Source organism: Pinus tabuliformis, chromosome 5_2 (assembly GCF_031772625.1).
Source record: "Pinus tabuliformis cultivar Carrire ecotype Pingquan chromosome 5_2, CPIR1, whole genome shotgun sequence".
In the NCBI taxonomy this organism is placed as follows: domain Eukaryota; kingdom Viridiplantae; phylum Streptophyta; class Pinopsida; order Pinales; family Pinaceae; genus Pinus; species Pinus tabuliformis.
Genome location: NC_142306.1, coordinates 84,364,643 through 84,436,731, shown reverse-complemented (window position 1 = coordinate 84,436,731; position 72,089 = coordinate 84,364,643). Strand labels below are relative to the sequence as shown.

The 72,089-nt window shown below is 38.9% G+C and overlaps 11 pseudogenes; all 11 read right to left on the bottom strand.

The window, feature by feature from the left end:
• Window positions 1–28,205: 28,205 nt before the first annotated feature.
• Window positions 28,206–28,792, bottom strand: LOC149157662 (gamma-glutamylcyclotransferase 2-3 pseudogene; annotated as a pseudogene).
• Window positions 28,793–29,181: 389 nt separating this feature from the next.
• LOC149157661 (protein NRT1/ PTR FAMILY 5.1 pseudogene) lies at window positions 29,182–29,928 on the bottom strand (annotated as a pseudogene).
• A 4,057-nt stretch (window positions 29,929–33,985) lies between these two features.
• On the bottom strand, window positions 33,986–34,576 carry LOC149157660 (gamma-glutamylcyclotransferase 2-3 pseudogene; annotated as a pseudogene).
• Window positions 34,577–34,966: 390 nt separating this feature from the next.
• Window positions 34,967–35,745, bottom strand: LOC149157659 (protein NRT1/ PTR FAMILY 5.2 pseudogene; annotated as a pseudogene).
• Window positions 35,746–39,750: 4,005 nt separating this feature from the next.
• Window positions 39,751–40,340, bottom strand: LOC149157658 (gamma-glutamylcyclotransferase 2-3 pseudogene; annotated as a pseudogene).
• Window positions 40,341–40,730: 390 nt separating this feature from the next.
• LOC149157657 (protein NRT1/ PTR FAMILY 5.2 pseudogene) lies at window positions 40,731–41,509 on the bottom strand (annotated as a pseudogene).
• A 4,010-nt stretch (window positions 41,510–45,519) lies between these two features.
• Window positions 45,520–46,110, bottom strand: LOC149157656 (gamma-glutamylcyclotransferase 2-3 pseudogene; annotated as a pseudogene).
• Window positions 46,111–46,500: 390 nt separating this feature from the next.
• Window positions 46,501–47,280, bottom strand: LOC149157655 (protein NRT1/ PTR FAMILY 5.1 pseudogene; annotated as a pseudogene).
• Window positions 47,281–51,284: 4,004 nt separating this feature from the next.
• LOC149157654 (gamma-glutamylcyclotransferase 2-3 pseudogene) lies at window positions 51,285–51,875 on the bottom strand (annotated as a pseudogene).
• Window positions 51,876–57,051: 5,176 nt separating this feature from the next.
• On the bottom strand, window positions 57,052–57,641 carry LOC149157653 (gamma-glutamylcyclotransferase 2-3 pseudogene; annotated as a pseudogene).
• Window positions 57,642–57,942: 301 nt separating this feature from the next.
• Window positions 57,943–58,776, bottom strand: LOC149157652 (protein NRT1/ PTR FAMILY 5.1 pseudogene; annotated as a pseudogene).
• Between the last annotated feature and the right edge of the window lie 13,313 nt (window positions 58,777–72,089).

The window sequence follows — 72,089 nt, the reverse complement described above, 5'->3', positions numbered from 1 at the left end:
TGTATGCCAAACAGAACTAAGCTATCATGCACTATCCTCCAAATTCATTCACCTTTAACAGAAATCTTGTGCCCAGAAAAAGACAAGAGACCAATATCCAACAGAATTCGCTGACCAACCAGAGACCCTTGTGCTCAAAAAACGAGATAATAAGGGAATGTCAACTAGGGTGGAATATTTCACGACCGAAATTGACAAGAGATAGAAGGATTCAAAAAATATCAGACCTAATGCTCAAGAACAAATGAATTAATCCACACTTGGTGATCCAAAATGAATTCAATCCTTCTTTATTTATAGATTTTGCATAGGGGTTTCATATTCTTAAGTGATTGAGTAAACCTCACTCCAAACCCAAAACTTGGTTTTTTTAAGCCCATTTTCCCCAAAAATTGCCCAACAATGGGTATTTTGGGGTTTTTTACCCTTTATGGAGGACTATAGTCTATAGGGATGGATAGGATATTAAGTACCATTCATCCTCAATTTGTAGAGGACGTTACATGGAACCTAATAAAAGAAACAATGCTTTAGTTTAGGAGGTAATAACTAAATGCTTATTTCTTTCCACATAGGACATAGATCTTGTGAAAATGATCATGGGGTACAAATACTACAAAAGTCCTAAATCTTACTAGCATTGTCATAGTCCAAGAATAAAAACCTTTTCAAGTGAAAGAAGGTCAGTACCACATACTACAAGCACAAATGAAAAATTCAAAAACAATATACTTATTCAATGAAAGAACACAAATGAAAAATTAAAAAACAATATACTTATTCAATGAAAGAATGATGAATCATATTATCGCACTTTAAATTTAATAGCTCTTGAGTTGTAGTGTCAATCAAAATTTCTCAGGTTGGATCAAAATTAAGTACTCAATGTTGTTTTGGGTCCAATTTGGAGAAAAGGAGGAGCTCTTAGTGACAATGGGATGATCAGGGTTTTCAGAAGGGATCTCTGTTATACTTTTCAACATACAATCCATTCATTCTAGTGGAGGAGATATATAAAAGCCTTTAATAAGGACCTTGCCAAGATCAATTTGAGGAAAATCCATTTTCAAAGCTTAAACATAGTTATAGATTCAAACAAGAGTAGTCATTTTTCAAAACAAATATTAATTCCCAAGAAATTGGAGCCAAGTTGACATGTTGACCATTTATTCTTCTACTAGACAAGGAAGCATTTATGAAAAGTCCTTGGCCCTTTGATCCAGTATTTGATGTAAATATCTTGATTAGAAATGTAATAAGACATGTAGTTTATATTAAGGAAAGGGGAAAAGTAGAGGGCCTGTTAATAATCATCTCTAAAAAACTCTCAATAGAATCCTAACATATTTGAAATGGAAAAGGATAACTCCAACGTTAATTTTTTTCTTTAGAAACTTTGTTAATTTCCATGATTGAAGCATGTATTCATGCCTTGGAAGAAGCTCACAAATGCTTTTGATATTGGTTGAAGCAAAGAAAATGTGCAAAGTTACACTCACATAGAGGTATGGAAAAAAAGTATGTGGAGCTTGTTGTCCCAGACTCCAAACAAAGAATGGACAAAAGGTGAAAAAACCAAGTCAAAAGGTATGTGTAGCTTTTGTCATGCAGAGATAGGTTTTAACTCCACACTCTACAGTGAAGGCTTTGCGGCACAAGTGACACAAAGGTTTGCATGCAGAACTTTGGATTAAAAGGAGTGGAGCTTGATGCTACATGTCCACTATTACCCCACTTTCTGTATGAGTTATAGGAGATAAAAATAATGAGATACTGGGAGATACAGAGTAGATACTATTGTTATTCAAGTTTAATAAAAAATATTACTATGTCTTTCTCAACATAAAAGAAACATCTTCCATAAAATATTTTCTCCATGAACCTGATTTAAAATGAATCTCTTTCGTTGATGCGACCAGCCGCAAATAGAAACGATGCCGATGGGCCAATTTCTGTTTAGAAAATTCACAATTAGTTCCAATTGTAAGATCTCCTATTTTCAGTTGAGATTTCAGTTACAAGCAGTGAAACATGACTTGCCGATCAATCGCGATTAATCACGAGTTGGAATCTGCTCGCTCTCCAAACGATCCAATCTAAATATTTGTGAGTCTAACTCACCTTGACCAAGTTTAACTCATGGTCAATGCAAGTTTGAATTGAGACTTGCTAATTTAAGCAAATTCATATGATTGATTCCAATTTATTCGATTTTCATCCTTGACTCGACAAGCACGAGTTTTTCAAGTTTAGGTATGCTACATTGCTAAAAATTAAACGTCAATCATTCCAAAATTTATTTCTTATTTCTCAAGCCCAAAACTCATACATCGAGACCTTCAATAATCAATCACTACTCACTATTACACAATCCAGACTCAATATCAAGGAACCGCCAAGGTGAGCCTAAGTCCAAACTCCATATCGGGCAGTCGCCAATGTGTGCTCTATCCATACTCCATATCGACCCTCGGGCAGTCGCGCGTCACCTTAAGCGTGTGTTACCTTTAGGCTTAGCCGCTTCACTCTTCAACAATTGAGGTACATTGGCACTTGGCTTAAATAATAGGTATATTACTATATTGAAGTTTCAATGTCGTTTTCAATGGTAGGTTTCAAGTTTCACTATTCAACAATCGAATGTTTGACATATTCCTTTGGTTAAGACTTTTCAACCCTATAAATGGGGCTTAAATAGATTTAAAAAATGCACGAAGAAATGGTTTCATACCAACCATCGACCAAGTCATCAAGAATTCCTTCCTTGGTCGATGTCTTGCCGACTTCAAAGGCTTTAACCATGCATTCACAACTTTGGGTGTTTTTGTTCTTCCAGAACCTGTTATTGATGTATTGGTTCAGTTGTATTATGCTAAACAAACTTGCAAATTCAAGATTACAATGCAATATATGTTGATAATATTTCCTTTAGGTAGAATTTCCTCATATACACCTAATTGTGTTTTAAGGTCATAATGATATATTACGTCGAAATGTGCTTATGTTGCTGGACAGACTCCTCTTTGATCCTTAACAAAACCTCACATCCTTTAAAACCAACCCTATTTTTTGTGAAGTTATAGATGGCATTTTTAATTTTAATTTTTTATTGTATTTTACAGGAGCCAAATTAAATAGAAGGCACAACTCCAAATCTAAACAGAAGCCGCAATTTAAACACAATTCCAAAACAACAACAATGTCAAGGGAGAAGGACTTTGCTTGGGCTTATTGTGACAAGATTCTTGGAGACCCTAAGCTCCTTTGTAAATTTTGCAAAGAGATATGTAGTGGAGGCATTTATAGATTCAAGTACCACCTTGCACAAATACCCGACCATGATATAGGTCTCTGCAAAAACGTTGACGAAAATGTTGGAAATAATACTGAGAGGGGGGGGGGTGAATCAGTATTATCAGATCAATATAACTTTTTCTCTTTCCATATTAAGATTCATATGTGATGCAACAAGTATATATCCATTAAACATATGATCTAGTTAGTTGATCTCTAATGAGTGCATCAGAACATTATCAACCATATTAACAGTAAACAGGTGCAGTAAAATAGAACAGATCATCACACATAAGCCACACACATGAACACCATGATATAAGGTGGAAACCCAATGTGGGAGAAAACCACCTGCTGCAAGTCATCTCAATCTTCTTCTTAATAAGAAAATCCTTTTACAATATTTCTGTACTGGTGCAGTCTTATACCAGTACGCAATCTTCTACCTGCAGAGAGCTACAACCCTCTCTCGTTCTCCAGTCTTTCCTGGAAGGGAGCTATAACCACCATAGTTCTTGTACTAGCCGATCCATTTACTAGTACGCAGGCTGCTACCTGCTACAATGCTCCAAAGTTTTCAACTGCTACTGGAAGGGAGCTGCCACCCCCTTAGCTCTTGTACTAGTTAAGATACTAGTACGTAGGCGCCGGCCTACAATCTTCTCTCCTCCAGGTACCACGTTTCATACATTTTCATACTGGATACTCCTGAAGTACAACACATAATCTGAAAGGCCACGTTTCATGCAATTTTCATACTGGACCCATTAATATCATTGAAGCACATAATCAATCAATCTTCTGAATCACCCAAACACTAGATCAATACATATACAAGGATAATATATGTGTTAGCACCCAGATCTAGTCCATCAGATCACATAAATATGAGCCATTATGATCCTGATCCAATATTAGTTCTCATCCATCAATACTGAAGCTAAACACAATCAACCAAACAGGATATGCAGAATACTGACACCTTTAAACTGTCATCAGAACCCATCAACAACCAGAACCACCTGTGACTTCAAATATCATAGCTCAAATTGTATACGCTACTACAATGAACCAAACCTGCATACATACGCGCTTACACCAAAGCCAACCCGCGTACAGATCTATAAATATTCAAACATGACTTGCAGCGATTTCAAACTCAAGTTATACCCAGTTCAGATCATTAGAAGCGTCAGTATACAGATCTAGAATAAGCATAATCAAATATATAGAGATAGTTCATTTCAAACCATTTGATCCCGAGCTATCCTTAGATCTTGTTTTCCATCCACTGGTGAGATCCCTCTTTAGCTCAGATCTAGATCTGCACCATAACCCAATCACAGTATTCTAGATCTAGTACTTTATGAGATATTCAATAATTCAGATGATGCTTTGCCAAATTATCTCCTTCCTCTTTTATAGCCTTAGTCCTTTCTCAATACCACGGTCCAAAACCATAGGATCAAAAAACTGTTGGACTAATACCATGAACCAACCATGAAAGTGCGTGAGATCAACACTTTTGGATGCAATACCACGGGCCAAAACCATAGGATCAAAAACTGTCGGACTAATACCATGAACCAACCATGAAAGTGCGTGAGATCAACACTTTTGGATGCAATACCACGGGCCAAAACCATAGGATCAAAAACTGTCGGACTAATACCATGAACCAACCATGAAAGTGCGTGAACTTTTCTCTTGCATGAAGGGAACTTTTCTCTGCATGAAAGTGCGTGAACTTTTCTCTTGCATGAAGGGAACTTTTCTCTGCATGAAAGTGCGTAAACTTTTCTCTACATGAAATAAACTTTTCTCTGCATAAAAGTGTGTGAACATTTCTCTACATGAAATAAACTCTTCTCTGCATAAAAGTGCGTGAACTTTTCTCTACATGAAATAAACTTTTCTCTGCATAAAAGTGCGTGAACTTTTCTCTACATGGAATAAACTTTTCTCTGCATAAAAGTGCGTGAACTTTTCTCTACATGGAATAAACTTTTCTCTGCATAAAAGTGCGTGAAATTTTCTCTACATGGAATAAACTTTTCTCTGCATAAAAGTGTGTGAACTTTGCTCTACATGAAGGAAACTTTGTTGCACTATAATTTATCAAATAAATTTACTGCACTATAATTTATCATTTGTGTGATTTTCCATCAAGGACAACACTTGTCTCATAATGCCAACAGAAAATGTCAAACACCAAGCAACCTTGGCCATTGATATGTTGAGTCGGCATAATGCAAAGAAAGAAAAGCAAAAAAATAAATAGGAACTCCTGGAGTTGACAATTTTTCTTCCACTACCCCATTTTCATCTCCCTCTGTTGAATCCTCAATGCAGTTCCCAAGTTTCCCACACATGCCTCCAAGTCCAAGTCAAACTCAAGGCCAAATGAATCCTCTTGCATTCAACATTGGAGGTGGAAACATAAACACCTTTTTTTCTCCCACACAAAACCAAGTTCCCAACCTACCTTGGATACCACTGGTTGGAAAAAAAATATCCATAGTCAGGAAAGGAAGGCCATTGCTAACTTTTGGTACTATTCTAACATACCTTTCCACTGTTCCATAAGTCCTTATTGGAAAGCTATGATTGATGCAGTTGTTGTTCCAGGTCCAGGGTTCAAATCTCCTTCATTAGAGAGCATTAGGACAAATTTTCTATTATAAAGTGTTGAATATGCCATGCTTGTGCTATCTGATTTTTGTTCATCATGGGTAGAAACATGATGCGCGATCATGATTGATGGATGGACAGATCAGAGGAATAGAACTTTGATAAATCTCCTTCTATCTTGTCGAGTAGGTACAATGTTTCTCAAATCAGTGGATGCCTCAAACAAGGTCAAGACTGCACAACTTATTTTTGAAATGATGGAGGAAGTCGTGCAAGAAGTGGGAGAAGAACATGTTGTACAAATTTTCCCCGACAATGCAGCTAATTATATGGCTACTGGTAGACTTTTTGAGATTAGGCACCCCACTATTTTTTGACATATTTTGTTGCCCATTGTATAGATTTAATGCTTGAGGACATTGGCAAGCTCCATTGGATACATGAGGTTGTGGAGAAGGAAAAATCCATAACCAAGTACCTATACAACCACATTATTGTCCTAAACACCATGAGAAAATACACTGAAGGTAAAGAAATTGTTTGACTTGCAGTGACTAGATTTGCAACAAATTTCATATCTTTGCAATTTGTGGTTGACTAAAAGATAAATCTGAAGAGGATGTCCTTGGGACTTGAGTGGATGGCATCTAAACATTCCAAGACCCTTGAAGGCATTGAAGTTGTTTCACTTGTGTTTAATGATGGTTTCTGGAAAGATGTCGAAGAGATTATTGTTGTGATGGAGTCCCTTGTTAGAATTCTCAACTTCAAGTCTTTTAACTTTTTCATGTTTTAAATTTCATTTCAAGCTTCTTTTTATTTTCAATGTTTCATATTAATTTAAATTTGAAAGCTTGAACTTTCAGGATGGTTGATGGTGACAAACCCACTATGGGTTACATTTATGAGGCAACAGATCTCACAAAGGAGGCCATAAAAAGAAGATATGGGGATGAGGAGGCAAAGTATATGCCTATTTGGGAGATTATTGATGCACATTGGGATAGGAAATTGCATTCCCCCTTAAATGTTGCTAGGTACTTCTTAAACACATAGTATTTCTATGATAAGAGCAAATTTAATGAGCATGGGGAGGTTCACAGAGGACTTATGACATGCATGGAAAGGTGCTTCCTTGATCCAAAATTTCAAATTCGTGTATTTTCCCAACTATAGGATTATAGAGCACCACCTAAATTATTTTCCTATACCAGTGTTAAACGAGAAAGGTCTAAGGTGTTGACAGGTACCCTTTGAGGCTTGAAGGCATCATCAGTTCATTAAATTTGTTTAAAATTTATTTTGATGTTAAATGTTTTATTAAAATTTGTTTTCTTTTTAATTTTTTACTATTTAGTATTTAGTACGTCTACTCACGAACCCTTGCCACTCTAGCTCTTTGGTGGAAATTTTTTTGTAGTGATACGCCAGATTTGAAGAGATTTTCCATTCAAATCTTAAACCAAGCATGCAGTGGTTCAGGTCGTGAGTGCAACCGGAGCATATTTGAGAAAATACGTTCTAAGAAGCGCAACTGATTGACACAAAAGTGCTTAAATGACCTTGTATTTTTCCATTACAATCTACAACTTCGTAACAAGAAAATACTAGGTGAGAGTTTGAATTTGAAGGTTTCATTATCTGATTTGGAATTTAAAGTTTAAACTTTAAAGTTCAAAGTCAAACTTAAATTCACATTTCAATATCTCATGATAATAATAGGTTTGGATCATTCACCAATAGACCTTGAAGAGATAGATTTGCAAACTACAAATGCAGCAGATTGGGTCCAATTGGAGGAGGCTCCTCTTTTAAGCCTACATTACTTGAATAACTTTGAGAGTCAAGCAAGCGGAGGAGTGGGAGGAATCGCTTCTAGTTCTCACTCTTAAGAGTATTAGACTCTTAGCTGCTGATTTTTTCTAATTAGTATGCAGTTGTTTGTAAACTTTTAGAAACAGTTGCTTCTAGTTCTATCTAGTCACTAGTTAGGAGTCATGACTCAGTACTTTTGATCATGTTTGGACTCATAAAATATATGAGATGCTTATTAATTCATGATATTTTGGACATCTATTGATATTATGAATTGTTTGGACATGGCTTTACTGAATATCAACGAAAAATGTTTTTTTTTTTTTTTTCAATATATGTGTATATTTTTATTTATTGAATTCACTGATTTTTTCTTGATTTTTTCCTGATTTTTTTTTTCTGATTTTTCTCCAATCTGATTAAAACTCTTAGCTCTTTTGCCTCGCCGATTTATTGTCTATTCCGAGTCTAGTAACATTGGTTACAAGTTTCATTCTTCACTTATGAGTGCTAAGGTGTGCTAGAGAGCGCCAATGCATGCTGAGGAGTGTTAGGGAGTACTAGGACAACACAAGGGAGCACTAGGTAAAAATGCATGGAAGTGAATGAATATGAGGGTGTGTTGGCTGGGACTGTCAATCAGTGCTAGTTTTCATGCCAAGGAGGGAGTGAAAAGGTATGCTAAGAACAGGTAAGGCATGCCAAGTAAAATCAGGGAATGTCAAGGAGTGCTAGTGTGCTAGGTAGTTTCAGGGTGTGCTAACATGTGCCAAATAGTGCCAAGGCATTCCAGGTGCTAAGACATGCTAGGATGTGTAGGGTGCCAGAGTATGCCAATATGTGTCAAGGAGTTTCAAGGCAACAAAAGGAATAACCAATCTAAAATGAAAGGAAATCAACACATAAGAGGGTTAATAAGTCAGGACTTTATCTTTTTCAAAAGGGGCATGCTAGGCACACTAATAATATGTTCCAATACATGCCAAGTGCCAATGTGTGCCAAGTGCTAATTTTTGTCAATGCAATATTATGCCAAGGAGTTCCAGGGCATGCTAGGGACTACAGGGAAGTCCAACACATGATAGGGGAGTGCTATGCTATGCTATGGCATGCCAACATGTGTTTTGGTGTCTTACTCATGGCAAGATGTTGTAGGTACAAAGATGTTCCAAGACATGTGAGGTTCCAAGGAATGTTAGTGTATTGTTCCAAAGCATGTTAAGGTGTGCCATGAGTGTTGAGGAGTGCTAGGTCTCTCTCATTAATAGAATTGACAGAGCTTGACTATGTATAAAATAATATAGTTCATACACACACTAGTGGAACTTTATTTAAAGGAAATTTGCTAGATAATAAACCTAATAGAGATGAATCATGCGTTGACTCTTAGGAAGACTATATTATTATGACTTGAGGGAAATGATACACACTAATTACTTCTTAACAAATTGACTGGCTATTATAACCACTATGACCTTGGACACATAATGAAAAAGACTCCACAAAAATGGTCTTAAATCATTATATTTTGACAAAAAATAAAGTAACAGGTACATAGCATCATCAAAAACTCATTGGAATGATCAATGATGACGAACATTTTTTTATCGTCACCAAAAGTAACCAAAAAGAGCATTGGTGAGGGTCAATAAAAGATCGTCACTCGAAGTGTCACCAAAGAGAGAATTAGTGATGGACCTTTAATAACCCTCACCAAAAGTGTCACCAAAGAGAGAATTAGTGATGGGAAATTAACGACCCTCACCAAAAGTGTCATTGAAAATGGCTTTGGTGACAAACCGTAAAGGACCATCACTATATACACTTACAATAATGATTTTTTAAAGACCGTCACCATATGTGACATTGGTGATGGACCTTAAAGGTCCGTCACAGGCATGAAGTGTCATCAAAAACTCATTGGAATGATAAATGATGACGAACATTTATTGACCGTCATCAAAAGTAACCAAAAATATCATTGGTGACGGTCAATAAAAGATCGTCACTAGAAGTGTCACAAAAGAGAGAATTAGTGATGGGCCTTTAATGACCCTCACCAAAAGTGTCACCAAAGAGAGAATTAGTGACGGGCCTTTAACGACCCTCACCAAAAGTGTCATTGAAAATGGCTTTGGTGACAAACCGTAAAGGACCATCACTATATACACTTACAACAACACTTTTCTAAAGACTGTCACCATACAAGCATGACCCTCACCAATGACCTTTTTTCTTGTAGTGCCAATTTGTAGAATCACGCTCGGAAAAGGAGAAATTGTCAAACAATTAATTTAGCATATTGTTTTTAATGGTTTTTATGGGTTTCTAAGGTCAATAGTGGCCCAAATTAAGTTTCGGAAGAAGCATGATGATCAAGTCTTAATGGCGAATGCTTTTGAAGGCTTGGAAAGTATGGCTAGCATATATATTTTTTATGAGAATATATTTTTATATGTTTTAAGGGTTTATGAGCTAGTTGCAGTGTTTTTGGAAATAAGGGTAGAATTGATTCCAAAAAGGAGTTTGAGTGACCAAAATAATGAATGAGTTGGAACAGAGTATGGACAACAACATGAAAATTAATTACAAAGATTGATATGATTATAATTTCAATGAGTATTTGCAAGGTGTGATAGTGATTGTTGTGTGATAGTATTTGCAGGGTGCAGTGGAAGTGATATCAATGACAGTGTGTGCAAGTTGAGATGATGGTGACAACATGAATAGGTTATGATGGTGGAAATAGTGATTATAGGTTGTGATTATTTGTCTTTATGAATAAATAACTATTTATGATAACATGGATCCAGTTTGAAAATAGTATGAAATAGAGGTCCACAAGGAGTTAAAGAAGGAGGTCAGTGCCTCCATCGAGGTTGGAACCTAAAGTAGGTTGGAGCCCACTCATCACCGAGGTTGGAGCCTAAAGCAGGTTGGAGCCCGCTCATCATCGAGGTTGGTGCCTCAATTAGGTTGTAGCCTAATGGTGAGAAATTGCTTGCATTCTTTCAAGGTTGGTGACTTAATTAGGTTGTAGCCTACTACAAGTGGAAAATTGTATATTTTGGGGGTAATTTCCTCTAGCAAGTTAGATCCGGTGAATATATGTAAATGAATTGAAGATAAAGAAGAATATTGTGGTTTTCTCCCATATGGGTTTCCACGTAAAAAACTTGTGTATCTTTGTGATGTGATGGCTTGTTGATGTGTTATTGATATGATAGTATTTTGATGATGTATTGTTCATTATGCTTATGGATATGATTCATTACTATATGATTGGTTGATTAAGAAAATATATGAAATTTTAAAAATGATCTCACACATGCACCCTCCTCTCAATGTGACCTTTGGGCCAAAAAGTGGGATCAAAGCAAGTTACCTTCAGAAAATTTGACTACTTGAAGGTTCAATTCAAAGGAAATGACCATGACCAGAGCAGTGGGAAGCCCCCTATGCTTGATGGGACCAACTAAGCACTTTGGAAGATAAGGATGGAGACATATCTTATCTCCTTGGGAGCATAAGTTTGGGCAATTGTCGAGATTGATTATAAAGTTTCTAATTCCATTTCAATACATGCAACATAAAAGAAAGACTACACATTTAATGCACAAGCTAAACATGTTATCTTAAGTGGATTGGCATGATCATAATTCATCAAAGTAATGCAGTGTAAGTCAGCCCATGAGGTATGAAATAAGCTCGAAACTTATTATGAAGGGAATGTGAAAACTAAAGAAGTCAAGTTGCAAGATCTTAGGGGCCAATTAGAAAGTTTGAATATAGAATAAGATGAGGACATTGCTTCGTATCTTTTTCGAATAGATAATATTGTTAACTCCATTATAGGTCTTTTTGAATAAGTCCAGGAAAACTATCCTATTCGAAACATTTTAAGATCACTTATGTCAAGATTCAATCCCAAAGTGTCAACCCTTAAGGAACTGTCAAAAGTAGACAAGATATCCATAGATAAATTCATGGAAATATCTCCACATATGAGCTAAGAATCAAGGAAGAAAAATAAGGAGTCAAGGAAGCAATTTTCATGGCAACAAAAGAAGAGAAAAAGAAAAAAATCAAGAAGACTAACTCTGATGAAGAACAAGAAATTTTTTTCTAAAAGTTGAAGAGAGGAATCGCCAAGTTCAAAGGTAAGCTTCATTTCAAATGCTTTGAATGTGGAAGAATTGATAATTATGAATCTAAATTTCCTTATGATAAAATTAATGATAGTGATGATGAGTCAAGATTCAAATTTAAGCATCAAAAGAAGAAGCAAGAAAGAAAAATACTTTTTAGTCAAAGGAACAAAGTGACATGAAAGCAATGAAAGTGTGATTGATGAAGAAAGGGGTGAAATATTATTCATTCTTGAGGTTGAATAACCTAAATTAAAAGTTGATTATGAGGGAGAACTTAAAAGTTCACTGAAAGAAATAAAGATCCTCAGAAATAAAGAAATTCAATTGATGCATCAGCTTCAAGACAAAAGTCTAAATGAATATATCATTCTTGCTCTCAAAGTTAAAATAGAAGAAGCAAAAAGGGTAGCGGAATTTTTGTTTAAACAACTAAATTAAAAGGAGAAAATGTGGTAAACACTAGAAGAGAAGGTTGTCCTCTTAAGAGAACAATTGGAACAACTCAATTCATAGTTCCATAGAGGGAATGAATCCCTATATCACATACTCAACATGCAGAGGCCCCTACTTATTGAGATAGGGCTCAGTTACCAAGAAAATTTTGAGGCACCTAAGAAAAATGCCCGCCCAATCTCATCAAATTAAGATCAATCCAAGAGGATTGATCAAACATTCATAGTATCTAGCAACAACTCTCTTGAATATCCAAAGCAAGTGGTTCAATAGGCCAAGCATGTTAATTTCAATTGCATTCAGAAGAGAATTGATCCACAAGGAACCGAAATGAAGAGAAATGATCCACAAGGAACCGAAATGAAGAGAAATGATCCACAAGCAGAAGTGATGCAGGCATTGAAAATCAACAAATGAATATGGCCCCTCAAAAAGCATCCACAAGTAAAAATGAAGCAGGTATTGAAGATTGGAAAATGAATACGCCTCTTCACAAAGCATCCACAAGCAAAAATCAAGCAGGTGTTGATAAGTAAGGGAAGATTGTTCCTCCAATAAATAACTTTAAAAGGTTGAAATATCCTTCTATATCCAGGTATCAAAATAATTTTTTTGGTTATTGTTTCTCATGCACAAAATTTGGGCACAAAGTGTGGGATTGCAAAACCTATTATGTGATCAAATGTAGAGGATATGATCAGGTACCTAGATGGAGTCATGTGGACCACATCAAGAGAATGCATCAACCATTTCCACAAGTGTTGAAGCCCAATGTTGAATTCCATATATGTCGCAATCAAGGTCATATAGCACGAGATTTCATACTCAACTCAAGATGGTACAATAGATAAGGAATTCCTATCAATGCTAGAATATGGAGAAGAAGTCAAGGAGAACCAATTAGGTCTGACTCCTCGGATATAATCCTTTGGTTAAGGGCTTCTTCAAGACCATCATTTCTTGAATCAAAACTTGAAGAAGCAACACCATGTATGAGGGAACTATGCAGACTATGACATTAATTAGCATGATTTGATGATGATATCTCATATGTAAATAAAGGAACAAGAATCAGAGATGACATGTACTTATTGATGAAGGAGAAAGGTCTCGGGAGGAGACTTTAAAAGTACAACATTGGAACCTTGGTTTCAAGGGGAGAATTTATCATCATAGTACTAGAAAGGTATCATGGTTCAGCTAGGTCTATGGGATCATTCAGGAATAAGTTATGGAATTTTGACATATAGTTATGCAAGATCAACAACCATGAAATTTTCAAAAGATATTTGTGACCCTTTTCCATTGATGTCAAAGGGGGAGAGATTCCAGACATTGATGCAGACATTGACATTGACCAAGGAAGGAATTTAGGCAAGGAGGTATTATAGAGATTGACATTGACTAAGGAAGGAATTTGCGCAGGGAGAGTTTTTTATTTTTTGACATCAATCACCATCAATGTTTGGTGGTGTTTCCATGAATGACAAAGGGGGATATTGTTGCACATAGTGTTGTCATTGATGACAACAAGTTATCCTTGATGTCAAAGGGGATGTATGAGACAACAACAATATTATTCATGATGCCTAAGGTAGCAACAAGACTCTCTATGAATCAATATGATAGCTAGATCTCTTACAGGTTCTAATCAAGTGATGTTGAAGGTGCTTAAAGTCATTTATGATGTCCAAATGATCCTATAAACTACATGGTTGTGTAGGTATCATCGATAGCTTTCCAACATTATATACTACTCTAAAAAAATCCTCCTAGATGAGAATTTATGGCCATTTTAAAATAACATTAGTTGAAGTATCAAACTATAGAACAAAACACAAATTATTATTGTGTTAAACACTACACACCTTTCACACACATTTATGGTTCATTGCCCAGTTTAATGAAGGATATCAGTAAAACATATGTGATTGTTAATATTGTTAAAGAGTATGCACCTCTTCATTGATCATATGACAACTACTGCCTCTTTCCAACCCAATAGGATCATGACACGTGGCAAGCATCACATGGCACAAATGGATCAATTACTCCATGACACTTGGCACAATATCATTGGTGGAATATGGTGATGTAAGGGACACATCATCCTTCTACCCAGACACATGGTAATCAATCATAAGCTTGATGTGGCAACAAGTATAGCATGGAAGGACACATGGCACACCATAGGTTGCCACGTGGAAAGCTTATTTTTCACATTATGATTGGTGAAAGGGTCAAAAAAGGGTGACATGTGGCACCCTTCATGGGTTTCCATGTGGCTCGATGATGTCATCAAGAAAATGGCCAATGACCCCACTGACAAGGTCACATGGGGTGGTCACGTGGTTAGATTAGGCCAAGGTTTTGAATCTCAATAGGGCATGGTTGTATGAAATTGTTAACTATGGGCATATGTTTTAGGTGAGTGATTTATAAAACCATTTATAAATTCTGGAAAAGTTGCGTTGGATGTCAAATCTATTGAACCACTGGGCCACGAACACAAGTATAAATATGTCCTTTGATCAAAGGAAACACACAATGAAATATCCAATTAAATACATTTAATTTGGTGAACGTAGGGTCTAATCTCAGAAGGCAGACATTTTTCTCATTTGGATAGTTTTAAGTTATGGTCATGGTTTGTTGGTGCAAGGTTTTGATTTGAAATATGGCTCATTGATTTGTATGGCTCATTTCTCTAAAACCACATAATCACTACCATGATGTCATGGTTGAGGCATAGCATTTAAATATGTTGAATGACATGGAGATATAATAAACAAAGCGTTGAACCATACCCTATCACCAAATTTGGTAAAGTAACTCATGGTCGAGGTGTAGCAAAAATGAAATGGATGGTCAATATAGATCACATATGAATAGGGTACTATTCTACCCCAAATTACATGAAGCCACATTATTCACATTATATGTGACTCTATTGGATGACATTACAAGCGGCATTGGGCAATGTGGCTAGTAGTGGGATGATTTGATATTGATGTGGTTCAAGTTTGACCTTTGTCGATTAACAGGTTTGGTTTGTAATTTTATTTTTATATATGTATGCCATTATGTTGCGTTGTTAGAAACTATCTGATTGGAATTTTGTAGCATTAGCATCGGGTATGCCTAATTTGTAGAAGCACGCCTGGAAAATGGGAAATTCTAGAACAATTAATTTAACATATAGTTTTGGATGGTTTTCATGGCTTTCTTAGGTCAATATTGGTCCAAATTAAGTTCCAAAAGAAGAATTATTGTTGGAGCTTAATGGTGGATGCTTCTAAAGGCTTGGGAAACATGAATAACATATATTTTTTGATCAAAATCTATTTTTATATGTTTTAATGGTTTATGAGTTAATTGTAGTGTTTTTGTAAATAAGGCTAGAACTAGGTCCAAGAAGGATTTTGAGTGACCAAATTGATGAATTGTTACACAATATTTTGTCATATCTCCTATCCACTTCTGGTACCATATCCTAAAGTGACAAAACATTGACTACTACGTAGAATATCTATCAGGATATACAGACCCGATAATCCCTGGAGAATCAAAGGAAAACTGCCCTTCATCCATTCTGGAGAAGGTTGCCTAAAAACCTCATTTTTGGCATCAACGTGTTTTTCTCCACTTCCTGCACATGGTGATGGCAAGTTTCTCAGTTATATACTTGTGCTTCCAGTGCAGATTTTCATAGGAAAAGCCATGCTGAACCTCCTCTGGTAGGTTTTCCCAAACTAGAGGAGAAGCTTTGCTCACTAGAACCTTCGGGAACAACGCGTTGGATATTGGTTGTTGTTGATATGATCGAGCTCTCTCATTTGGGCCTCTTGATCTTATCATCATGGGATTTCCCCTTGATATATGGAACTTCCTCCCTCTTTTTTGGATTCCTAACTCCCTCTCCTTTCCTATAAATTCACTCCCTTCCATCCCCAAATGGTTCGTCATTAATTGTTGCATCCCTATTCTGAGATTATGCTTACATGCTAACCATTCTAGCTTGGAGGAGTGATTGAAGAGTCTTTGCTTGGACTTTGACATCGACCAAAAGGAGGTCTCCAACATCAAGGCATAGGTTGTATGCTTCCCTTTTTAGCTTATTAATATATACATATGATGTTCACTTTCCATAATTGTGTACATGTTTATGCTATTAGCTTAATGTTCATTGATTTGTTAAGTAGTTTATGTTTGATGTATGCAATATATTCTCTTGTATATTTCATAGTACTTTGATCTTCCTTGCAGGTAACCAGATGTGAAGAACAACTAAGGAGCGAGGCCTGAAGCGAAAGATTCAAAGCCATCTCCAAGGATCGAGCGATTAGCATCAGAACAAGGTAGGTTTCTCTTTCCTTCTGCATTTGGCATACATAAGCTAGGAAAGCGTATGTTATTTTGTTTAGTTTGTTGCTATACCCACTTATCGGGCTAGAGGGATCACCTCTATCTGCGGAGGGGATTTTCCTTCACAAAAAAATGGTGACTCCACTAGGGAAGCTATAACATGTTCATCCTCCTTTCTCAATTGATCTCTTGATCAGTTTGACTAAACATCATGTTCTTAGTTAGTTTTGGTTGATATAGGTCTTTACAATCATTGGTTGCTATATTAGAGTGCTCAGTATGGAAGTGTTTGTGAAATTATTTTTATTTTTTTCCTCATTCCTCGCCCAATGCGTTTTTTGATCTGATAAACGTGTTGCCAACGTGTTTTTTATTAAAACAGTTGTGTTGATCCCTTGCTCAATGCTAGTTTGGCCTTAACAGCTGCGTTGATCCCTAAGATTGGAAAAAATATAGGGTTTCTCTGTTAAATCCTAGTGTGTCTGAGCCCCTGAGGTCCTCTCTTTTCCTGCATGACTAGATTTTGTTGATGTTTTGATTGATTACCTCATTTATTAGCAAATTCTTACTCCTTTGAACTTTCAAGTGTTTGAGTGCAATTGGATTGATTTTAGGGTTTACATGTCAATTGGTTGTCACTTGCCTCTTATGAGTATATTTGGGTCTTTGGTTTGCTGACTGATCAAGCATGTTCATCTAGTGAAATCACTTGAAACATAGACTCACATTGGTTTCAGTTTGTCTTGTGCAATGTTTTTTTCATGTGTATTAGGTCATCTTGCATTTGAAATCCATCTTTGTCATTTATCAAACATAGATTACATTGTTTGGTTTGTAAATTGAAATGAGTATATTTTCCTATCTATTTGAAAGGGAAATTGAAAGACATTTTCATTGAGTGCTTTTGAATTTGGTGCTATTTTGATTGATGCCTTGTTTTCATTAGGAGTATTTTGAACCAAAATCTTTGTTTTTGCATTAGTTAAAGCTTAGTTGCATGTGAACATCTGAAAAATCAAAGAGAACATCATATAAGTAAAGTGTGTCTTAGTGAAGTGAAGGTCATTTTTTCTTTCAGTAGATTGCATAGTCTTTACTAAAAGTGAAATTTATTTTTTCTCTTGCATTTTGCATTTAGAAAAGCTAGTGGAGGCATATTGTTTGACACATTCTCTTGTTCGATGCATTAATTGCTTGAACTCTCTTCCCTTGTTAGTATATAATTCATTGAAATGAAAGGCTTCCTTTTTCTCATATAGTTGCATTCTAGGATCCAAGTGACATTGTTTGAGCCCAAAATTGAAACGTAATTCAAGAAAAGCTTTAAAATTTACTGAATTAACCTAAGGAGCATTTGGAACTTAACGCAAACATTTAGAGGTCTAGGATAGAGATGTGTTATGGCGTCTATAAACCTAGCAGTTGTTGTTAACTGCCTGCATTTTATCTCGGGGATGAAATCTCGTTCCAGTACGGAAGTATATCGAAGGTTATCCAGTACTCTTGGGTATATCAGAGGCACTCTAATATGGCAAGTATATTGGAATGCTCTCACCGAACGATTATGAATTAGACAACACTAACAAGGACTTATGCTCCCCATACCATCGAGTATATATTGGGATATCCCATTAGGTTGTTATCCTTTAGCCACAGGTAATCGAGTCAATCGCCTTGTAAATGTGATACAATGAACACAAAATTTGGGAGATCGGCTGTCATACATTAAGTCCTTGGTTTCTTCTAAGGTGTATATAACGGTTCACAGATACTTGGTAAAACATCTTGCCTAGGACACCCTTTTTTATTTATTTCTTGTTTTTAAGTTCTAAATTTTAACTTCCCATGATAACATGACTTACCTATGCAGTTATCCTTGGCGTCATATTGCCTGACTAAAAGTAAATTTTAATTGTAAGCTCAAATCAATCACCCCTTATTGTTTTTGAGAAAAGGTCATTGTGGCTGAACCACCGGGTTCACCTTACATTTCCCCTTCATCATTTGGCATTGAAAGGTCATCACAAGGAGTTCATCCTGAGTTTTCACAGTCACTTGAAGCCCAAGGTCTTGAACTTGGAATTATCCTGAGTATTCAACCCCTTTCTTATCATCCTCTGCCTCAAGACTCATCCTCATCTCAGGAATCTGATCCAAAAACCCCTGAAAGTCCACAGAGGTTTGTTTTATTCCCTCCGAAACCACTTTTTGATCCATTGGTTATATCTCCTCAACAACCTTATAGTCCATATGATAATACTGGTGTACCTTTATATTTATCTCCACGACCATCTCGAATTCCTCCTCCCCAACTGTTTCCTCCCATGGCTTCAGAAGGTGAGTTTCTAACCTCTTCTCAATATCCTATGGAAGTCTCAACTACTTATACTCCTCATGTTGAAAATGATTATAAATATGACTTTCCACCTGAAGGTTATCCATATGTGAGAAGTGTTGCACCTACACCACCCCCTGAAAGTAATGAGCCTTTATTTCCAACTGGTTATACATCTTTGGCTCAATTAGTTTCAGGTACTCCAAGTGCATCTTCACTTTATCACAATCCCATTTGGTCATCGGGTGCTATGCCTACTTATGGTCTATTTGTTTCAAACGTGGCCTCTCAAATTCCTTTAGCGACTTCAGTTTCGTCAGTTCCTATACAACCAATATTTATGGTTAGGGAAATTAATGTCCCTATAAGTTCTCAAGGTCCTCCATTAAGTGGGCAATATGTGCCACCACCTATCCCACCGCATGGGGGGAAACAACCACCTCCACCTTATGTACCACATGTTTCAAGTGGACCTTATGTGAGTGCACCTCAAACGCATTCTACCAGAGCTAGTCAAAATGTTGGCAGTGTACCTTATCCTGGTGGATCATCAATTTCGTCTAGATCAAGACAGATCCTGTATCAACAGACTCTTTCAGTTCAGATAGCCTACCAGCAACCATACCCTCTGTCTGGATCTCAACAACCTCAAAATCCACCCTTTACTCAACAGGCAGGTCCCCAAATGCAACCTGGTTCAAATCCCTCATTTGGGACATCTGGTCAAATTCAAGCTAGAACTTATCAGTACCAACTTGGAACTCAACAAATTCCATAGGGAACTTTTCAACAACAATAGCCTTATTTACAACAACCACCTTTCGTACAACAAGGGCCTTATGTGCAACAAGGGCCTTACCAACAACCATTGCAGCAGTGAGGACAACCCCTGCAGCATCAAAACCAACCCTTATATCAACACAGTCAACCCTTGGAGCCACAAGGTCAACCCCTACAGCAGCAGGGCCAACAATTTTACCACCAGGGTGAACAGTTGCAACAACAACCTTATAATCCATATGCCTCGCAAGTTTTTTATCCACCTTATAGTTATCAATGGCCCATGGCAGGTCAGTATCAACTGTACCCTGGTCAAAACCCACCCTTGTGGTGGAAGAATCCACCTTTGTATGGTTAGAATACCCCTCAATGGGGGTAATATTAAGCTTCTTATGGTAAAAATCCGCTAGTTTGGGGGCAGAACCCATACCAAGAAGGATGGAATCCACAAGTTGGGACTTATCAAAGGCCTCTCATGTCTTTCAACCCACATTTTACATTCCTAGCAACATTGGAATTGTCGGATGTGTCAAGGCTCACTAATGATCCAATACTTCATTCGCCCGATTGGCCTCCGATTCCTACTAAGATTCCTGGCGATTTTCTAAAATTCGACGGAAAATATGGAGAAGACCCCCAGGCTCACGTTATGACTTACCATTTATGGTGTTCATCTAATTCCTGGGTTGGTGACTCTGTTCGTCTACGTGTTTTAAGCGCACCCTTATGGGTCCTGCTGCTAAATGGTACATCGAGTTGCCTCGAGGTGCTTATCAACAATTCAATTCTTTGGAAATGACCTTCCTTACTCACTTCCAGTTACCGATTCACTGTGAAACAGGCACCCATCTGCTTACATCTTTGAAATAGAATACTACTACCCACATCTCTGATCATATCCATGAATGGAGATGTCAGCATCGCCTTATCAAGTTTGGCATACCTGATGATTTGTTAACTGAATGGTTTACCAAATCATTCCTCAACAAAATTGTTGCAGAAATAGCTATGGGAGATTGTGTAACTGAAGATCGAGCCATTTCCCATGCCAAATATTTGGATTTGGTGTATTCCCAATCTAACATGTTATATGATATCTTGCTTGATGGTCCGAGACAATCTACTGATCCAACGTATTCTAAACCTCTGGATGTACCACCCATTGATGGTATTATTGGATCAGTGACTCAAACTTCCAATAAAGCTTCTTCGAAGAAAAAATCTGTTTCGAATTATGCATCCAATCCTCCTTCAAATCCCTCTCCAAATCTTGGTAAAACCTCTGAGATTAATGCCGTTCAGTCTACCACAATAGACAAAGCCTCTAAAGGTAAAAAGAAGGGTAAAGGAAAAGAAAAATATGATACCCCAAAATAGGATCCTCCAAAGTCATATGTTGATGATGCATCTAAACGTAAGCCCAAATATCCTTGCCTCATTTGTGAGGAAGATCACTATACCAAGGATTTTCCCTGTCGTGCGGAAGTTAGTCACTAGTTAAAAGGCGTTCAAGGGACACCGAATGTACTGAAAGAACAGTGCCCATCACAACATACCCAATTGATAGAACAACCACAATCTTCCACAATTTTTGGTTCTCAGGTTTACATGAGTGGAACAGTGCCTATTTATGTCACCGCCCAGCCAAAAGACTATCAAACTCCTCAAAAACGGACTATGGAGAAAGAAGTTATTAATACACCTTCTACTTCTACTATGCCCAGTTCCAGTCCTCTTCATATTGAGAAACCTGGTAATGACTTCATTATCCAAATTCCTCCCAAGGGTGTCCTTCAGAAAACATCTTACAATCTGAATGCGTGAGCTACCCAACATTACAATATTGTTAAAGATTTAGCTCAAGCGCCTTCAGCAATGTCTTCCTTGGAAGTTCTCCAAAATTTTCCAATGCAGCAGAAAGCATTACTATCTTCTATAGGGGGAATTGACCCTACATATTCCTATTTGATTACTTTTGACTTGGAAAACCATGTTCCTCGACTTCCCCATCAGTTTACATTTTTTATCCAAGTCATTATAAAAGGGAATACAATTCCTTGAACTGTGATTGATGAGGGTGCTTCCACTTGCATCATGTTTGTTTCATGTTGGAAAGACATAGGTTGTCTGTCTCTTAACCAGTCTCCAAACACCTTAGATGCCTTTGATGGCAGAGGATCTCGTCCTTATGGTATTCTCACAAATTTTCCCATCATGTTGGAAGAGAAAACTGTCGAATTAGAAGTAGAAGTCGTTAATGAAAAATTGAATTATAACCTTCGGCTTGGACAAAGTTGGACTCATTCTATATTTTGTGTGGTTTCTTCTTTGTTCCACATGCTCTGTTTTCCTCATTAAGGGAAAATAGTCACCGTTGATTAGTTAGCCTTTTTCTCTTCTGGTTCTTCGAATGGAAACATGCCATATGTGGGAAATACCAACATTCCTTATGAGCGCGTTAGGACGGGTATTTTTAAAGAATCTACTCTTATGGGACATTTTTCCCTCCCACCTCCTCATGTCGCTTCTGTCAACATGATCTCTACTTCTTACGATCCTTGGATCCTTCCTTCTCCAGATCAAGTTGATTCTTTTGGCGATGTTATGCTGCTTAGCTCAACAAAACAAGCTTAACAAGTTGTTGTTTTGGCTTCAGCGACCACTTTTGAAATTCATACTACTGTTAGTATGCATCCAGATGTGTATTCATAGTCCCCTTGGCTTGGCTCTTGGGATTCCATGGATCCTTTAAATGAGACATTTCCCACTAACAAGAGTATCACCAAGTTTATGTCTCTTGAGGAAACTCCCTGGAATTATGCTCATCATCATTCAAAACAAGCTTATCAAGTTGTTGTTTTCACTTCAGCGACCACTTCTGAAATTCATACTACTGTTAGTATGCATCTAGATGTGTATTCATGGTCCCCTTGGCTTCGTTCTTGGGATACCTTGGATCCTTTGAACGAAACATTTCCCACTAACAAGAGTATCACCAAGGTTATGTCTCTTGAGGAAACTCCCTGGAATTATGCTCATCATCATTCCTCGTTTCTTCCGAGTCTTGGAGAGATTTCATTGTGTCTGGATACATTTGTTTCCCGTACACTCACCCATCCACTTCAAACGCCCATCTTGGTGCATGAAGTTATGTCTGACGGAAACATAGGGAACATTTTGGCTACCTTGCCCATTGACATTTCGGTCCAATCTGAGATTGTCAAAATCTTTCAACTGGGGGCATCTTTTTCTTGTAATGAGATTAAGATTTTATTTCCTTATTTTATGAGATCTTCTCATTGAGTCTTTACCATTCGCCCATTATTGCAATGGAGCATTCATCTGATGACTCGTAACCCTCACTTCCTCGAGGAGCATGGGGGAATTGTCATTTATGTGTCATTCCACTATTTGGCCGAGTCGATGCTTACATGTCATGCCAATAGTGAAACTCTGGTTTTATTCTCTGTTGATCGATTACCTGATTCCGCAAATGGGCTCCATGTGAAAAAATTTACGTGTTTTTCATGTAAATACTTATGTACATTAGTGTGCAGTTTGGTTTTGGTGTGTTAATTTTCTTTTTCAAACCTTTTCCTCTACTTACCTTGTGCTCTACTTGGTTTGCAGATGCCATCCAACCATTATGTCGGTTTTGTTGATGGTGCTTATCATAGTACGTAGAATCTATCTTCTGTTGCATGGGCAATCTATGACCCTAATGGTGAGTTAGTGAATTTACAAGGTATATGTTTGGGTCGGAGGACTAATAACATTTTCGAATATAGTGTGGTCATCGAACTTTTGTTAAAATCTATTTCTCTTGGAATTAGAGAGTTAATCGTAAAAATTGATTCACAACTCATTGTGCTATAGTTTAACGGACAATATTCAGTTAGAAACCCTCAACTTTTGAGAATGTATTTGTGAGTTCGTTTATTGGAACAATAATTTGATTTTATTACTTATCATCATATTCCAAGATGCATGAACACATTAACAGATGCATTGGCTAATTATGTGTTCGATAGACATTTGCGAAACTTGTAAATCATTAAACATCACATATTAGATTTGGTAAACATGAAAACATGTATAATATATATATATGTATCTATATCTATATCTATATATATATATATATATATATATATATATATATATATATATATATATATATATATATATATATATAGCGAGTGTTTTCAAAAGAGTTTTCTACATCAAATAACAAAATTTGTGTTCCGAGAAACATGGCTTTATAAGACTACAATAGTGCAGAAAGTAAACTAGAAGTTGGCTATTGCTCACATGGTGGTCATGATAGCACAAGACAGCCCTAATGACTCAGTCCAGCAGCCGACGCAGTTTAGTATAAACCCCTATAGTGTGCTTCTGGTAGCGTAATGACACCTCATCAATCGAGGCATACTCAGGAATCCCCTTGGTTAAAACTTCCAAGTTGCGCTCTACCTCAACGATAGGATCCACTCCCTCCACATATGGAGGAGCCTCCTAAATCTGGCGTGCCACTCTCTTGGCTATTAGAGAAACCCCTGGAGGTCTCTATAGTCCAACATCTACACAACATTATAAGTCAAATCTCAGTACACATATAAAAAAAATGATGATAAAAACTTCGAAAACTTCAAAAATAGTTTTATACCTAAATCGGTCCATTGTGCCCCTAGAGGGAGTGGAATATCTAGATCTCCTCAGAAATACATGCCTGCATACCATGATTAGTTGTTGATGCAACCATCCAAAAAATGTTTGGGAATGACATCTGTTGACTGCCCCCATGTCATGGCATCAACTCTCCCCATCTGAGTAATCATGGATCTCTAAGCACTGGTGGATCCACTTCCAAGCACTGATAGTAGAATAATGGCACACGTTCCAGGATGAACATCACCAGAATAGATCTGAAACCAAATTGTTTCATATTCCCTAACTTGCACTTGGTTAGTTTGCACTTCATGCACACCAACAAACCTTCGCACCAATTGAAAACTATCGGATTTAGGCACTCGATTGCATACTCGAAATGCGACTTTGATGCCTCATGCAATGCTTGTGCCCTTGCTATTTGGGCCATAATATGTAGGATTTTTTGCAGTGGGAGGTTGGTAATGGTCTTTATGTCAATTTTCCCGCTGTTACCCTTTTTGGCCCCTAGACAATGCTTCACAATGAGCATATCCATGCTCTCTCCCCTAGTATGTGATCGAGATAATGCACTCGTTGTCCCTTTTTGGACAACCCAGTGATGAAGTAAATGTCAATGACCTCTATTTTGAGCTCTTGATCCCCGAACATGAACAGTTGGTGATCTACATCCCACCAACTGATTAAGTGTTGCAATAACTCAAGTTGTGCTCTAATCCCGGGAATCATGAAGAACTTAAGCAATCCACATGCTTGTAGGGCATCAATACAGTCTTCATCCTGCATAGCCTGATGGTCTTCAGCTTCATGACCCCTCTCTTTCCATTCAATCACCATTTTGGATTGGTTATCCTGCAAAAAATCAACAAACCAACATTTCATGAGCATCCATGGAGAGAAAATCCAAGATTAACTATTTTACATGGAAGATTTCACTTCAATTTTTTTACCTCGGTGTCAACACGTCTATTTAGGAATTTTCTCACGCTTCTAGCATGAGTTCTTAATTGGCCTCAGGGTGAGCAGCGTGAGTCCGATGGGTGAAACCCACACTAGTCACCCACGATTTTTTTCAATTCTTCCTTGCATTGCAGCCTACCCTATGGATGAAAAATCATAAAATGACTATCAAACTGAAGGGAAGGGATAGATCTCTTATTTGCAATAAGTGGCTCAACAAATGGTGTCTCGGATTGATCGTGCTCCTTGCCTGAAAATTGAGGTAAAAATGCTCTCACAATTGCAAATTGGTAAAATGGTAAAAATAACTTACTTTTTGTCCTATTTATAGATTTTAAATAATATTTTTATCAAATTAGGGCATATTTCACTCATTTTTTAATATTTTTCCTCAAAAACGGTAATATGTGTTTCCTCGTGTAGTGCCAGGTCATATGTTCTTGATGACGGTGATTTATCTTAACTTATTCAACGAGTTTTATTTTATCACTTTTTCGGACTCGTCAAAAATAAACAAAAAAGTGACCCCTTGGAGTCATCTTTAAGCTCTTTTTTGACTCTCGAAAATGAAAGATTATCGAGTACTTGTCATTTTGAACTCGTAAAAGTAAATGAAATGACATCTACTCAGTATAAGTTTAACCCTTTTCCGGAATGAGATAGACTATTGTATGAAAAATGAATACCTTAGTCGAACATGGCTAATAGGTTCTGTTATCACAAAATCACAACTGAGGGCTGCAATCAAGCATGATTTCATGTAACTATTTCAACCAATCTTTAGACCAAAGATTAGCCTCTTTGATCAGAGAGGGCTCTCTCACAATTCTTGATAAAATACTTCAAACACTAGATGGCTAACTCTTTATTCATTTATGAAAGCATAACTGGTTGGAAACACATCAAACTGGCTCTCATTGGGCTATGGAGTCTATAATATCAAGTAAACAAGGAAAACACAGTGACCTCATGGAAATCAAGGCTCTTAGCATTACATGTCAAACATATTCCACCAACACATAGCTTGCTGTATACACAGGAAGTCAAAGCATATAATTATGAATTCTGAGTGATTGCATACAACAAAACCATAAAATAACATAAAGTATAACACATCATCACTACATTTGACCATGACAATCCTTCGAGAATCTTGAGAAGAGAATAACTCTGTTTTACTATTACTGTCAAAAAGGTCTTACAATGGCCCAAAACAACACTGTTTTTCTATAAAGTATCCAACCCTTTCTACATTCTAACTTTTTTTATTTATATGAATACATTCCTCCCTTTCTAGAGGGAGCTCGAAAACCCTATTAACTACTCCTACATGCTACTAACTAATGCATTAATTACAAACATGCTGGGCTGTAATTACATAAAGCCCTAATCAAACTAAAACACTAATTCTTTTCTCCTCGCAGGCTTGATGCTTTCTTGGATGCTGGACAGCTGTATGATTTCCATTATGGCTAAGATATGTTAAGGGAGCATTCACCGAGCAAGCTGGTCTCGGATGCTAGCTGTAAGACAGCTTATTAATTGATAAAATTAATCATCCTATATCCACGGTCCCCTGTCTTCCATTCCTCTTCATCATTTAAAGACCACACTCCAAGTTCTTTGAACCTTCAATTAACAACGCATAATCACCATATGCTATATGATCTGGATACTTCAAGGACCAACAGGTGTATCAACCGAACATTCTGGTAACCCCACCAATACCCTAGTAGCTCGGTCATAAATTGCCTTTGAGAAAACTTTATGAAAATAAACAAAATATTTTATTTTCCCTTCAAGACCTACACCTGTCACTGTTTGAGTTGTTATGAAACCCATGTATGATCTCCCTGCCTGAGTTTGAGACCTTCTTTTACCATTAACTGACCTCATCATCAAAATTCATTGTTTTTCCACAAAACAGCATTCTACAGCAGTTTCGTAGCGCGCTACGAAACTGCTGTAGATGTCAAAACAGAACCTATATATCTTTGAAGCGTTTTCTGCTTAAATTCATGATCTCTTCAGACATTTGTACAGCTATTAGGAACCTAAATAGTTTTAAGAAGATGAAGCTTGCTTCTATCATTACATATCACAGCCAACTTGATTAGCATCAAACCAATAAAAAGCTTCATAAATCCCAACTGGAACATAAAGTCACTGGAGTATTCCTTGCTGTCTTCAAATCTTCAAATGAGGTGGTCTTTTTCAAAGTACAGATCTTAAAGTTGGAAGAATTCAACACTTGGACATTAAGCTCCTTAGGATTATCAAACCAAACTATCTCACCCTTTGCAATTTGACTGGGTCTACATATATCAACTTCGGCTTGTCTGTCAGAATCAGCTGCATCTTTTTGTTGTAAAGTTTCCGAATTTTCTTAACCAATGAAACCATCACAATGAACTCCCCTGGATCTAGAAATTTCTCCCATTTAGAGTCAAAAGCATCGATAGTATAAAATTTAGCCTTGTGCTCCTAATTCTCTATTGTCACTGATTTTCTTTTGGATGAAGGATTTGATGAGGATATAATTCCTACAGGGACTCTGTTTTTTATGCATAGAACCTAGAAATCAAAGCTGCAATGTGGGCACTAGCAACTTTATCTCTCAATGGATCCACAATAACATCAGAGATATTCTAGATTGAGGCAGCGCATGTTATAGAACTCAAAAGGCTCGGCAAAATATCCTTTAAACCAATCTCGCGAATAAGACAACAAATTGCTGAAGTTCACACTGAAGTTCAGTACTTTGCATCTCCATTTGAAGTAGCATCTCCATCTTTGCATGTTAATACTTTCCTAACTGCATTTGCGAGGTCTGTCACGTAACTGTCATTGCAACCTATCTCAAGTAGAGCTGTCTCTAGTTGAAAGAGATATTCAATGTTAGGCCTGGAAGGACTCACAGCTCCAACAATTTGATGAGCCATCATTTCCAATGGTACAGGGTCCAGGTAATTTTAATTCGAATTCTTGTCTGTTGATGCAATGTACACAAGGACTCCAGATAGCTGGCTCTATTGAATCCTTTTCAAAATAGAAATCAACGTAGGCCTTTTGGTCATATTCCTTCTCTCTCACTTCTAGATAAGATAAAGCAATATCTTCAGCTTCCTGTCCAGAAACCCTGTAAGCAACGCCTCGACTGATGTGGCCATCGTGAGGCTCGAGTGTAACAGTCCTGCCGGGATTGGCAGGGGTTCCTCTATGGTCTGTGATCCCTTGATGGAAAAGACGACGGTAGCCTTTGATGAAACCAACTCGTTGTTTGTCATAGTGGAACCCCCTTCCATATTATGGAACCGTAACCAAACACCGACAGAACCATCTTCTCCACCTTGCCGTCAACCTCCCTCAATTCTACAGCCTCCAGGGGATGCCATTCAATCTTTCACGGATGCCATTCACTAGTGCACTCATCTTTTAACGACATCAATCAATATCATTCCAGCTTTTGCGCCACATCTCTATCCCAGTGTCACTAACCATGGCTGCCTTATGGCAATCAAATTCTTTATAAAGCTACTTGACACTTGGCATTAATCGCTTAGGACTGGGTGTGTTTTCTGCAGCATCAACCATATGAATCCGGTGATCTCCACTATTCAATTGTGGCCCACCCTCTTCTTCTCTACTGGCCGGCCATCGATCTAGTAGCCAAAAGTATTAGTGTAGCACCTGTAAATTCACAAACTGATGTCCGCGTACCATTATCTATCAAACCTTCTCTGATTTTTCTAACACTGGACCATCCTTTGTTGCTGCTTTGTCCAAAAACCTCAAAACCGGAGTATGAGCAATGGGGAATCTGCCTTTAGCAACATGGGCTTTGGGGTCAACCTCATGAAGTTCCGTGGGATCCGACGGCACATTAACTCTCCATTTACGAACTACTGCAACAATTACTTGAGCCATGCGATTGAATGGATTCCCATTCTGAACTTTGTGTCTGTAAAATGGAGTACCTATTAAGAATAGTATGACAGATATAATCAATCCCACCGTGGGAATAGCATAACCCACAGAGAATCCCACACGGTCCTGGAACTTGGAAGCTTTCTGACCGAAGTTGGAGCCCGGTGTGCATTCTGGCGGTCTCAGAGATTGCAATGAAACCGCCAATGTCAAAATTACCATCCCCGCAATATAGACGAATGAAAACACTGTGAATGTCCAATAGCATCCCCAGTGAGTATCTGCAATATAGGCGCCGATGACAGGGGTGATCCAGATTGTACCAGACCAGTTAGAGACATTCGATGACGAGCTCACAGTATCTTCATGCAACTTATCTGTCAGGTAAATCACCAAATTGGAGGCAATCCCATAATAAGCCATCCTTTCGAAGACCTCATAGGCAACGACGAAGGAACAAGCCTTCCATCTTCCAGTTTTGGACCTGAGAACGGGCCTGCCTTTGAGATCGACAGAGCCATCCAATGCAATTAATCCCTGAGACTCCATATTAAAACTCTCTTGGTTTCATCTCCGGCCATTGCTGCTTTGATGAGCGATGTTCAACAGAATCTTCAGTGTTCACTCCTGCTTATAAGTTTTCTCTGTGTATGACTCACGTGCTACTCCATGTTAAAACTCTGTTATTTTCATATCTAGCCATTGCTGAATGCTTGCACTAATCAGCTTGTAAGCTTTTATGAGTGATGGAGGCCAAAAACTTTGAAGTGCTTCGCTCTCTAATACTTTCTTTTGTCGGTGTGGACCATGTGCCCCTTCACACCCAGATGCCCCTTCCTACATTTTCGCTGGGGTTTACAATATCAATATCAGATATAGCTGGCCATGACTTCTTAATTAGTTGAAACTTGCCCATTGTTATGGTCATGGGTGTGTAGCACCCTTTAGGTTTTTTACTACATGGAATAAGGATAAATTTTACCTTCAGAATTGGTAATATTGATGAGAATACCAGCATATGAATTTGGTCTTCTTGTGTTTTAGCAATTGTCATTTGGGTCTCCTCTGAGAATTCAAACAAATCCCCAGTTTCGTAGCACGCTACGAAACCACGCAAACAGGTAGCGCTGCGAAACTGCTAAACAGAATTCAGGCGCTGCGAAAACACCCTGCCTTTTAGATATGCTAAAAATTTTTGACAACAACATTTTCAGTGATAACAGTGGCTCCACTAGGGATAGTGTGCCCTTGTGGTGCGCTAAGAACACGCAGCTCTAGTGCCTTACCCATTTGTGACAAACAGAAATTTGCTTGACAAGCATGACTGTAGGAGAAAGAAACTAATGCTACTGAAAAATAAATGCTCAGCTAACCTTGAGCTTATTTGCAATTTATCTACCTACCTACCCTAACCATTCAAACTTCCCTCAGCTCAATCAATATGAAACTTCCAATGCAGCCAATCATTTGCTTTGTCTGACATTTGATTTCTTTGCCTGTCCCGGAATTCAGAACCAATATGACAGTGTAATGACCGCTGCCACTGAAATCTTCCCTGACTGTATCGGATTTCAGAACTAATGTGATAGTGTAAAGACCGCTGCCACTGAAGTACTCTCCGATCTTCATAGGTAAACTGAAACACTGGAGAGCAAAACTCTTCCATATAATCAGCTACAGGATCCCAGAACACATGATCAGCTTGTCCTTCCACGACACTTTCCAGCTGTGCAAACTGATCTTCAACCACAGTGTTCAGTTCCTCAATCGTAAAAGAGAGGGGAACCAGCATAGTCTCCTTGCGTTCAGTCATAAAAAATTTATGGGAATAATGATCATGATCATGAAAATTGTATGCCTGAATTTGTCCTTCTAAACCTTCAATTTCTTTCTCAATGTCTTTGGCAAATTCATCAAAAAATTTCATCTTATCCTCTGACTTGCAGTCAAAAGATTTCAGATATGAGGACAGGGACAAAGAAAAAGATTCATTTGTTTCTTCTTTATTATGATCATCATCCACTGTTTAAACCTCACTGTTTAAACCTCTGACCTTCAACATTCCTCCAAGAAGCCAAAAGATGATGACTTAATACTTCACACTCACACCTGATTTCCATTTCCCGAACATTCTCTGCTGACTTAATGGACTTGGCAGGCATATTCAACCCTTTTTGCATTTCTCCTTGGAATGAATCATAAAATAACCTTATGCAAACATCCTCATGTTTAATTCTAAGAAGCTGTGCAAATTCACAAAAATCTGATATATGATCCAAAGTTAAACTCAAATCTTCACCGTTGAATTTTGGACCATTCTTGAGAAAATAAACATCCTTGGAAAATGGTTTGGGAAACCATGTAGTCCTGAGAAATCTATGCATGCATACCTTGAACAAATAATGGCAGCTTCTGGGTCTTTCATAGCTCCAGTGGAATCACCATGAATGTATGAACTTTGAATTCTTCAACAATGGAGTCGCCAAGGTAGTTTTGCAGCCTTGAAAATCATTTGAACTCCTGCTACCTTCAGAAATTCAATCTTAAGCTCCCGGCAGACGCACCAAAATGTTATCACAAAATCACAACTGAGGGCTGCAATCAAGCATGATTTCATGTAACTATTTCAACCAATCTTTAGACCAAAGATTAGCCTCTTTGATCAGAGAGGGCTCTCTCACAATTCTTGATAAAATACTTCAAACACTAGATGGCTAACTCTTTATCATTTATGAAAGCATAACTGTTGGAAACACATCAAACTGGCTCTCATTGGGCTATGGAGTCTATAATATCAAGTAAACAAGGAAAACACAGTGACCTCATGGAAATCAAGGCTCTTAGCATTACATGTCAAACATATTCCACCAACACATAGCTTGCTGTATACACAGGAAGTCAAAGCATATAATTATGAATTCTGAGTGATTGCATACAACAAAACCATAAAATAACATAAAGTATAACACATCATCACTACATTTGACCATGACAATCCTTCGAGAATCTTGAGAAGAGAATAACTCTGTTTTACTATTACTGTCAAAAAGGTCTTACAATGGCCCAAAACAACACTGTTTTTCTATAAAGTATCCAACCCTTTCTACATTCTAACTTTTTTTATTTATATGAATACATTCCTCCCTTTCTAGAGGGAGCTCGAAAACCCTATTAACTACTCCTACATGCTACTAACTAATGCATTAATTACAAACATGCTGGGCTGTAATTACATAAAGCCCTAATCAAACTAAAACACTAATTCTTTTCTCCTCGCAGGCTTGATGCTTTCTTGGATGCTGGACAGCTGTATTTTCCATTATGGCTAAGATATGTTAAGGGAGCATTCACCGAGCAAGCTGGTCTCGGATGCTAGCTGTAAGACAGCTTATTAATTGATAAAATTAATCATCCTATATCCACGGTCCCCTGTCTTCCATTCCTCTTCATCATTTAAAGACCACACTCCAAGTTCTTTGAACCTTCAATTAACAACGCATAATCACCATATGCTATATGATCTGGATACTTCAAGGACCAACAGGTGTATCAACCGAACATTCTGGTAACCCCACCAATACCCTAGTAGCTCGGTCATAAATTGCCTTTGAGAAAACTTTATGAAAATAAACAAAATATTTTATTTTCCCTTCAAGACCTACACCTGTCACTGTTTGAGTTGTTATGAAACCCATGTATGATCTCCCTGCCTGAGTTTGAGACCTTCTTTTACCATTAACTGACCTCATCATCAAAATTCATTGTTTTTCCACAAAACAGCATTCTACAGCAGTTTCGTAGCGCGCTACGAAACTGCTGTAGATGTCAAAACAGAACCTATATATCTTTGAAGCGTTTTCTGCTTAAATTCATGATCTCTTCAGACATTTGTACAGCTATTAGGAACCTAAATAGTTTTAAGAAGATGAAGCTTGCTTCTATCATTACATATCACAGCCAACTTGATTAGCATCAAACCAATAAAAAGCTTCATAAATCCCAACTGGAACATAAAGTCACTGGAGTATTCCTTGCTGTCTTCAAATCTTCAAATGAGGTGGTCTTTTTCAAAGTACAGATCTTAAAGTTGGAAGAATTCAACACTTGGACATTAAGCTCCTTAGGATTATCAAACCAAACTATCTCACCCTTTGCAATTTGACTGGGTCTACATATATCAACTTCGGCTTGTCTGTCAGAATCAGCTGCATCTTTTTGTTGTAAAGTTTCCGAATTTTCTTAACCAATGAAACCATCACAATGAACTCCCCTGGATCTAGAAATTTCTCCCATTTAGAGTCAAAAGCATCGATAGTATAAAATTTAGCCTTGTGCTCCTAATTCTCTATTGTCACTGATTTTCTTTTGGATGAAGGATTTGATGAGGATATAATTCCTACAGGGACTCTGTTTTTTATGCATAGAACCTAGAAATCAAAGCTGCAATGTGGGCACTAGCAACTTTATCTCTCAATGGATCCACAATAACATCAGAGATATTCTAGATTGAGGCAGCGCATGTTATAGAACTCAAAAGGCTCGGCAAAATATCCTTTAAACCAATCTCGCGAATAAGACAACAAATTGCTGAAGTTCACACTGAAGTTCAGTACTTTGCATCTCCATTTGAAGTAGCATCTCCATCTTTGCATGTTAATACTTTCCTAACTGCATTTGCGAGGTCTGTCACGTAACTGTCATTGCAACCTATCTCAAGTAGAGCTGTCTCTAGTTGAAAGAGATATTCAATGTTAGGCCTGGAAGGACTCACAGCTCCAACAATTTGATGAGCCATCATTTCCAATGGTACAGGGTCCAGGTAATTTTAATTCGAATTCTTGTCTGTTGATGCAATGTACACAAGGACTCCAGATATAGCTGGCTCTATTGAATCCTTTTCAAAATAGAAATCAACGTAGGCCTTTTGGTCATATTCCTTCTCTCTCACTTCTAGATAAGATAAAGCAATATCTTCAGCTTCCTGTCCAGAAACCCTGTAAGCAACGCCTCGACTGATGTGGCCATCGTGAGGCTCGAGTGTAACAGTCCTGCCGGGATTGGCAGGGGTTCCTCTATGGTCTGTGATCCCTTGATGGAAAAGACGACGGTAGCCTTTGATGAAACCAACTCGTTGTTTGTCATAGTGGAAACCCGCCTTCCATATTATGGAACCGTAACCAAACACCGACAGAACCATCTTCTCCACCTTGCCGTCAACCTCCCTCAATTCTACAGCCTCCAGGGGATGCCATTCAATCTTTCACGGATGCCATTCACTAGTGCACTCATCTTTTAACGACATCAATCAATATCATTCCAGCTTTTGCGCCACATCTCTATCCCAGTGTCACTAACCATGGCTGCCTTATGGCAATCAAATTCTTTATAAAGCTACTTGACACTTGGCATTAATCGCTTAGGACTGGGTGTGTTTTCTGCAGCATCAACCATATGAATCCGGTGATCTCCACTATTCAATTGTGGGCCCACCCTCTTCTTCTCTACTGGCCGGCCATCGATCTAGTAGCCAAAAGTATTAGTGTAGCACCTGTAAATTCACAAACTGATGTCCGCGTACCATTATCTATCAAACCTTCTCTGCTTTTTCTAACACTGGACCATCCTTTGTTGCTGCTTTGTCCAAAAACCTCAAAACCGGAGTATGAGCAATGGGGAATCTGCCTTTAGCAACATAGGCTTTGGGGTCAACCTCATGAAGTTCCGTGGGATCCGACGGCACATTAACTCTCCATTTACGAACTACTGCAACAATTACTTGAGCCATGCGATTGAATGGATTCCCATTCTGAACTTTGTGTCTGTAAAATGGAGTACCTATTAAGAATAGTATGACAGATATAATCAATCCCACCGTGGGAATAGCATAACCCACAGAGAATCCCACACGGTCCTGGAACTTGGAAGCTTTCTGACCGAAGTTGGAGCCCGGTGTGCATTCTGGCGGTCTCAGAGATTGCAATGAAACCGCCAATGTCAAAATTACCATCCCCGCAATATAGACGAATGAAAACACTGTGAATGTCCAATAGCGTCCCCAGTGAGTATCTGCAATATAGGCGCCGATGACAGGGTGATCCAGATTGTACCAGACCAGTTAGAGACATTCGATGACGAGCTCACAGTATCTTCATGCAACTTATCTGTCAGGTAAATCACCAAATTGGAGGCAATCCCATAATAAGCCATCCTTTCGAAGACCTCATAGGCAACGACGAAGGAACAAGCCTTCCATCTTCCAGTTTTGGACCTGAGAACGGGCCTGCCTTTGAGATCGACAGAGCCATCCAATGCAATTAATCCCTGAGACTCCATATTAAAACTCTCTTGGTTTTCATCTCCGGCCATTGCTGCTTTGATGAGCGATGTTCAACAGAATCTTCAGTGTTCACTCCTGCTTATAAGTTTTCTCTGTGTATGACTCACGTGCTACTCCATGTTAAAACTCTGTTATTTTCATATCTAGCCATTGCTGAATGCTTGCACTAATCAGCTTGTAAGCTTTTATGAGTGATGGAGGCCAAAAACTTTGAAGTGCTCGCTCCTCCTAATACTTTCTTTTGTCGGTGTGGACCATGTGCCCCTTCACACCCAGATGCCCCTTCCTACATTTTCGCTGGGGTTTACAATATCAATATCAGATATAGCTGGCCATGACTTCTTAATTAGTTGAAACTTGCCCATTGTTATGGTCATGGGTGTGTAGCACCCTTTAGGTTTTTTACTACATGGAATAAGGATAAATTTTACCTTCAGAATTGGTAATATGATGAGAATACCAGCATATGAATTCGTTCTTCTTGTGTTTTAGCAATTGTCATTTGGGTCTCCTCTGAGAATTCAAACAAATCCCCAGTTTCGTAGCACGCTACGAAACCACGCAAACAGGTAGCGCTGCGAAACTGCTAAACAGAATTCAGGCGCTGCGAAAACACCCTGCCTTTTAGATATGCTAAAAATTTTTGACAACAGCATTTTCAGTGATAACAGTGGCTCCACTAGGGATAGTGTGCCCTTGTGGTGCGCTAAGAACACGCAGCTCCAGTGCCTTACCCATTTGTGACAAACAGAAATTTGCTTGACAAGCATGACTGTAGGAGAAAGAAACTAATGCTACTGAAAAATAAATGCTCAGCTAACCTTGAGCTTATTTGCAATTTACCTACCTACCTACCCTAACCATTCAAACTTCCCTCAGCTCAATCAATATGAAACTTCCAATGCAGCCAATCATTTGCTTTGTCTGACATTTGATTTCTTTGCCTGTCCCGGAATTCAGAACCAATATGACAGTGTAATGACCGCTGCCACTGAAATCTTCCCTGACTGTATCGGATTTCAGAACTAATGTGATAGTGTAAAGACCGCTGCCACTGAAGTACTCTCCGATCTTCATAGGTAAACTGAAACACTGGAGAGCAAAACTCTTCCATATAATCAGCTACAGGATCCCAGAACACATGATCAGCTTGTCCTTCCACGACACTTTCCAGCTGTGCAAACTGATCTTCAACCACAGTGTTCAGTTCCTCAATCGTAAAAGAGAGGGGAACCAGCATAGTCTCCTTGCGTTCAGTCATAAAAAATTTATGGGAATAATGATCATGATCATGAAAATTGTATGCCTGAATTTGTCCTTCTAAACCTTCAATTTCTTTCTCAATGTCTTTGGCAAATTCATCAAAAAATTTCATCTTATCCTCTGACTTGCAGTCAAAAGATTTCAGATATGAGGACAGGGACAAAGAAAAAGATTCATTTGTTTCTTCTTTATTATGATCATCATTCCACTGTTTAAAACCTTCAACTGAAGGAGAGTTTACTTCCACCTCTGACCTATCTATCCATTCCTCCAAGAACATAAGCCAAAAGTCTGGCAATGACTTAATGGACTTGGCAGGCAAGCATTCAACCCACTGTTTGCATTTCCTTGGAATGAATCATAAAATAACCTTATGCAAACATCCTCATGTTTAATTCTAAGAAGCTGTGCAAATTCACAAAAATCTGATATATGATCCAAAGTTAAACTCAAATCTTCACCGTTGAATTTTGGACCATTCTTGAGAAAATAAACATCCTTGGGAAAATGGTTTGGGAAACCATGTAGTCCTGAGAAATCTATGCATGCATACCTTGAACAAATAATGGCAGCTTCTGGGTCTTTCATAGCTCCAGTGGAATCACCATGAATGTATGAACTTTGAATTCTTCAACAATGGAGTCGCCAAGGTAGTTTTGCAGCCTTGAAAATCATTTGAACTCCTGCTACCTTCAGAAATTCAATCTTAAGCTCCCGGCAGACGCACCAAAATGTTATCACAAAATCACAACTGAGGGCTGCAATCAAGCATGATTTCATGTAACTATTTCAACCAATCTTTAGACCAAAGATTAGCCTCTTTGATCAGAGAGGGCTCTCTCACAATTCTTGATAAAATACTTCAAACACTAGATGGCTAACTCTTTATTCATTTATGAAAGCATAACTGGTTGGAAACACATCAAACTGGCTCTCATTGGGCTATGGAGTCTATAATATCAAGTAAACAAGGAAAACACAGTGACCTCATGGAAATCAAGGCTCTTAGCATTACATGTCAAACATATTCCACCAACACATAGCTTGCTGTATACACAGGAAGTCAGAGCATATAATTATGAATTCTGAGTGATTGCATACAACAAAACCATAAAATAACATAAAGTATAACACATCATCACTACATTTGACCATGACAATCCTTCGAGAATCTTGAGAAGAGAATAACTCTGTTTTACTATTACTGTCAAAAAGGTCTTACAATGGCCCAAAACAACACTGTTTTTCTATAAAGTATCCAACCCTTTCTACATTCTAACTTTTTTATTTATATGAATACATTCCTCCCTTTCTAGAGGGAGCTCGAAAACCTATTAACTACTCCTACATGCTACTAACTAATGCATTAATTACAAACATGCTGGGCTGTAATTACATAAAGCCCTAATCAAACTAAAACACTAATTCTTTTCTCCTCGCAGGCTTGATGCTTTCTTGGATGCTGGACAGCTGTATGATTTCCATTATGGCTAAGATATGTTAAGGGAGCATTCACCGAGCAAGCTGGTCTCGGATGCTAGCTGTAAGACAGCTTATTAATTGATAAAATTAATCATCCTATATCCACGGTCCCCTGTCTTCCATTCCTCTTCATCATTTAAAGACCACACTCCAAGTTCTTTGAACCTTCAATTAACAACGCATAATCACCATATGCTATATGATCTGGATACTTCAAGGACCAACAGGTGTATCAACCGAACATTCTGGTAACCCCACCAATACCCTAGTAGCTCGGTCATAAATTGCCTTTGAGAAAACTTTATGAAAATAAACAAAATATTTTATTTTCCCTTCAAGACCTACACCTGTCACTGTTTGAGTTGTTATGAAACCCATGTATGATCTCCCTGCCTGAGTTTGAGACCTTCTTTTACCATTAACTGACCTCATCATCAAAATTCATTGTTTTTCCACAAAACAGCATTCTACAGCAGTTTCGTAGCGCGCTACGAAACTGCTGTAGATGTCAAAACAGAACCTATATATCTTTGAAGCGTTTTCTGCTTAAATTCATGATCTCTTCAGACATTTGTACAGCTATTAGGAACCTAAATAGTTTTAAGAAGATGAAGCTTGCTTCTATCATTACATATCACAGCCAACTTGATTAGCATCAAACCAATAAAAAGCTTCATAAATCCCAACTGGAACATAAAGTCACTGGAGTATTCCTTGCTGTCTTCAAATCTTCAAATGAGGTGGTCTTTTTCAAAGTACAGATCTTAAAGTTGGAAGAATTCAACACTTGGACATTAAGCTCCTTAGGATTATCAAACCAAACTATCTCACCCTTTGCAATTTGACTGGGTCTACATATATCAACTTCGGCTTGTCTGTCAGAATCAGCTGCATCTTTTTGTTGTAAAGTTTCCGAATTTTCTTAACCAATGAAACCATCACAATGAACTCCCCTGGATCTAGAAATTTCTCCCATTTAGAGTCAAAAGCATCGATAGTATAAAATTTAGCCTTGTGCTCCTAATTCTCTATTGTCACTGATTTTCTTTTGGATGAAGGATTTGATGAGGATATAATTCCTACAGGGACTCTGTTTTTTATGCATAGAACCTAGAAATCAAAGCTGCAATGTGGGCACTAGCAACTTTATCTCTCAATGGATCCACAATAACATCAGAGATATTCTAGATTGAGGCAGCGCATGTTATAGAACTCAAAAGGCTCGGCAAAATATCCTTTAAACCAATCTCGCGAATAAGACAACAAATTGCTGAAGTTCACACTGAAGTTCAGTACTTTGCATCTCCATTTGAAGTAGCATCTCCATCTTTGCATGTTAATACTTTCCTAACTGCATTTGCGAGGTCTGTCACGTAACTGTCATTGCAACCTATCTCAAGTAGAGCTGTCTCTAGTTGAAAGAGATATTCAATGTTAGGCCTGGAAGGACTCACAGCTCCAACAATTTGATGAGCCATCATTTCCAATGGTACAGGGTCCAGGTAATTTTAATTCGAATTCTTGTCTGTTGATGCAATGTACACAAGGACTCCAGATATAGCTGGCTCTATTGAATCCTTTTCAAAATAGAAATCAACGTAGGCCTTTTGGTCATATTCCTTCTCTCTCACTTCTAGATAAGATAAAGCAATATCTTCAGCTTCCTGTCCAGAAACCCTGTAAGCAACGCCTCGACTGATGTGGCCATCGTGAGGCTCGAGTGTAACAGTCCTGCGGGATTGGCAGGGGTTCCTCTATGGTCTGTGCTCCCTTGATGGAAAAGACGACGGTAGCCTTTGATGAAACCAACTCGTTGTTTGTCATAGTGGAAACCCGCCTTCCATATTATGGAACCGTAACCAAACACCGACAGAACCATCTTCTCCACCTTGCCGTCAACCTCCCTCAATTCTACAGCCTCCAGGGGATGCCATTCAATCTTTCACGGATGCCATTCACTAGTGCACTCATCTTTTAACGACATCAATCAATATCATTCCAGCTTTTGCGCCACATCTCTATCCCAGTGTCACTAACCATGGCTGCCTTATGGCAATCAAATTCTTTATAAAGCTACTTGACACTTGGCATTAATCGCTTAGGACTGGGTGTGTTTTCTGCAGCATCAACCATATGAATCCGGTGATCTCCACTATTCAATTGTGGGCCCACCCTCTTCTTCTCTACTGGCCGGCCATCGATCTAGTAGCCAAAAGTATTAGTGTAGCACCTGTAAATTCACAAACTGATGTCCGCGTACCATTATCTATCAAACCTTCTCTGCTTTTTCTAACACTGGACCATCCTTTGTTGCTGCTTTGTCCAAAAACCTCAAAACCGGAGTATGAGCAATGGGGAATCTGCCTTTAGCAACATAGGCTTTGGGGTCAACCTCATGAAGTTCCGTGGGATCCGACGGCACATTAACTCTCCATTTACGAACTACTGCAACAATTACTTGAGCCATGCGATCGAATGGATTCCCATTCTGAACTTTGTGTCTGTAAAATGGAGTACCTATTAAGAATAGTATGACAGATATAATCAATCCCACCGTGGGAATAGCATAACCCACAGAGAATCCCACACGGTCCTGGAACTTGGAAGCTTTCTGACCGAAGTTGGAGCCCGGTGTGCATTCTGGCGGTCTCAGAGATTGCAATGAAACCGCCAATGTCAAAATTACCATCCCCGCAATATAGACGAATGAAAACACTGTGAATGTCCAATAGCGTCCCAGTGAGTATCTGCAATATAGGCGCCGATGACAGGGGTGATCCAGATTGTACCAGACCAGTTAGAGACATTCGATGACGAGCTCACAGTATCTTCATGCAACTTATCTGTCAGGTAAATCACCAAATTGGAGGCAATCCCATAATAAGCCATCCTTTCGAAGACCTCATAGGCAACGACGAAGGAACAAGCCTTCCATCTTCCAGTTTTGGACCTGAGAACGGGCCTGCCTTTGAGATCGACAGAGCCATCCAATGCAATTAATCCCTGAGACTCCATATTAAAACTCTCTTGGTTTTCATCTCCGGCCATTGCTGCTTTGATGAGCGATGTTCAACAGAATCTTCAGTGTTCACTCCTGCTTATAAGTTTTCTCTGTGTATGACTCACGTGCTACTCCATGTTAAAACTCTGTTATTTTCATATCTAGCCATTGCTGAATGCTTGCACTAATCAGCTTGTAAGCTTTTATGAGTGATGGAGGCCAAAAACTTTGAAGTGCTCGCTCCTCCTAATACTTTCTTTTGTCGGTGTGGACCATGTGCCCCTTCACACCCAGATGCCCCTTCCTACATTTTCGCTGGGGTTTACAATATCAATATCAGATATAGCTGGCCATGACTTCTTAATTAGTTGAAACTTGCCCATTGTTATGGTCATGGGTGTGTAGCACCCTTTAGGTTTTTTACTACATGGAATAAGGATAAATTTTACCTTCAGAATTGGTAATATTGATGAGAATACCAGCATATGAATTCGGTCTTCTTGTGTTTTAGCAATTGTCATTTGGGTCTCCTCTGAGAATTCAAACAAATCCCCAGTTTCGTAGCACGCTACGAAACCACGCAAACAGGTAGCGCTGCGAAACTGCTAAACAGAATTCAGGCGCTGCGAAAACACCCTGCCTTTTAGATATGCTAAAATTTTTGACAACAACATTTTCAGTGATAACAGTGGCTCCACTAGGGATAGTGTGCCCTTGTGGTGCGCTAAGAACACGCAGCTCTAGTGCCTTACCCATTTGTGACAAACAGAAATTTGCTTGACAAGCATGACTGTAGGAGAAAGAAACTAATGCTACTGAAAAATAAATGCTCAGCTAACCTTGAGCTTATTTGCAATTTATCTACCTACCTACCCTAACCATTCAAACTTCCCTCAGCTCAATCAATATGAAACTTCCAATGCAGCCAATCATTTGCTTTGTCTGACATTTGATTTCTTTGCCTGTCCCGGAATTCAGAACCAATATGACAGTGTAATGACCGCTGCCACTGAAATCTTCCCTGACTGTATCGGATTTCAGAACTAATGTGATAGTGTAAAGACCGCTGCCACTGAAGTACTCTCCGATCTTCATAGGTAAACTGAAACACTGGAGAGCAAAACTCTTCCATATAATCAGCTACAGGATCCCAGAACACATGATCAGCTTGTCCTTCCACGACACTTTCCAGCTGTGCAAACTGATCTTCAACCACAGTGTTCAGTTCCTCAATCGTAAAAGAGAGGGGAACCAGCATAGTCTCCTTGCGTTCAGTCATAAAAAATTTATGGGAATAATGATCATGATCATGAAAATTGTATGCCTGAATTTGTCCTTCTAAACCTTCAATTTCTTTCTCAATGTCTTTGGCAAATTCATCAAAAAATTTCATCTTATCCTCTGACTTGCAGTCAAAAGATTTCAGATATGAGGACAGGGACAAAGAAAAAGATTCATTTGTTTCTTCTTTATTATGATCATCATTCCACTGTTTAAAACCTTCAACTGAAGGAGAGTTTACTTCCACCTCTGACCTATCTATCCATTCCTCCAAGAACATAAGCCAAAAGTCTGGCAATGACTTAATGGACTTGGCAGGCAAGCATTCAACCCACTGTTTGCATTTCCCTTGGAATGAATCATAAAATAACCTTATGCAAACATCCTCATGTTTAATTCTAAGAAGCTGTGCAAATTCACAAAAATCTGATATATGATCCAAAGTTAAACTCAAATCTTCACCGTTGAATTTTGGACCATTCTTGAGAAAATAAACATCCTTGGGAAAATGGTTTGGGAAACCATGTAGTCCTGAGAAATCTATGCATGCATACCTTGAACAAATAATGGCAGCTTCTGGGTCTTTCATAGCTCCAGTGGAATCACCATGAATGTATGAACTTTGAATTCTTCAACAATGGAGTCGCCAAGGTAGTTTTGCAGCCTTGAAAATCATTTGAACTCCTGCTACCTTCAGAAATTCAATCTTAAGCTCCCGGCAGACGCACCAAAATGTTATCACAAAATCACAACTGAGGGCTGCAATCAAGCATGATTTCATGTAACTATTTCAACCAATCTTTAGACCAAAGATTAGCCTCTTTGATCAGAGAGGGCTCTCTCACACAATTCTTGATAAAATACTTCAAACACTAGATGGCTAACTCTTTATTCATTTATGAAAGCATAACTGGTTGGAAACACATCAAACTGGCTCTCATTGGGCTATGGAGTCTATAATATCAAGTAAACAAGGAAAACACAGTGACCTCATGGAAATCAAGGCTCTTAGCATTACATGTCAAACATATTCCACCAACACATAGCTTGCTGTATACACAGGAAGTCAGAGCATATAATTATGAATTCTGAGTGATTGCATACAACAAAACCATAAAATAACATAAAGTATAACACATCATCACTACATTTGACCATGACAATCCTTCGAGAATCTTGAGAAGAGAATAACTCTGTTTTACTATTACTGTCAAAAAGGTCTTACAATGGCCCAAAACAACACTGTTTTTCTATAAAGTATCCAACCCTTTCTACATTCTAACTTTTTTTATTTATATGAATACATTCCTCCCTTTCTAGAGGGAGCTCGAAAACCCTATTAACTACTCCTACATGCTACTAACTAATGCATTAATTACAAACATGCTGGGCTGTAATTACATAAAGCCCTAATCAAACTAAAACACTAATTCTTTTCTCCTCGCAGGCTTGATGCTTTCTTGGATGCTGGACAGCTGTATGATTTCCATTATGGCTAAGATATGTTAAGGGAGCATTCACCGAGCAAGCTGGTCTCGGATGCTAGCTGTAAGACAGCTTATTAATTGATAAAATTAATCATCCTATATCCACGGTCCCCTGTCTTCCATTCCTCTTCATCATTTAAAGACCACACTCCAAGTTCTTTGAACCTTCAATTAACAACGCATAATCACCATATGCTATATGATCTGGATACTTCAAGGACCAACAGGTGTATCAACCGAACATTCTGGTAACCCCACCAATACCCTAGTAGCTCGGTCATAAATTGCCTTTGAGAAAACTTTATGAAAATAAACAAAATATTTTATTTTCCCTTCAAGACCTACACCTGTCACTGTTTGAGTTGTTATGAAACCCATGTATGATCTCCCTGCCTGAGTTTGAGACCTTCTTTTACCATTAACTGACCTCATCATCAAAATTCATTGTTTTTCCACAAAACAGCATTCTACAGCAGTTTCGTAGCGCGCTACGAAACTGCTGTAGATGTCAAAACAGAACCTATATATCTTTGAAGCGTTTTCTGCTTAAATTCATGATCTCTTCAGACATTTGTACAGCTATTAGGAACCTAAATAGTTTTAAGAAGATGAAGCTTGCTTCTATCATTACATATCACAGCCAACTTGATTAGCATCAAACCAATAAAAAGCTTCATAAATCCCAACTGGAACATAAAGTCACTGGAGTATTCCTTGCTGTCTTCAAATCTTCAAATGAGGTGGTCTTTTTCAAAGTACAGATCTTAAAGTTGGAAGAATTCAACACTTGGACATTAAGCTCCTTAGGATTATCAAACCAAACTATCTCACCCTTTGCAATTTGACTGGGTCTACATATATCAACTTCGGCTTGTCTGTCAGAATCAGCTGCATCTTTTTGTTGTAAAGTTTCCGAATTTTCTTAACCAATGAAACCATCACAATGAACTCCCCTGGATCTAGAAATTTCTCCCATTTAGAGTCAAAAGCATCGATAGTATAAAATTTAGCCTTGTGCTCCTAATTCTCTATTGTCACTGATTTTCTTTTGGATGAAGGATTTGATGAGGATATAATTCCTACAGGGACTCTGTTTTTTATGCATAGAACCTAGAAATCAAAGCTGCAATGTGGGCACTAGCAACTTTATCTCTCAATGGATCCACAATAACATCAGAGATATTCTAGATTGAGGCAGCGCATGTTATAGAACTCAAAAGGCTCGGCAAAATATCCTTTAAACCAATCTCGCGAATAAGACAACAAATTGCTGAAGTTCACACTGAAGTTCAGTACTTTGCATCTCCATTTGAAGTAGCATCTCCATCTTTGCATGTTAATACTTTCCTAACTGCATTTGCGAGGTCTGTCACGTAACTGTCATTGCAACCTATCTCAAGTAGAGCTGTCTCTAGTTGAAAGAGATATTCAATGTTAGGCCTGGAAGGACTCACAGCTCCAACAATTTGATGAGCCATCATTTCCAATGGTACAGGGTCCAGGTAATTTTAATTCGAATTCTTGTCTGTTGATGCAATGTACACAAGGACTCCAGATATAGCTGGCTCTATTGAATCCTTTTCAAAATAGAAATCAACGTAGGCCTTTTGGTCATATTCCTTCTCTCTCACTTCTAGATAAGATAAAGCAATATCTTCAGCTTCCTGTCCAGAAACCCTGTAAGCAACGCCTCGACTGATGTGGCCATCGTGAGGCTCGAGTGTAACAGTCCTGCCGGGATTGGCAGGGGTTCCTCTATGGTCTGTGCTCCCTTGATGGAAAAGACGACGGTAGCCTTTGATGAAACCAACTCGTTGTTTGTCATAGTGGAAACCCGCCTTCCATATTATGGAACCGTAACCAAACACCGACAGAACCATCTTCTCCACCTTGCCGTCAACCTCCCTCAATTCTACAGCCTCCAGGGGATGCCATTCAATCTTTCACGGATGCCATTCACTAGTGCACTCATCTTTTAACGACATCAATCAATATCATTCCAGCTTTTGCGCCACATCTCTATCCCAGTGTCACTAACCATGGCTGCCTTATGGCAATCAAATTCTTTATAAAGCTACTTGACACTTGGCATTAATCGCTTAGGACTGGGTGTGTTTTCTGCAGCATCAACCATATGAATCCGGTGATCTCCACTATTCAATTGTGGGCCCACCCTCTTCTTCTCTACTGGCCGGCCATCGATCTAGTAGCCAAAAGTATTAGTGTAGCACCTGTAAATTCACAAACTGATGTCCGCGTACCATTATCTATCAAACCTTCTCTGCTTTTTCTAACACTGGACCATCCTTTGTTGCTGCTTTGTCCAAAAACCTCAAAACCGGAGTATGAGCAATGGGGAATCTGCCTTTAGCAACATAGGCTTTGGGGTCAACCTCATGAAGTTCCGTGGGATCCGACGGCACATTAACTCTCCATTTACGAACTACTGCAACAATTACTTGAGCCATGCGATCGAATGGATTCCCATTCTGAACTTTGTGTCTGTAAAATGGAGTACCTATTAAGAATAGTATGACAGATATAATCAATCCCACCGTGGGAATAGCATAACCCACAGAGAATCCCACACGGTCCTGGAACTTGGAAGCTTTCTGACCGAAGTTGGAGCCCGGTGTGCATTCTGGCGGTCTCAGAGATTGCAATGAAACCGCCAATGTCAAAATTACCATCCCCGCAATATAGACGAATGAAAACACTGTGAATGTCCAATAGCGTCCCCAGTGAGTATCTGCAATATAGGCGCCGATGACAGGGGTGATCCAGATTGTACCAGACCAGTTAGAGACATTCGATGACGAGCTCACAGTATCTTCATGCAACTTATCTGTCAGGTAAATCACCAAATTGGAGGCAATCCCATAATAAGCCATCCTTTCGAAGACCTCATAGGCAACGACGAAGGAACAAGCCTTCCATCTTCCAGTTTTGGACCTGAGAACGGGCCTGCCTTTGAGATCGACAGAGCCATCCAATGCAATTAATCCCTGAGACTCCATATTAAAACTCTCTTGGTTTTCATCTCCGGCCATTGCTGCTTTGATGAGCGATGTTCAACAGAATCTTCAGTGTTCACTCCTGCTTATAAGTTTTCTCTGTGTATGACTCACGTGCTACTCCATGTTAAAACTCTGTTATTTTCATATCTAGCCATTGCTGAATGCTTGCACTAATCAGCTTGTAAGCTTTTATGAGTGATGGAGGCCAAAAACTTTGAAGTGCTCGCTCCTCCTAATACTTTCTTTTGTCGGTGTGGACCATGTGCCCCTTCACACCCAGATGCCCCTTCCTACATTTTCGCTGGGGTTTACAATATCAATATCAGATATAGCTGGCCATGACTTCTTAATTAGTTGAAACTTGCCCATTGTTATGGTCATGGGTGTGTAGCACCCTTTAGGTTTTTTACTACATGGAATAAGGATAAATTTTACCTTCAGAATTGGTAATATTGATGAGATACCAGCATATGAATTCGGTCTTCTTGTGTTTTAGCAATTGTCATTTGGGTCTCCTCTGAGAATTCAAACAAATCCCCAGTTTCGTAGCACGCTACGAAACCACGCAAACAGGTAGCGCTGCGAAACTGCTAAACAGAATTCAGGCGCTGCGAAAACACCCTGCCTTTTAGATATGCTAAAAATTTTTGACAACAGCATTTTCAGTGATAACAGTGGCTCCACTAGGGATAGTGTGCCCTTGTGGTGCGCTAAGAACACGCAGCTCCAGTGCCTTACCCATTTGTGACAAACAGAATTTGCTTGACAAGCATGACTGTAGGAGAAAGAAACTAATGCTACTGAAAAATAAATGCTCAGCTAACCTTGAGCTTATTTGCAATTTATCTACCTACCTACCCTAACCATTCAAACTTCCCTCAGCTCAATCAATATGAAACTTCCAATGCAGCCAATCATTTGCTTTGTCTGACATTTGATTTCTTTGCCTGTCCCGAATTCAGAACCAATATGACAGTGTAATGACCGCTGCCACTGAAATCTTCCCTGACTGTATCGGATTTCAGAACTAATGTGATAGTGTAAAGACCGCTGCCACTGAAGTACTCTCCGATCTTCATAGGTAAACTGAAACACTGGAGAGCAAAACTCTTCCATATAATCAGCTACAGGATCCCAGAACACATGATCAGCTTGTCCTTCCACGACACTTTCCAGCTGTGCAAACTGATCTTCAACCACAGTGTTCAGTTCCTCAATCGTAAAAGAGAGGGGAACCAGCATAGTCTCCTTGCGTTCAGTCATAAAAATTTATGGGAATAATGATCATGATCATGAAAATTGTATGCCTGAATTTGTCCTTCTAAACCTTCAATTTCTTTCTCAATGTCTTTGGCAAATTCATCAAAAAATTTCATCTTATCCTCTGACTTGCAGTCAAAAGATTTCAGATATGAGGACAGGGACAAAGAAAAAGATTCATTTGTTTCTTCTTTATTATGATCATCATTCCACTGTTTAAAACCTTCAACTGAAGGAGAGTTTACTTCCACCTCTGACCTATCTATCCATTCCTCCAAGAACATAAGCCAAAAGTCTGGCAATGACTTAATGGACTTGGCAGGCAAGCATTCAACCCACTGTTTGCATTTCCCTTGGAATGAATCATAAAATAACCTTATGCAAACATCCTCATGTTTAATTCTAAGAAGCTGTGCAAATTCACAAAAATCTGATATATGATCCAAAGTTAAACTCAAATCTTCACCGTTGAATTTTGGACCATTCTTGAGAAAATAAACATCCTTGGGAAAATGGTTTGGGAAACCATGTAGTCCTGAGAAATCTATGCATGCATACCTTGAACAAATAATGGCAGCTTCTGGGTCTTTCATAGCTCCAGTGGAATCACCATGAATGTATGAACTTTGAATTCTTCAACAATGGAGTCGCCAAGGTAGTTTTGCAGCCTTGAAAATCATTTGAACTCCTGCTACCTTCAGAAATTCAATCTTAAGCTCCCGGCAGACGCACCAAAATGTTATCACAAAATCACAACTGAGGGCTGCAATCAAGCATGATTTCATGTAACTATTTCAACCAATCTTTAGACCAAAGATTAGCCTCTTTGATCAGAGAGGGCTCTCTCACAATTCTTGATAAAATACTTCAAACACTAGATGGCTAACTCTTTATTCATTTATGAAAGCATAACTGGTTGGAAACACATCAAACTGGCTCTCATTGGGCTATGGAGTCTATAATATCAAGTAAACAAGGAAAACACAGTGACCTCATGGAAATCAAGGCTCTTAGCATTACATGTCAAACATATTCCACCAACACATAGCTTGCTGTATACACAGGAAGTCAGAGCATATAATTATGAATTCTGAGTGATTGCATACAACAAAACCATAAAATAACATAAAGTATAACACATCATCACTACATTTGACCATGACAATCCTTCGAGAATCTTGAGAAGAGAATAACTCTGTTTTACTATTACTGTCAAAAAGGTCTTACAATGGCCCAAAACAACACTGTTTTTCTATAAAGTATCCAACCCTTTCTACATTCTAACTTTTTTTATTTATATGAATACATTCCTCCCTTTCTAGAGGGAGCTCGAAAACCCTATTAACTACTCCTACATGCTACTAACTAATGCATTAATTACAAACATGCTGGGCTGTAATTACATAAAGCCCTAATCAAACTAAAACACTAATTCTTTTCTCCTCGCAGGCTTGATGCTTTCTTGGATGCTGGACAGCTGTATGATTTCCATTATGGCTAAGATATGTTAAGGGAGCATTCACCGAGCAAGCTGGTCTCGGATGCTAGCTGTAAGACAGCTTATTAATTGATAAAATTAATCATCCTATATCCACGGTCCCCTGTCTTCCATTCCTCTTCATCATTTAAAGACCACACTCCAAGTTCTTTGAACCTTCAATTAACAACGCATAATCACCATATGCTATATGATCTGGATACTTCAAGGACCAACAGGTGTATCAACCGAACATTCTGGTAACCCCACCAATACCCTAGTAGCTCGGTCATAAATTGCCTTTGAGAAAACTTTATGAAAATAAACAAAATATTTTATTTTCCCTTCAAGACCTACACCTGTCACTGTTTGAGTTGTTATGAAACCCATGTATGATCTCCCTGCCTGAGTTTGAGACCTTCTTTTACCATTAACTGACCTCATCATCAAAATTCATTGTTTTTCCACAAAACAGCATTCTACAGCAGTTTCGTAGCGCGCTACGAAACTGCTGTAGATGTCAAAACAGAACCTATATATCTTTGAAGCGTTTTCTGCTTAAATTCATGATCTCTTCAGACATTTGTACAGCTATTAGGAACCTAAATAGTTTTAAGAAGATGAAGCTTGCTTCTATCATTACATATCACAGCCAACTTGATTAGCATCAAACCAATAAAAAGCTTCATAAATCCCAACTGGAACATAAAGTCACTGGAGTATTCCTTGCTGTCTTCAAATCTTCAAATGAGGTGGTCTTTTTCAAAGTACAGATCTTAAAGTTGGAAGAATTCAACACTTGGACATTAAGCTCCTTAGGATTATCAAACCAAACTATCTCACCCTTTGCAATTTGACTGGGTCTACATATATCAACTTCGGCTTGTCTGTCAAAATCAGCTGCATCTTTTTGTTGTAAAGTTTCCGAATTTTCTTAACCAATGAAACCATCACAATGAACTCCCCTGGATCTAGAAATTTCTCCCATTTAGAGTCAAAAGCATCGATAGTATAAAATTTAGCCTTGTGCTCCTAATTCTCTATTGTCACTGATTTTCTTTTGATGAAGGATTTGATGAGGATATAATTCCTACAGGGACTCTGTTTTTTATGCATAGAACCTAGAAATCAAAGCTGCAATGTGGGCACTAGCAACTTTATCTCTCAATGGATCCACAATAACATCAGAGATATTCTAGATTGAGGCAGCGCATGTTATAGAACTCAAAAGGCTCGGCAAAATATCCTTTAAACCAATCTCGCGAATAAGACAACAAATTGCTGAAGTTCACACTGAAGTTCAGTACTTTGCATCTCCATTTGAAGTAGCATCTCCATCTTTGCATGTTAATACTTTCCTAACTGCATTTGCGAGGTCTGTCACGTAACTGTCATTGCAACCTATCTCAAGTAGAGCTGTCTCTAGTTGAAAGAGATATTCAATGTTAGGCCTGGAAGGACTCACAGCTCCAACAATTTGATGAGCCATCATTTCCAATGGTACAGGGTCCAGGTAATTTTAATTCGAATTCTTGTCTGTTGATGCAATGTACACAAGGACTCCAGATATAGCTGGCTCTATTGAATCCTTTTCAAAATAGAAATCAACGTAGGCCTTTTGGTCATATTCCTTCTCTCTCACTTCTAGATAAGATAAAGCAATATCTTCAGCTTCCTGTCCAGAAACCCTGTAAGCAACGCCTCGACTGATGTGGCCATCGTGAGGCTCGAGTGTAACAGTCCTGCCGGGATTGGCAGGGGTTCCTCTATGGTCTGTGCTCCCTTGATGGAAAAGACGACGGTAGCCTTTGATGAAACCAACTCGTTGTTTGTCATAGTGGAAACCCGCCTTCCATATTATGGAACCGTAACCAAACACCGACAGAACCATCTTCTCCACCTTGCCGTCAACCTCCCTCAATTCTACAGCCTCCAGGGGATGCCATTCAATCTTTCACGGATGCCATTCACTAGTGCACTCATCTTTTAACGACATCAATCAATATCATTCCAGCTTTTGCGCCACATCTCTATCCCAGTGTCACTAACCATGGCTGCCTTATGGCAATCAAATTCTTTATAAAGCTACTTGACACTTGGCATTAATCGCTTAGGACTGGGTGTGTTTTCTGCAGCATCAACCATATGAATCCGGTGATCTCCACTATTCAATTGTGGGCCCACCCTCTTCTTCTCTACTGGCCGGCCATCGATCTAGTAGCCAAAAGTATTAGTGTAGCACCTGTAAATTCACAAACTGATGTCCGCGTACCATTATCTATCAAACCTTCTCTGCTTTTTCTAACACTGGACCATCCTTTGTTGCTGCTTTGTCCAAAAACCTCAAAACCGGAGTATGAGCAATGGGGAATCTGCCTTTAGCAACATAGGCTTTGGGGTCAACCTCATGAAGTTCCGTGGGATCCGACGGCACATTAACTCTCCATTTACGAACTACTGCAACAATTACTTGAGCCATGCGATCGAATGGATTCCCATTCTGAACTTTGTGTCTGTAAAATGGAGTACCTATTAAGAATAGTATGACAGATATAATCAATCCCACCGTGGGAATAGCATAACCCACAGAGAATCCCACACGGTCCTGGAACTTGGAAGCTTTCTGACCGAAGTTGGAGCCCGTGTGCATTCTGGCGGTCTCAGAGATTGCAATGAAACCGCCAATGTCAAAATTACCATCCCCGCAATATAGACGAATGAAAACACTGTGAATGTCCAATAGCGTCCCCAGTGAGTATCTGCAATATAGGCGCCGATGACAGGGGTGATCCAGATTGTACCAGACCAGTTAGAGACATTCGATGACGAGCTCACAGTATCTTCATGCAACTTATCTGTCAGGTAAATCACCAAATTGGAGGCAATCCCATAATAAGCCATCCTTTCGAAGACCTCATAGGCAACGACGAAGGAACAAGCCTTCCATCTTCCAGTTTTGGACCTGAGAACGGCCTGCCTTTGAGATCGACAGAGCCATCCAATGCAATTAATCCCTGAGACTCCATATTAAAACTCTCTTGGTTTTCATCTCCGGCCATTGCTGCTTTGATGAGCGATGTTCAACAGAATCTTCAGTGTTCACTCCTGCTTATAAGTTTTCTCTGTGTATGACTCACGTGCTACTCCATGTTAAAACTCTGTTATTTTCATATCTAGCCATTGCTGAATGCTTGCACTAATCAGCTTGTAAGCTTTTATGAGTGATGGAGGCCAAAAACTTTGAAGTGCTCGCTCCTCCTAATACTTTCTTTTGTCGGTGTGGACCATGTGCCCCTTCACACCCAGATGCCCCTTCCTACATTTTCGCTGGGGTTTACAATATCAATATCAGATATAGCTGGCCATGACTTCTTAATTAGTTGAAACTTGCCCATTGTTATGGTCATGGGTGTGTAGCACCCTTTAGGTTTTTTACTACATGGAATAAGGATAAATTTTACCTTCAGAATTGGTAATATTGATGAGAATACCAGCATATGAATTCGGTCTTCTTGTGTTTTAGCAATTGTCATTTGGGTCTCCTCTGAGAATTCAAACAAATCCCCAGTTTCGTAGCACGCTACGAAACCACGCAAACAGGTAGCGCTGCGAAACTGCTAAACAGAATTCAGGCGCTGCGAAAACACCCTGCCTTTTAGATATGCTAAAAATTTTTGACAACAACATTTTCAGTGATAACAGTGGCTCCACTAGGGATAGTGTGCCCTGTGGTGCGCTAAGAACACGCAGCTCTAGTGCCTTACCCCCATTTGTGACAAACAGAAATTTGCTTGACAAGCATGACTGTAGGAGAAAGAAACTAATGCTACTGAAAAATAAATGCTCAGCTAACCTTGAGCTTATTTGCAATTTATCTACCTACCTACCCTAACCATTCAAACTTCCCTCAGCTCAATCAATATGAAACTTCAATGCAGCCAATCATTTGCTTTGTCTGACATTTGATTTCTTTGCCTGTCCCAGAATTCAGAACCAATATGACAGTGTAATGACCGCTGCCACTGAAATCTTCCCTGACTGTATCGGATTTCAGAACTAATGTGATAGTGTAAAGACCGCTGCCACTGAAGTACTCTCCGATCTTCATAGGTAAACTGAAACACTGGAGAGCAAAACTCTTCCATATAATCAGCTACAGGATCCCAGAACACATGATCAGCTTGTCCTTCCACGACACTTTCCAGCTGTGCAAACTGATCTTCAACCACAGTGTTCAGTTCCTCAATCGTAAAAGAGAGGGGAACCAGCATAGTCTCCTTGCGTTCAGTCATAAAAAATTTATGGGAATAATGATCATGATCATGAAAATTGTATGCCTGAATTTGTCCTTCTAAACCTTCAATTTCTTTCTCAATGTCTTTGGCAAATTCATCAAAAAATTTCATCTTATCCTCTGACTTGCAGTCAAAAGATTTCAGATATGAGGACAGGGACAAAGAAAAAAGATTCATTTGTTTCTTCTTTATTATGATCATCATTCCACTGTTTAAAACCTTCAACTGAAGGAGAGTTTACTTCCACCTCTGACCTATCTATCCATTCCTCCAAGAACATAAGCCAAAAGTCTGGCAATGACTTAATGGACTTGGCAGGCAAGCATTCAACCCACTGTTTGCATTTCCCTGGAATGAATCATAAAATAACCTTATGCAAACATCCTCATGTTTAATTCTAAGAAGCTGTGCAAATTCACAAAAATCTGATATATGATCCAAAGTTAAACTCAAATCTTCACCGTTGAATTTTGGACCATTCTTGAGAAAATAAACATCCTTGGGAAAATGGTTTGGGAAACCATGTAGTCCTGAGAAATCTATGCATGCATACCTTGAACAAATAATGGCAGCTTCTGGTCTTTCATAGCTCCAGTGGAATCACCATGAATGTATGAACTTTGAATTCTTCAACAATGGAGTCGCCAAGGTAGTTTTGCAGCCTTGAAAATCATTTGAACTCCTGCTACCTTCAGAAATTCAATCTTAAGCTCCCGGCAGACGCACCAAAATGTTATCACAAAATCACAACTGAGGGCTGCAATCAAGCATGATTTCATGTAACTATTTCAACAACAATCTTTAGACCAAAGATTAGCCTCTTTGATCAGAGAGGGCTCTCTCACAATTCTTGATAAAATACTTCAAACACTAGATGGCTAACTCTTTATTCATTTATGAAAGCATAACTGGTTGGAAACACATCAAACTGGCTCTCATTGGGCTATGGAGTCTATAATATCAAGTAAACAAGGAAAACACAGTGACCTCATGGAAATCAAGGCTCTTAGCATTACATGTCAAACATATTCCACCAACACATAGCTTGCTGTATACACAGGAAGTCAGAGCATATAATTATGAATTCTGAGTGATTGCATACAACAAAACCATAAAATAACATAAAGTATAACACATCATCACTACATTATTTGACCATGACAATCCTTCGAGAATCTGAGAAGAGAATAACTCTGTTTTACTATTACTGTCAAAAAGGTCTTACAATGGCCCAAAACAACACTGTTTTTCTATAAAGTATCCAACCCTTTCTACATTCTAACTTTTTTTATTTATATGAATACATTCCTCCCTTTCTAGAGGGAGCTCAAAACCCTATTAACTACTCCTACATGCTACTAACTAATGCATTAATTACAAACATGCTGGGCTGTAATTACATAAAGCCCTAATCAAACTAAACACTAATTCTTTTCTCCTCGCAGGCTTGATGCTTTCTTGGATGCTGGACAGCTGTATGATTTCCATTATGGCTAAGATATGTTAAGGGAGCATTCACCGAGCAAGCTGGTCTCGGATGCTAGCTGTAAGACAGCTTATTAATTGATAAAATTAATCATCCTATATCCACGGTCCCCTGTCTTCCATTCCTCTTCATCATTTAAAGACCACACTCCAAGTTCTTTGAACCTTCAATTAACAACGCATAATCACCATATGCTATATGATCTGGATACTTCAAGGACCAACAGGTGTATCAACCGAACATTCTGGTAACCCCACCAATACCCTAGTAGCTCGGTCATAAATTGCCTTTGAGAAAACTTTATGAAAATAAACAAAATATTTTATTTTCCCTTCAAGACCTACACCTGTCACTGTTTGAGTTGTTATGAAACCCATGTATGATCTCCCTGCCTGAGTTTGAGACCTTCTTTTACCATTAACTGACCTCATCATCAAAATTCATTGTTTTTCCACAAAACAGCATTCTACAGCAGTTTCGTAGCGCGCTACGAAACTGCTGTAGATGTCAAAACAGAACCTATATATCTTTGAAGCGTTTTCTGCTTAAATTCATGATCTCTTCAGACATTTGTACAGCTATTAGGAACCTAAATAGTTTTAAGAAGATGAAGCTTGCTTCTATCATTACATATCACAGCCAACTTGATTAGCATCAAACCAATAAAAAGCTTCATAAATCCCAACTGGAACATAAAGTCACTGGAGTATTCCTTGCTGTCTTCAAATCTTCAAATGAGGTGGTCTTTTTCAAAGTACAGATCTTAAAGTTGGAAGAATTCAACACTTGGACATTAAGCCCTTAGGATTATCAAACCAAACTATCTCACCCTTTGCAATTTGACTGGGTCTACATATATCAACTTCGCTTGTCTGTCAGAATCAGCTGCATCTTTTTGTTGTAAAGTTTCCGAATTTTCTTAACCAATGAAACCATCACAATGAACTCCCCTGGATCTAGAAATTTCTCCCATTTAGAGTCAAAAGCATCGATAGTATAAAATTTAGCCTTGTGCTCCTAATTCTCTACTGTCACTGATTTTCTTTTGGATGAAGGATTTGATGAGGATATAATTCCTACAGGGACTCTGTTTTTTATGCATAGAACCTAGAAATCAAAGCTGCAATGTGGGCACTAGCAACTTTATCTCTCAATGGATCCACAATAACATCAGAGATATTCTAGATTGAGGCAGCGCATGTTATAGAACTCAAAAGGCTCGGCAAAATATCCTTTAAACCAATCTCGCGAATAAGACAACAAATTGCTGAAGTTCACACTGAAGTTCAGTACTTTGCATCTCCATTTGAAGTAGCATCTCCATCTTTGCATGTTAATACTTCCCTAACTGCATTTGCGAGGTCTGTCACGTAACTGTCATTGCAACCTATCTCAAGTAGAGCTGTCTCTAGTTGAAAGAGATATTCAATGTTAGGCCTGGAAGGACTCACAGCTCCAACAATTTGATGAGCCATCATTTCCAATGGTACAGGGTCCAGGTAATTTTAATTCGAATTCTTGTCTGTTGATGCAATGTACACAAGGACTCCAGATATAGCTGGCTCTATTGAATCCTTTTCAAAATAGAAATCAACGTAGCCTTTTGGTCATATTCCTTCTCTCTCACTTCTAGATAAGATAAAGCAATATCTTCAGCTTCCTGTCCAGAAACCCTGTAAGCAACGCCTCGACTGATGTGGCCATCGTGAGGCTCGAGTGTAACAGTCCTGCCGGGATTGGCAGGGGTTCCTCTATGGTCTGTGCTCCCTTGATGGAAAAGACGACGGTAGCCTTTGATGAAACCAACTCGTTGTTTGTCATAGTGGAAACCCGCCTTCCATATTATGGAACCGTAACCAAACACCGACAGAACCATCTTCTCCGCCTTGCCGTCAACCTCCCTCAATTCTACAGCCTCCAGGGATGCCATTCAATCTTTCACGATGCCATTCACTAGTGCACTCATCTTTAAACGACATCAATCAATATCATACCAGCTTTTGCGCCACATCTCTATCCCAGTGTCACTAACCATGGCTGCCTTATGGCAATCAAATTCTTTATAAAGCTACTTGACACTTGGCATTAATCGCTTAGGACTGGGTGTGTTTTCTGCAGCATCAACCATATGAATCCGTGATCTCCACTATTCAATTGTGGGCCCACCCTCTTCTTCTCTACTGGCCGGCCATCGATCTAGTAGCCAAAAGTATTAGTGTAGCACCTGTAAATTCACAAACTGATGTGCGCGTACCATTATCTATCAAACCTTCTCTGCTTTTTTCTAACACTGGACCATCCTTTGTTGCTGCTTTGTCCAAAAACCTCAAAACCGGAGTATGAGCAATGGGGAATCTGCCTTTAGCAACATAGGCTTTGGGGTCAACCTCATGAAGTTCCGTGGGATCCGACGGCACATTAACTCTCCATTTACGAACTACTGCAACAATTACTTGAGCCATGCGATCGAATGGATTCCCATTCTGAACTTTGTGTCTGTAAAATGGAGTACCTATTAAGAATAGTATGACAGATATAATCAATCCCACCGTGGGAATAGCATAACCCACAGAGAATCCCACACGGTCCTGGAACTTGGAAGCTTTCTGACCGAAGTTGGAGCCCGGTGTGCATTCTGGCGGTCTCAGAGATTGCAATGAAACCGCCAATGTCAAAATTACCATCCCCGCAATATAGACGAATGAAAACACTGTGAATGTCCAATAGCGTCCCCAGTGAGTATCTGCAATATAGGCGCCGATGACAGGGGTGATCCAGATTGTACCAGACCAGTTAGAGACATTCGATGACGAGCTCACAGTATCTTCATGCAACTTATCTGTCAGGTAAATCACCAAATTGGAGGCAATCCCATAATAAGCCATCCTTTCGAAGACCTCATAGGCAACGACGAAGGAACAAGCCTTCCATCTTCCAGTTTTGGACCTGAGAACGGGCCTGCCTTTGAGATCGACAGAGCCATCCAATGCAATTAATCCCTGAGACTCCATATTAAAACTCTCTTGGTTTTCATCTCCGCCATTGCTGCTTTGATGAGCGATGTTCAACAGAATCTTCAGTGTTCACTCATGCTTATAAGTTTTCTCTGTGTATGACTCACGTGCTACTCCATGTTAAAACTCTGTTATTTTCATATCTAGCCATTGCTGAATGCTTGCACTAATCAGCTTGTAAGCTTTTATGAGTGATGGAGGCCAAAAACTTTGAAGTGCTCGCTCCTCCTAATACTTTCTTTTGTCGGTGTGGACCATGTGCCCCTTCACACCCAGATGCCCCTTCCTACATTTTCGATGGGGTTTACAATATCAATATCAGATATAGCTGGCCATGACTTCTTAATTAGTTGAAACTTGCCCATTGTTATGGTCATGGGTGTGTAGCACCCTTTAGGTTTTTTACTACATGGAATAAGGATAAATTTTACCTTCAGAATTGGTAATATTGATGAGAATACCAGCATATGAATTCGGTCTTCTTGTGTTTTAGCAATTGTCATTTGGGTCTCCTCTGAGAATTCAAACAAATCCCCAGTTTCGTAGCACGCTACGAAACCACGCAAACAGGTAGCGCTGCGAAACTGCTAAACAGAATTCAGGCGCTGCGAAAACACCCTGCCTTTTAGATATGCTAAAAAATTTTGACAACAGCATTTTCAGTGATAACAGGTTCTCTTGGATATTGTTTTCTACATTTTCAGGTTCAAGAGACAATTTGCGAAAAGGGACCTTTGGAGTTTTATTTTTCGCTTCTTTTTCAAACTCTCTAAACATGAAAAAGATGTTGAGTTTCACCTCTGTCGGACTCGTAAAACTTAAACGATGCAGGACTTGTCAACATGACGAGGTCAAGTTCCTCCTTCCTAAGGCTCGTAAAACTTAATAGGATGGATTCATCCAAAGGGTAAACTTATATGGAAAGCATATGTTATCCTCTTCAAGCTTGTGATTAAAAATATAGGGGGTACTCGCCAAAAGTGATGGGGGGGGGAAATGAAAGCGTTCATCTCTTATATCCTGTAAGGGAAGCATGTCACTCTTGAACATGACACTCATATGTTACTCGTGTTGGGTTTGGGACATCCTCACTTGGTCACTTGCCTTCCTGGGTTTGGGGAATCCATTTTTGCCCCTCATCTGATCATACCATTCCATCATCATGACCTCTGATCCTATGTTGACTCAAATTCTTCCAAAATTCGAAGTCATGTCATCGATATGTTCAAGAGAAGTCCTATCTGCAGTTCTTTACTGCCTATACACTGTCTGACTTTCTACCATAATCCTGGATCACACTTATATACTCTACTCCATCCTTTTGTTTCATGTCCTTGATGTGGGATTCATTATGACCCTCCTTCAACGATCACTTCCTACCAACTTCAGCTCATTATCCAGGAAGATGATCGACAAACCCCCTTCTAGTACCTTAGAGCTTGCATGCCTCAATGCCAAGTTCTTTTTATTCGACAACAGGTTTACATCATTGACCTTCGATCGGATGATTCCACGTGTGTTCGACTTCAATTTCACTATTCACATCATGGATTGTGATGATTGTACCTTGAGATCCATTGCCATCATTGGTGGTTTCTCTCATGCCTGTTAATGGTTCACATCATTGACCAGTAATCAGGTTGTTTTCTATCATGTTCAACTTCGACACATCTTTTCACATGTTAGAATTCGTACATTAATAGGGTCGAGATGGAGCGCAAGACCCTCGATTTTGTTTGATGTAGTCCAGGTTGCGTGGAGATATGAGTCATTCATAATTGTGCACATGTTTCCTCTGGATGGATGGTTGCAACCATACCGTGGGTCTATACACATGATCCTTTCTATTCGGATGGTTGCGACCATACCAAGGATCTTTGCACATGATCTCTTTTATACAAGTGGTTGCGTCCATATCTAGGATTTATGTATTATTAGATGCCTATTCCTGTATCGTTAGGCATGATCATCAAATATTTTAAATATGTATATGTATATGTATATGCTAGATTTGCAGGTCTCCTAATGATGTTGTTCTCTTCCTTGCACTGACTTGTAAAGCATCTCAGCCATCACTCCCTGTCCTGCCTTCATGCTTTAGGGGGCATATGTTACACAGTATTTTGTCGTATCTCCCGTCCACTTCCCGTAAAATATCTCTAAGTGACAAAACATTGACTATTGTGCAGCATATCCATCATGATATACAGACCAAAGCCTCCTTGGAGAATCAAAGGAAAACTGCCCTGCATCCATTCTGGAGAAGGTTGCCTAAAAACATAAATTTCAGCATCAACGCATTTTTCTCCACTTCCTGCCCATGTTGATGGAAGGTTTCTCAGTTATACACTCATGCTACCAGCACATATTTTCATAGGAAAACCCGCGTTGAACCTCTTCAGGCAGGTTTTCCCAAACCGAAGGAGAAGCTTCGCTCACTAGAACCTTCAGGAACAACGAGCTAGATATTGGTTTTTGTTGATATGATCAAGCTCTCTCATTTGGGCCTCTTTATATTATCATCATGGGCTTTCCCCTTGAGATGTGGACATTCCTCCCTTTTTTTTGGATCCCTAACTCCCTCTCCTTTCCATCCCTCCATCCCCAAATTCTTGGTCATTGATTGTTGCATCCCTATGCTGAGATTATGCTTACATGCTACCCATTCTAGCTTGGAGGAGTGCTTGAAGAGTCTTTGCTTGGAGTTGGACATCCACCAAAAGGAGGTCTCCAACATCAAGGCATAGGTTGTATGCTTCCCTTTTTAGCTTATTAATATATGCATCTGATGTTCAATTTCCATAATTGTATAAATGTTTATGTTATTAGCTTAATTATCCTTGATTTGTTAAGTAGTTTATGTTTGATGTATGCTATATAGGCTATTGTATTTTGCATAGTACTTTGATCTTCCTTGCAGCTACCCGAACGTGAAGAACAACTAAGGAGCGAGGCCTGGAGTGAATGATTCAAAGCCATCTCCAAGGATCAAGTGATTAACATCAGAACAAGGTAGGTTTCTCCTTCCTTCAACATTTTTCATACATAAGCTAGGAAAGTGTAAGTTAGTTTGTTAAATTTGTTGCTAAACATACTCATTGGGCTAGAGGGATTGCCTCTATCCGCAGAGGGGATTTTCCTTCACAACATGAATGGGTTGGAACAGAGTATGGAAAACAACATGATAGTCAGTGCAAAGATTAATATGACTTTATTTACAATGGTAATAGTATTTGGAGGGTGTGACAATGATTGTTGCAATGACTGCATTTCAGGTTGTAGTGGCGGTGATAGAAATGACAGTGTGTGCATGTTGAGATGATTGTGATGGCATGAACATGTCATGATGGTGGAAATAGTGATTACAAGTTGTGATTATTTCTCTTTATGAACATAACTATCTATGATGATGGTGGTTCCAGTTTGAAAATGGTATGAAATAGAGGTCCACAGGTAGTTGAACAAGGAGATGGGTGCCTCCATCGAGGTAGGAGCTTAGAGTAAGTTGGAGCTCGCTCACCACTAAGGATGGAGCCTATAGTAGGTTGGAGTTTGCACATCATAGAGGTTGGTGCCTCAATAAGGTTGTGGCATACACTGAGAAGTTGCTAGTATTATTTTTAGGTTGTTGCCTCAATAAGATTGTTTCCTACTACAAGTGGCAACTTGAATATTTTGGAGCTAGTTGCCTCCAATAGGATGGAGCCTGTGAATATATGTAAATGAATCAAAGATAAAGAGAAGAATACTTTTGGTTTTCTCCCATATGGGTTTTCACATAAAAATATTTTGTATCTTTGTGATGTGGTGGCTTGTTGATGTGTTATTGATATGATAGTAGTTTGATGATGCAATGTTCTAGTTGATGACATGATACTTATGGTTATGATTCATTACTATATGATTGGTTGATTAAGAAAAGTTATGAAATTTTAAAATTGATCTCACATTGATTCACCCCCACACCCCGCCCCCGCCGCCCTCGCCCCACACCCAACCACCCCCCCCCCCCCCCCCCCCCCCTCAATGTGACCTTTGGGCCAGTTAGAGAAGGTTACATTTAGAATAGTTAACTATTGGAAGGTTGAATTCAAAGGAAAATTCCCACAACCAGAGTAGTGGGGTGAGCCCCTTATGCTTGATGGGACCAACTACACAATTTGAAATATAAGGATGGAAACATATCTTATTTTCTTGGGAGAAAAAGTTTGGGAAATTATGGAGATGGATTATAAAGTTCCTAATGTCATTCCAATGAATGCGGTAGAAAAGGTAGTCTACACATTTAATGAACAAGCTAAACATGTTATCTTAAGTGTCTTGGAATAATCATAATTCATCAAAGTAATGTAGTGTAATTAAGCTCATGAGGTATGGAATAAGCTCAAAAATTATTATGAATGGGATGCAAAAGTTAAAGAAGTCAGGTTGCAAGCTCTTAGGGGCTAATTCGAAAGTTTTAAGATAGAAGAATATGAGGACATTGCTTCGTATTTTCTTCCAGTGGAAAATATTGTCAACTCCATTACAGTTCTTGGTGAAGAATTCAAGGACATATTTGTTTTTCAAAAGGTTTTAAGATTTATGGGCCTCATTTATAAGTAAATAATAAGGCCCATCTAGCCTTCCTTCAACCTATATTGACCTCTTTCCCCACATTTAATGGCATCTTTTTTACTATTATGTGGTTATTAAGAAGACTAGAGGATGATTATCATATATTATGGCCTAATGTGATTAAGGTGTAGTAAAATAGTGCATTAGAATGCATTTACTATGTATATTTCTTTGGAAGGCAGCTAGAGAAGATGTAGGAGGATGGTCTCCTACTTTTACTCACCCAAATCTTGACTTGTTCCCTACATTTACTCACTTCCAGTTTAAAGATCCACTGGCAGTTGATGAACTCAAGGACTGTAGGGAGCAATATCCATCTTTTTAGGAATTTTGGAGGGAAGCAACCCTCTTTCCAAGGAGGATGCCCCTCATTCACTTTTTATAAATATGCAAGCCTAAGGGCTCAATAGGATTAGAATTGTTGCAAGAAAATAGAGACCATTAGGAGCTAAGAACTTGTTGTTTCCATTTATGGTGTACTTGAGCACTATTTTGTATTTGTTTTTGATCCACAACCAATTTTTTTTTCATATGGCCGAGTCCCCTTGGGTTAGGGCCCAACCTAGAGGCTCTAGTCTCTCTTATTTGTATATTTCTTTCATGCATTTTCTTTCCTAGAAATATTTTCCTTCTTTGTCTAGCAGACTTGTTTATGAAAATTTCTTGTGCAGGTCTTCCAATCACTTCTCTTTTGGGATGCATGGTTGGAGATATAGTATTGGCAAGCCAAAAAAATATATAGTTTCTTTCTTTTGCAATAGTTAGGTCTTTTATTTTCCTCCTTTTACATACTTTGTTTTCTGCACATGTAGTGATTGATCTAGCAATCTTCTTTGAGCCTAGAAAGCATAATCTCTTATGGATGTAGGTCTTGTGAATGATACAATTTAGATTACCTTTTAATGCAATAGATAGATTTCAAATAAAATTCAACTCATCCTTTCTTGGTTATTTCCATTTTTCTATAATTTAGTTATTAGTTTGGCACTCTTTTCAAGCTACAAAACAATCATTTGTCTAGTGTGCAGGTACTACTATTGTTTTGTAGGTTTGGCATTATCATTCAAACTCTTTTCCCCACCATCAGCCTCTTTCTTCTCACCTCACAACTCTCCCAAAACACTATCAACCAAGTACACATCTCTGGGTTATTGAAGGCCATTGTATGCATTGGTTTTTGTGCAAGATGGTTCCTTGAAGGGTACTAAGCTTGGAGAAGGCCTCACACAACATTCATCTACCCTATACTACCTTTCCCTACCTTTAGATCACCTTTACAACCCTTATAATTCTCACAAATTCAATCCTATAACAAAACAGGGCAATCCTATAGCATCATGTAGCAATCATGTAGCAATCTTGTAACATCCTGTAGCACTGTGTAAACTTGGTCTAAATTGCTCCTAAAGCTTGATTTTTTCCTCCTAGACTTGAACAAGGTTCCCTAGGCTTTGAAACCATGATTGAGAGAGTCTAAATACAACATAGGACTTGCCTTTCATCCATTGCAATACATATCTACAATTAGGGTTAGTGGGTAGATTTATGAATTAGATACTACAATGATGATTTTCTTGATTATCTCATAAAATATCTAATGAATTATTTCACTCAGTCTACTTTCCTTGAAAATAGTGATTAAAGGTTGATTGCATGTTTTTTTCTTACGCAAAGTAGATCAGGATTGCTTGCTTTAATTTATGTTTCTTAATCTAGGTTTCAATTTCAAGCATTGTTATTCCATTGCATAGACTAGGTTTTCTTTATATGCAACATTTACATTCTACAAATAAATTAATGTTTACATTTATGCAAGTAGTGTAGCCTTTACCTTTTATAAAGTATTATTTCCATTCCTTTGCAAATAGAGTAATATTTCCATTTATGTAATTAGAATATAACTCTCCTTTCATAAAATTTCTTTCCTTTCCAATCTAGAATCAGTTGATAGCTTGGTCTTTGTGTGCCTTGGTTTGGTCCATTTCTTGAAAGTGATATGAGTAGAGCTTAGCCTGCAGTGCATATAGAATTTCCACCTCTTAAGTTTGCACGAACCCTAGGTTGATAATAAAGTCAGTTGCCTTGGAGTTGTAGCACTCTTGTTGCAATACTGAGGCTCATCACTTTTTGGCATCATTGTCGGGGAGGTGTCCAAGTAGGTGTTTATTTTTCTTAAAAGTTGCTTCTTTTTCTTCTTGCTTTTGCTTTACATCAACATTTTTTTATTTGAAAAATTCAAAAAAAAAAGAACCACAAAAGACATAAATTCTTTCATTCCTCATAGGAGTAGGGATAATCAATGGAAATTCCTACCAAAAACGCTCGCCCATTCTAGCAGTCAACCATCACTCTTCTTTGGTGACTACGAACATCCTGCTTTGACCATAGAAGAGTTGGAGAATTCCTTAGGTGAGCAGATAGAAATCTTTGAAGAACCCATAGGAGAGTAAGAACCTACATCACCTACCCAAAACATGGCGTAAAACAGGTAGATCAAGCTCTTTCCTATCTGAGAAACCAACGGGGAGGCCAAGATGAAGAATATAAGCCCACAACTCTCCCACACTTCCATGGCCTAGCCTCCGAAGACCTTGACACATTCATGTTTGTGTTTGTTGTAGTTGTAGAACCTATGATTATACTTCTAGTGAATAGAAGCTAAATTTGTTTCCTTCCACCCTCAAGGATGCAGCATTGCACTAGTTCATGAGATTTCTTAGAGGCAACATCACTACCTGGTCACAAATGCAGCAAGATTTTAATCAGAAATACATGGATTATTATAGGTCCAGGGAGACAAAATAGGATATCCTTAGGATGACCCTAGGGCCAAATAAGTCCTTAGAAGATTATGAGGAAAGGTTCCAACTCAACTATAGAAAGGATAACTAAAGAAAGGTTCCAACTCAACTATAAAAAGGTTCCAACTATAAAAGGGCTAATTGTACCTTTGACCCTGAGTTGCTAAAGCTTGTACTCCTCCGAGGGATTAGGGAGGATGTAATGGAGACCCTTAATATGTTGTCTAGTGGAGATATTTACTAGCTGACTTATGAAGACATCAAGACAATATTCAAGAATCATTCTAGGGCTGCAAGGAAGAGGGGTAGGTCCAGTCAAGGCTTGGTCAACTCTTCTCCCTCCACCTCAACCATCAAACATGAGATAGGGAGTATGCTAGAAGACTTTAAGAGTGAGATGTTACACACTTTTTCCTTACAGATGGATACTATGCAAATTAAAAGGAAGCAAGAGGAGGCAGAAAGGGCACTAGCTATCTTTTTCCCTAGATGCACCAAGAGGAACCCCAGAAATGAATCTCCACTAAATACCATAAATGTTTTCTCTGTTTGTGAGGAGAAGCATGCAATAGGAAAATGTCCCTCTCTTCCAAGCCTAAAGGTTGTATACCAAGGGGCAAAGATTGTCTTGGATCAGCTTTGCTTCATCAAACAAAGGATGCCATAAGGCCCTCGGCCATTCCAGCAAGGCGTACAAGGTACACATTACCCTTCTTTTAGTCCAAACCAAAATGCACCCTTCCAGCCTTGATATCCTCCATCTCACTCATCTTGGTCCATGCCTTCTCCTTGTTCCTAGAATCCTATATTTCTCAATATCCTCCTTAGCCTGTCAATCCACCCTTCCAGACATACCAGCCTCAACCTCCTCAATGGGGAAACCCTTCACAAGGATGGAGGCCTTAGGAAGCCCAACCTCATGCCTTATTGCATCCTCCTCCATATCAACCACAACCACCCATAGTAACCCACCGAAGCAACCTCAGATGCCTGCCCGACCCAATCTGAACCCAAAAAAAAAGCAGACACAGTAGGTTTATAGTGGGGAAACATCATATCATGCTTATGTTGTGGAAATACAAGATATCAACCTTAGGTATGGGAAGGCACTTCCATATTATCACCTACCTTATCCACCTGAAGATATTGAAGAAGAGAAGGAATACATTACCCCTCAAGCCAATATACCTCCCTATCTTGAAAGTTTGGTCCAACCTAAACAACACATCACAAACGCAGTTGAACTTCTAGGTGAATTGAATAAGTTATATGTTATGATAACCCTTCTCCAGGAAATCAAAGATGTTCCCATTATAACAAGCTCATCAAGGAAGAGTGTTTCAAGAGACCCGGGACAAGAAAAAGAGATGCCCCCACTATTAATGTTGGTTGGTGTTATAGACATTTTTGGGCACTGAAACCCCAATCAAACATGTCCATAAACCAAGGGCTCCTATGTCCCTAAAAGTGTTGTTCCATCCCCTAAAAGAACAAGTTCAGCTAATTACATCATCTCCCAGAAGTTCTCCATGAAAAATTACTCAGAACTGGTCAAAACTGGACCATCTCACCTGCTCCATGGTCAAAGTGCGATGCATCCCACCTAAATGCACATGGGAGGTGCGATGCATACTGAAAAGCCCTTCTATGGGGTGCGATGGGCGAGAGTGGACAAATGGCAGAGATAGTTTGCGAGGTGGATGATCATGGAATCTTCCAGAAACTTCTCCTGTGACACTTGCCTCTCTAAATTCGCCCAGAGATGAGTAAGAGATCATCAATCTCCAAGTGGAATAAAGAACTATCAGAGAGAGGAAACTAATCAAATCCCAGAAGCTAACTCACCCCCCTGCAATCATCTATATATGGATCCCTCATCCCAGAGATCCAGAGGCCAGAATTTTGTATCTTGTAAGGAAGTTCTGTTGGTTTCTTGTTGGAATATCATAGTGTTGTGTGATCTAAGCTTTTCATGAGGTGAAAGAAGGGCTTTCATGTTGGAGGATGACGATGGGTCAAAACAATTGGTTGTAATCCTCTTTGCTATTCTTGATTATTAATAAATCTATTCAAGTTTTCCTCCACATTCTTGTATGTTTGATTATATATGCATTTGTGTGGTCAATATATATCTGGTCCTATATTGTTTATGATTGTAGATCTCTGTTCTTCGATAGTATTATGCTGCTTTGATTCCACAGGTGCTCTTTGAAGCTGGGTAGATGAAGGAGAAGCGGCAAGGATCTGTCAGAAAGGAGAGGAATCAAGCAAGGAACCAAGCACAAGACTGAGGTTGGTGTCCTTCATTCCACTCTTATCTACTTTTCATAAAGGAAAACGAAAGTGGTTTTAGTTTGTTTGTTTCTAAGATAGCTACCAGTCTTAGTGGGACTAGCAGATCCGAGTGGACACTAGATTTCCCGATAAAAAAATGGCGACTCCACTGGGGAGCGAATAGATTGTTTGTTTGTCCATATTTGTTTATTTTACAAACTTACAGACGGAGCCTGAAGTCAAGCCAGCTAGCCTTCGAACTGCATTTGCTATGCAAGTGCAAAGTAGATCAATGCTGCTTCAGTCTATCTCCGATTTTTGTTTATAAACTGAACAATTGATTTGCAAACCTTCTAATTGCCCTAGTGGTGGCTCTAGTAACCTCATTAGATCAGCCACTGTGATTTCTATTTACTGTACATCATTTTCTCGGCCTAAATCCCTGAACTAAGTTGCAAACTGTGACCAAGAGCCAAGTAAAGTCTTTTCCTGGTACCATCGCACCCTCTCTTCAAGGAAATCTGGATGCATCACACTTCCCGTGTGCAGTAGGTGGGATGCATCCCTGTTTCCCTGTGTTGCAGGTGTGATGATCAGAAAAGGTTAATTTTGCCTCCAGGTTTTGGTTTTTCTTCACTCTTTTCAGCTCTATTCTGGAGTTTTGTTGTCTGTGATCAGTATACCACTGTGGAAACCCCATTCCTTTCCATCATTCTGCCTCCATTGTGCAAAGAACTGTGAATGTTTTTATGTATTTTCCGCCATTTTCAGTTCTATTTTACAAAGTAGTAGCATAGTCGAACTGTCGTCTTTTGATTTGAAAGTGTCGCAAGTGTCGTTTTCAGTCAAAGAAAGGAATTCCATTGTTCTTGATGGTCGATTATACAGTTACTCTTGTATTTGATTTGAATTAATAGTTTTTCAAGTTTCGAAAGCAGTTTTCAGTTCGAAATAGTAAAGTGTCTTCATTATCTTCCTTTCGTTTTTGAAGAGAAATATGTTAGTACTGTCGCTTTGAAAAGATAATTCAGATTTGTACTTACCATTCTTCTTGTCATTCACACATTAATAAAGTTGAAAACAAATACATGCATGTGCATTTGCATTTAGACTGCTTGTTGGTTTGATTTAGGACAGTGCATCTAGTGTGTGCTCTCTGCTCTATGTTGAAAGAATACCATATCTCTTTCTTTAGTAGCTAGGATTTTCATTGCAAAAAGAAGATTAAACGATTGTTTATCATCTTAGATTTCATTTTATGAATTGTACATCTACATCACGCGGTGAACCTGAAAGGAAAATTTCTTAATAAATATCAACTATAAAATAAATTTAATGAACCTAAAAACGCTTGGAACCTAACGCACAACATCTAGAAGTCTAGGCTAGAGACGTATTTTGGCTTCGTAAAACCTGGTAACTGTCGCTTTCACTGTTGGTTGGGTGATTCCTCCTCTTTGAGACAACAAGTGCCAGTACGGACTTGTGCTCCCACGTACCGTCGAATATATATTGGGAGACCACAATAGGCTATATCCTTTATCCATAGGAAGCCGTGTCTGCCGCCCTATCGATCACAATGCATTGAACACAGTGTTAGAGTCGGTCTTGAGCCCTCCATCAGCGATCAAAACTCTTTGCATTTGCATATGTAGGTGTCTCATCAGTGTCAATTTTTGCATCCCATTAGGCATGCCATAACCCTGATGGAGGAGCTGGTATATTTTTCCCCTCTTGGCATTGCTGGCTCAGGTCATTTCAGTCATTTAAGCTCTTTCAAGCTTGTCTTGTCTTGTCTTGAGGTCAATTTCCTAGGTCTAGGGTTTTGGTCAAAAATGTCTACAAGGTCATGTTTTTGAAGGTCAATAAGTGCTCAGCAAGCCCAGAGGGATGATTGTAAAGATATTTCTTCGAAGTTTTTAGCTTGTACAGTTAATTTTCACCTTGGATTTAAAAACTCTGTTTTTTAAAGCCAAGGTCATTTTTCAAATGTTTGTAAAAAGTGATGAAATTTCAAAAGACTTCAGTGGACAGTATGCAACCCTGGTCCCCTTGCCAAGGTCCTTCAGATGATCTACCTGCAAAAAGAATAAAGTCAAAGCACTAAAAGAGTCAATTTCAGGACAAAGGAAACCAAAAAGTCAGTTTTATAAAGTGTCAAGGAGAAACATTAGAAAGTGGGTTTGAGCATGAAATTTTTTCAAATGAAACTTATAAAGACCCAATCTCCCTCCTTTTATTCTCATTGTGCATCCAAGACGCTTGCAAGAGAAGTTTGAGTGAGTGATTGAGTGAAAGGAGCGAACGTGGAGCAAGTTCGGGCGTTGGACAGGGGCGCGACCCGTCAGGCCAAGCGCGCGACCCGTCAGAGGGGTGCGACCCATCAGGCCAAGCGCGCGACCCGTCAGAGGGGCGCGACCCGTTAGGAGGCTTCCCGCAGTGTAATTTTACAACGGGCGCGACCCGTCAGGAGCGCGCGACCCGTTGGGCGTGGTGCGCGACCCGTCAAGCTGTCTCCCTCTAAACTTATTTCAAATTTGCTCAAACGCCTTCCAAGCCATCAAATTGCTTGAGGTAGGCTCCCTAATCTTGGTTATGATTGCTGGTTATGGTTGATGGATATTATGAATGTGTTTTTAATGATCAAAATGTGCAAGAGCAAGACCTCCATATGGCTGTATGTTACATTGTAAAAATGGGCTAGGGTTTATTGTTGTTTCATGGTTTTTTCCCCTTGTAATTATTTCCCTCATTCCCATTTCATTTTCCCTATATTTCCATGTCAATTTCCCTTTTAAATTTGTAAAGAAAATAAAACCTACCCCTTTTCCCTTTAAAAATAAAAATGAAATCCTAACCCTACTTCTCCTTATGCCCATGTAAACATATGAAATTGATGATGTATATGCAATGATGTTTGCATTGTATTTTCCTAAATTCCCTGTTGTATACATGTATTCCCATTTTCCTTGTAAAAATGTCCCTCCCCTAACATTTCCCTCATGTTCCTTGTCCCCTTGAAACAACATATAAATCAACTTTTTACAGGCAGAAATAGCAGTACATTTTGTCCACTTTGCTCCTTAAACAATGTCAGAAACCGAAACCTATGAGCAAAGTGATGACCAGTCATCAACTTCAGAGATTGAGGTACAGAGGAGGCCTCATAAGGGTGGAAAGGGTGGACATCATAAGCGAGAGGAGCCCACCTCTTTAGCAGAATTACAGGCCTATCCTATGGCAGTCACATGTTTTCAGTATATGTCTTGCTATGAGTTTTGTGAGAGGATCTCTCGGATTCAGCACCACAGAGAGTTGGCTCGCCTATTTGTTTTGCACTTTCATGACGGACATGTCAACCTTGCAGGGGTGGACTTTACATTGACACCCGAGGTGATCTCACATGCCACAGGGATACCTAATGTTGGGGAGGTGTGGAATAAGTGCAAGGTGCTGGATAATGTTCACTTTGAGCCTTTTGTCCGGCCACCATTCATGAGACATTTGGCAGGTGTGTTTCCATTCAGGTTTCTCAGGAGCGAGTATGCTCCCATGATGAGGCTCATCATGCACTATTTTACCTGTGAGGGCATATTTTCACAGGTATATTCATATCAT